The 72,089-nt window shown below is 35.5% G+C and overlaps 2 protein-coding genes across 6 annotated transcripts; both read right to left on the minus strand.

Moving 5' to 3' along the window:
* Positions 1 to 10,275: 10,275 nt before the first annotated feature.
* Positions 10,276 to 11,495, minus strand: LOC132316686 (uncharacterized). The gene is made up of 4 exons (XM_059815161.1): positions 11,041 to 11,495; positions 10,788 to 10,950; positions 10,554 to 10,667; positions 10,276 to 10,290 (listed from the first exon to the last, which is right to left on the minus strand). Exons 1-4 carry the CDS (start codon positions 11,493 to 11,495, stop codon positions 10,276 to 10,278), a joined length of 747 nt encoding a protein of 248 aa, XP_059671144.1.
* A 9,554-nt stretch (positions 11,496 to 21,049) lies between these two features.
* On the minus strand, positions 21,050 to 49,165 carry LOC132267149 (rhodanese-like domain-containing protein 6). Of its 5 annotated transcripts, none has more exons than XM_059768226.1 (5): positions 48,755 to 49,165; positions 48,549 to 48,647; positions 48,171 to 48,357; positions 47,473 to 47,575; positions 21,050 to 21,195 (listed from the first exon to the last, which is right to left on the minus strand). In XM_059768226.1, exons 1-4 carry the CDS (start codon positions 48,989 to 48,991, stop codon positions 47,505 to 47,507), a joined length of 594 nt encoding a protein of 197 aa, XP_059624209.1. In that variant the 5' UTR covers positions 48,992 to 49,165; the 3' UTR covers positions 21,050 to 21,195; positions 47,473 to 47,504. The 5 variants fall into 5 exon arrangements, 3 of the variants coding, with proteins under 3 accessions (XP_059624209.1, XP_059624208.1, XP_059624210.1); XR_009468892.1 differs by having other exon boundaries at positions 21,051 to 21,195; positions 47,473 to 47,553; positions 48,755 to 49,160; XM_059768225.1 differs by lacking the exon at positions 21,050 to 21,195 and having other exon boundaries at positions 47,388 to 47,575.
* Positions 49,166 to 72,089: the final 22,924 nt, after the last annotated feature.

A 72,089-nucleotide genomic window follows, 5' to 3' on the forward strand; every position in this document is an offset into this window, starting at 1 on the left:
GTGGGTACGAGTATCTAGACCTAACAAGGTACACCTCAACCGTCATAGCCAGCTATGCATCCTAACCAATGGTCTTGAGACTTAAACTCATATCGTGGTGCCATAGTCATATATTTAAAGTTCGTCCAAAACCAGAGTATGTCATTGATTTGACATAAGATTAACTAATCTAGTTAGTCACTCAACTTATTCAGTTGATCTGACTAAACCATAAATAACCAATAATCCAGATAGTCACTCAACTTACTCAGTTGATTTGACTTAAATATAAGTGGGATTTAAATTTTATAATCCATTCCCTTATTCCAAAGTAGGTAGGACTTAGCGTTTTGAGCTAAACCATCCCTAGTATGCCACCATCCCATACTGGTGCATACAATCCATAACATCTATGTAATTAACAAAACATAATATAATAGTTCAACAATTAAAGTCCAACACATTAATCCATGTAATTGACAGAACAAAGTTTAATAGTTCAGCAATTAGAATCCAAAACATTAATCCATGTCATTGCAGAACAGAGTTTAATATTTCAGCAATTATAATCCAGAGTAAGCATAGATCAAGTTTGATAAATAAATGACCCTATTGTGCATCCAAAATAAGGTTTATAATCATGCTACAGTCCATTAAATTGCTAAAACAAAATTAAGCAATTACATCCCTTTTATCCGTTAACAGCATGCAAAATTGTTTACTTTCATACTATTCATTCCATTAGCATAACAGTATAAATTATGCAATATGAGGTTTTAATATCGCATGAAATTAATATTTAGAACCCCCCAGTACACTCCCAAAATAGTTCGGAAAACTAAAATCGTCCAAATAGTGCCCAAAAAAAATCCAGAATGCATTAACATAAGAGAGCCTGCTCTCAAAACTTGAGACCAGGCTCTATCCAAGCATGGAGCCGGCTCCATGCACCTTGGAGCTGGCTGTAGATAGGAGGGAGCCGGATCTCTAACCCCTAGAGCCGGCTCTTCACTTGAGGGAGCCAGCTCCCACTATAATACCCCTATATTTTAAAGAATTATTTAATTGAATTAATTGCCTTTAAATGAATTTAATCAATTTATTTGTTTTAAATTAATTATTTGTTTACTTGTTTATTTGATTTATTGGTATGATAATGTGCTTGATTGTTGATTGATTTGTTAGCATGCTAATTTTTATTTGTATGGTATGACTAGGTTGTTAATTCTTATTAGATTATGTGCTACATGTATTTAGTTGTTTTAATATTAAGTATTTATTTATTTATTTAAATTTAATGGATTGGGCTTCGATTATTTGGACCAAAGGATTTGGGTCTTGGGCTAGAGAAGGAAGCCTCAAAGGATTTTGGATGGTTTAAAGACCCATGGATTTATGCATGAGTATCTATATTAATATATATATATATATATATATATATATATATATATATATATATATGTAACGACCCGGTCATTTGCCTCCCTTTCCTTTTTCTTGAAATTTTACGAAAGAATTTTTTTCGTTTAATTTTCTTTTCTGAGCTCTGTTTCGTGTCACTTAGTGTCATCTCGAGTGCTCAGAATTGGTTTCTGAGACTCTTTCATGTGAATTGACAACTTCCTTTCAGGACCGAGTCATTTTTGCATTTTTCGTTTTTCGGACACTATGTGCTATTTCGTCTTTTCCCTATTCTGTCATTTTCCCTATTTCGTCTTATCTCTGTTTGTCAGTTTTTGGCACAACCTCACTTCTCATGCTCGGAGTTGGTTTTTGACTTCACGTGCCTTCATCTTGAGTGGTTTCCTCGAAATACGTATCTTTACTTTTGCAAGAAAGTACTCTGGTTACTCCCGGTGTCCATAGGGGCATGGATGCAAAGTTCTTTGAAATTATTTTCTTTGCTTGGGGTGTTTTTCGTAAATATCTTTTGAATATATTTTATTTCAGGGGTTTTTAAGAAAATATTTTTGGAAAATATTTTCATTCTGGGCCATAAGTGCAGTTTTCACTTTTTGAAGGGGCCATTGTGCAATTAATGAAAGTTATTGCAAAATGTCTTGTTTTGAGCCTGGATCCTTGTACAAGATTCATTTTCACATTTCGTCGAGTTGTGTACTCTTGAAATTTCCTCCTGGACGATGTTTTCCAATTTCAGGGTTTCTGACCCCGGTTAGCGCCAAACTTGTTTTGGGCATAACTTTTTGCTCGGGACTCGGTTTTGATGCTGTTTCTTCCTTTGTTCATATTTTATCATTTTGAATCTTTTTCGTTCACAAAGTTTTGCCATTTGAGCGCGTCTGCTCAAATTTTACTTTTTCTGACCTGGCGGGGCCCGTTCGAGGCACTTTTTGAGATTTCTATAAAAGGGGGGTGAGATATTTCATTTTTCATCTTCTCCCCTCTTCATGCACGACCTGGAGCTCCCATGGCAACCCAAGGGGTGCTGCCATCTTCTCTCTCCTCTTTTGGTTCACTTTTCCTTGATGGAAAGTCTTCGGCCTTAACGTTTGTTGTTCCCCTCGCCGTGCTCTACCTTTCCCCCTTATTAGAATTCAGGTTTGACCATTTCTTGAGTTTGGTTTTGAGGTCAAGTTATGATTTTGATGGGGCTTTCATGGGGGTTATGTTCATAGCGTTGTCCCCGACAAAACCTAGTAGTTTCGTCGGATTCGGAGCCGTTCCATTTTGATGGCATTTGAGATTTTCATCTCAAATTGAGGTAGGGGATATTTTAGGTTTAAATTCTTGTTATATAGCATGCTTGTGATGCTTATACTACTTGTTTGCATGATTAAATATAAAATCTAGAGATTTTATTATTTATTTTTCTTGTATGGGATCTAATTTTCCCGGTTACTCATGACTTGGTTTAAACATGTAGCATGATTTTATATTGCCCCTTGATATTCTCATTGTCGTGTATTAAAATTGGAACATTTGAATAAGTATTAAAGATTTTATTTAATATTTATCTTAGGTGAAAGATTAATTCACATGGCCTTAACTAGCTTAAAATCAATATGTGTTAGCATATTAAATTAGGCATTTGCATGCTCTCCAACATAGTTGAATTTGAAAGTAATTGGAGGTGTTTTGAAAATTAGTAATTATTAATTAATTTGATTAATTAATTTGCCCCGAGTGCACTATTCACTCTATTTAAATTCCGACTTGATATTCTTGACTTACATGCCATATAGCTTCACATATGTTTGATTTAGAATATTTGGTTAGGTTTTCAAACCTTTTATTTAATTAAATTCCTTGTTTAAGATTTAATCCTCATAGTGATATACAACTTGGAATTGAATTGTGGCATGCTAGAAAATTAAGTTTTGGTATGGTTGTTCACATATATTAAATTGGGATTTATTGCATGAGAATTGCAACTTTTAATTTATATTTAACTTTAGTGAAAGGTTAAGTCACATGGTCTTAAATTGAATGAAATAAACTTGTAATGTGATATTACATTAGTCCTTGGCATATTCTCTAAGATATGTTAAATTGAGAGCATTTGGCTAAGTTTGAAAATCTAGAGATCTTAATTAAAAGAATTAATTAAAATCTATTTTGTGTTCCCAATAGCTTAATTAAGGTTTTAACTTGATATTTGTATTGGCCATGACTTGTTTACTAGTATATATTAAATTGGGACTATCTGAAGTTGTTTTAGAACCTTGGGATTTAAATTAGCATGATTTAATTAAAGTTCTACTTTGTTGTTCTAACAACCTAATTGAGTTTTAGAATGGATATAGGTGATGACCTTGCCATGCCCTTTAACATGTATTAAATTGAGGTTAATTGAAATTGAATCAGAAATCTAGAAAATTTAATTGTGTTTATCTATTTAAATTCTATCAATTTGCTCCATGATCTAGTTGTGTTTTAGAAGTGGTTTCTATATTCAAATCATGAACTTAGACTTGTTGTATATTCATTTGGTTATGTTTTGAACATTGGATAACATAGTTGCTATGTTTGTATTCATGAGAATATGTTTTCCTTATTGAATATATTGTTGCCTTGTGTAATGATTTGCACACTTCGTGTTTAACATCTTTCATGCATACCGTGTAACGAATCGCACACTGAAGATTCGACATTCATCATATCATATTAGTTGTGGATTTAGAGCATGTATTGTATAGGTTTCCAAATTTGGTTGTGCTTAGTAAATAGTTGATTATCTTGCATATTCCTGTTGATATATGCGTTGTTGCACAACTTATTGATTTTGGAAACTTGGGGATGTCGTTGTTTGACTATCGCTAGGACGTGGTTCTAGTTGGGGGATAGTCCCTCTATATATAGTCTAGTGCGCACATAGGGAGGTTACCCATAGGCTAGTAACCCTAAAGTAACTATGTTGTCGGTCTGATCCGGCGTGACGTCCGAGTATCCACTTTGTTTAATTTCGCATTTCATTTTCAAGTTGATAACTAGATGATGTTGTAACTTGTTGTTTCTTATTTGTCGTTCCATTTTAAGTTACAGGATGTTAACTTTGCGAAATTGTGCTTTATGCGTGGTATTGGAAGTTCCAATGTTGGTTAAATTGCATCGATATGGAAAATCGTGTTTTGACGTTCTAATAAAGCTTAGGATTGATCCTATTGATTCATTTATAACATAGACGTTAGGTGGCATGAACCACTACTGTTATTTTGTGCTTTAGATTCTAAGTTGATGGCTTTAAGAACTTAAACCTTGTTGCATTGTATAACATGCTCTTTTGTTGTTGAATTGCATGGATAATGTGATTCTTGTTAACTTGTATTCAAATATGCTTTTGTTATGTTGTATGGATTACTCTAGACCTAGTTCAATTGTATTGAAAATGTAATTCATGTTAATATATGCTCAAGCATTCTTCTTGTCGTGTTCTTTAGATTATCCTAACCATGATTCGTTTCATACACGTATGTATATCATGATTCTCGTTGCTTAGACTCTAAGGTAGCTTAGGATGCTCCCCGAGTCTCACTTGGACATAAATGTTAGGTGGCATAAGCCCCTTTAACATGTTTCACCTTAAGGTGATAAATTTGTAAAATGCTAGGTCGATGTATGCTCATCTCCTACGAGTAGCTTTATGTTACTCACCCCTACGATATTGGGGCATATTTCAGGTACGAAGACTTGGTTCGTGAAGCCTAGCATTCCTTGGATGTCGAGTAGCTTTCAAGTTTCCATTTCATGCAAATGTTAGCATGAAATGTCATTTTGTAGACTTATATGTCAAAATATGTATGTTTGATTCCATGTATGTAATGTGTAGTTAAGTACACTCCTTTCAATGTATTTGATATGCATGAGATGAGGCCGGAGGCCAATGACATGTATATTATATTTTATGCAACTTTTTAACTTCATGAAATGTTATGAAAAACTTGAAAAATTGCAAGTCATTCCTTCACCACGGTTGCATCGGGTGTGGGAATTCCATTTCATTCTTTTATAGGGTTTTATTAATCTTGTATGAAGTGTGGCCAAGGGTCAAATGGTCATTTGATCCCGTTTTGCATTTTTGGATTCCATGTTTTCCATTCTAAGTCCATTTTTGCCTATTTGCCCGTTGGGGGGTCGGATTTTGCATCGGCAGCCATGGACCATTGTAGTGCATCTAAATAGGTAAGTTACGTTTGCGTGCATAGTCGTTTCCGGGCAAAACCTCATCGTTTGTGTTTTGAGCCTCTTGTGAATTCATTTCGTATTTTTTTTTTGTATATTCTGATCTAGGGGCATTATGGACCTTTCACCTCAGTTTTATTTTCTTCTTTTGACATGGTCGCTTAGAAAACGTGATTTTAGGGGGGGGTTTCTTTTTCGTGTTTTTCCAGAAAAGGTCGTCTTGGTGCCGGAAATCGATCGCAAAGTTCAGTTTTCTATTATGCATCTAGCAGCTTTTTAATCCTCTTGCCCTTTTCTGATCTAGGGGCATTCTGGGTACTTCATAGTGTTTATTTTTCATTTTTGTCTGCAATCCGGGTAGAAAATGTGATTTTGGGGGGGGGGGGGGGTTCTTCTTCATGTTTTTACAAAAAAAATCATCTTGATGCCGAAAACAACTCGCAGATCTAGAAAATCTGGTCGTTCCAGGTTTTTCCGGAAAAAAATGCTAATCTAAGGGGCATTTCGGGTATTTCACTTATAAAATAAAATCTTCTCTTGATATGGTCATGTAGAAAACATGATTTTGGGGAGGGTTTGTTCATAACTTTTTGCCAAAAAATGTGGTTTAAGCCCTCAAAACCACGTTTAAAGTCCAAAAATCTGGGCAGGTCCTGCCCAGATTTGAACCTAGGAAATTGTTTTTTTTGAAACTTTGAGGCTTCATATCTTCTTCGTCCCGACTCCAAATCTAGTGATTTTTGAGTCTAAGTTTATTAGTTTTTGCTGGTCTATGTAACGGTATGCACGATTGCATCAAATTATATCTTAAAAGACCATTTTACCCCTTGTAAAGTACCCTTGCCGCATTGATTTTAAACCCAAAAGTTGGTTATTTATGAAACTTTGACGTTTCATATCTTCTTCATCCGGACTCCGAATCAAGTGATTCTTGAGTCTAGATTCATTAAATTTTCCCTGTCTATCTAACAATATGCTCAGTTGCATCCAATTTTGTCTAAAAAGACCTTTTAACCCCTTGCGAAGTACCCTTGCTGCATTGATTTCAAACCCAAAAATATGATTTTTATGAAACTTTGGAGTTTCATATTTTCCTCATCCGGACTCCGAATCAAGTGATTCTTGAGTCCATCTTGTTTAGTTTTTCATTGTCCTTCCAGTGGTATGCTCGGTGGCACCCAAGTCCACAGCTTTCAAAAATGACTATTTTGCCCCTGGGGGCTTATTTGTCATATTTTTGGTCTTTTGCTTCCGCGTTAGTTCTCATTGAGTTCCACAACCTCATGGAAGGTCATTTTGACTTTTTAGAGTCCTGTTTTCTGTTTTTGCTTCCGTATATCGGATCCGTTATCGGGTCAATCTTTGGTTCATCACAGGACACGCTGGCCTAAAAACCAGGATCGTCACAATATATATATATATATATATATATTATGCATATTAAATGGATTATATATATATAATTATATAGAGAATTATATATTTATAGTAAGTATATATTTATAGGACTATATGCATATATATGGTAAGTGTAGTTAAAAAGGATTTACAAATATATATTACATAATATATATATTTATATTTATATGTTTTATGTATATTAATATAGTTAGAGTCCTACGTATAGGAGGATTGGCAAATATATATTATTTATTTTTATTGGGTGAGGAATATATATATATAATAAATAATTATATATATAATATAATATATATGTATATATTTTATTTAAGATTATTATTATTTTTTATTTGGATAGTCATACTAGGAATAGGATTAGGATATTAATATATTTAAATATACACATAAGGTTATACTGTTAAAAGATTTTTCACGTTAGAAAAAAAATAAGAGAAGCAGAGAAAAAGAAGAAGGGAAGGCTAACAAAGAAAAGACCGGATCAGAGAAAGAGGACGTCGGATTTGGAAGAGACAACCAAGGTTGAAGCGTCGATTTCGTTTCAAAACCTTCAGGTAAATTCTTTTCTAACTCTTCTCTTAGAACCCATAAGTTTATCACCCTGGGTATCAAAATCTATAGATTAAATTAGCATATTAATCATCTAGACATAGGATAAATGCAAGTGAAGAAATTGATTAGAAGAAAAGGAAGAATCCTTCTTTAATTAGGAAACTTTATCCAATTCCTGTTTTAATATTCTGACTGTATCTCTTTCCTCGAGTGTCAAAACGGCTCAAATCTTATGCAGTTGAATGGAAATTCGATTATCTACAATTTTGTATTTCACAAAAATTTCGTGAAACGGATGTTTACCTTGTCAAAATTAAGTTGGAAGATAGTACGAATTTTATATATATATATATATATATATATATATATCTTATCCCATAATTGTTTTAACCAATTTAGATAATTTGTATTGGTTGGGTGTTGACCAAATAATTCGTAATATTTATATTTAATGTGTAATGTGTTATTTGGACATTGCTAGATAGTGTAACCTACGTGTTATATACGCCTACATGTTAAACTGCCACACATAAATAAATAAATATAACCTAATCAACTAGTAAGTTGTTCATTGATATTTAACATATTTATATATGTGATGGTAGTGTTGATGAAATCATAATAGGTTGTTTATTTAAATTAATTATATGCTTATAACTTGCATGGAGTGCCTATGTATGATTCATTTCATAGTTAATTGTAAAGTTTGGTACATAGTTAAATTGGAGGCATGGATGAGTTGCTAAAAGCATAAATAAATTGTTTTATTACTTGTATGAATAAAATACATACATAGGAAACATGGATGAATTGCTAATTAATAGTATAAATAAAAACATACTTTTGGAGGCATGGATGAGTTGCCAAGACATAAATAGATTGTCATTTAACAGGCATGGTTGATTTGCCAAAGTATAAATAAATTACTTATAGAGGCATGGTTGAGTTGTTATAGTATAAATAAACATACTTTTAAAGGCATGGTTGATTTGCCAAAACATAAATAAATATTTGTGGAGGCATGGATGAGTTGCCAAATTATAAATAAATTGTTAGGTAAGTTAAATGATTAAATATACATCTATGGATATTGTGTTTATAAGTTGGAGGTGATAATTATTCTCATATTAGAATAAACTAATGTTTAAAAGATAATATATTATTTTATAGTATTAATAAAATAATATTAGCGAAGGCATGGAGGAGTTGCCAAAGTATAGATCTTTGCTACATAATCGTTATAAATAAAATCATACATTGGTGGATATTGGGATTTGGATTAAAGGAAAATATTCCTTGGATTATTATTTATTATTTAAATGGTTAAATAACTGTTTAAATATGAAATTTAGGTTTAAAAGAGTTTTTTTCTTAAAAGTGGAATGTACTTGATGGTTAGTTTAAATATAGAGGTAGTCTTATCATTGTTTACGATCTTGGATTTCAAGAAATATATAAATGAACATGTTCTTTATATATTATATATGTATCATCTTATATTAAACGTTAAAACTTTAATTAGGATGATTTTGGTTAGAGATGTTTTATTTATTGGTTTTCAGAGGTTTGGTAGAGGGAACTTGCTCGTGGGTCTAACCCACGATTTATTTTTCAGGTTATTAGAAGTTCCAGTCTCGAGGTTAAGGATCCACAGCTGAGAGACTGTCGTTCATCTACTCATCTTGTTTACTTTTTAGTATTGTTATTTATTGTTAGATATCTGGTGAATTAATAGTTTATGGTTTAGGGGTCCTTAACTTATAGGATTCCCGAGTTGTATTTTAGAATTTTAAATTCATAGAATTTATTTTTGTCAAGGAGGTTTTATTTTATTAATAGAATTTCATTCAGTGATTTATTCATTCTTTTTATTCTTCTTGTACTCTGTGTTCGTTTAAATACTAAATTGTTTTGATATTCCCGTGTTTTCGGGTGTGGGCCTGGCCAACCTACACATGAAAATTCGGGGGTATCACACCCACTTCCATGGAGCTGGCTCTCTCCCTCTCTGAGAGTCTTTAACCATTCTACTCCTTGTGCCTCGTCTTCGGCCACTTCCAACCCTTCTATTCTTTATTAATACTGAACCTAAGAGTCTAAATTATATCTAGTAGCATCCCAATCATTTATTTAAAATAGTTTGCATTAATAACAATGATGGAAACAGTTACCAATTCTATATGCTTTAAGATCAAACAATGAGATCCAAATCCGCAAGAACTATTCCAGATCAAATTAAACACATATAGACGATTAATTTAACATATACTAAGCATGCAAGATTCGTTTAATGTCCGATTAAAATCCTAGAGATTATCTAGGCATGCACAGAACATAGGTCAAAGGGAGAGAGTAAGAATAAAACTTGCCTGTGAGATTTTGAATCAAAACCACGTCGTCGTCTTCCCAAGTTTTCTGACGATGTCCGTTCACTGTCAATCTCCTACTGCTCTGGTTTAAATCCACAAGCAAATCCTTTCGTTCCTCGTTGGTAACCCTAACTGATTCCTCTGTTCTCTCTACCCTCTCTATACGTGAAAAGAATTTGTGTTTATTTTAAAACCCTAAGCCGACGTAATGTTATATATATATATATATAGCCAAAGAACTTTATCCTAATTCTAATTACATTATGAAAAGGAAAAGAAATTTTAAAATTCATTCTCTAACTAAGTCGGCTACGTCTCACAACGTGTCTACCTAAAAGAATATAAAACCCTAATTTAACATTAAAATAATTAATAAAACTAATTTAATCAAATAAACCAATTAACTCATTTAAATAAAATACATAATACAGTTAAACCATTTAAACAATTAAAACAATTAATTCACTTAAAGAAAATAAATAATGCAATTAACTCAATTAATCAATTAGGCAAATAGGCAAATAATCAAGTAAAAATGCAATAAAATAATAACTAAAATGCCAAGACTATCCTTTTTAAAATTAGGGGTATTACACTTAGTTCCACCCGAAATGCTGTCATGTCTACCAATGCATTATTATAGTCTTCTTCAGTCCGAGCATATACAATATTATCAAGCATCTTTAGCGCACCTTCTTTACCTCCACCCTTCAATTTTAAACTTGATTTTCCATTAATATATTGTGAGAAATTTTCCGTCAGATGATGAACACACCATGAGTGGTATTGAGAGCCAAAAAGATCCCTTATACATTTTTTCAGGCTTACATGTCTATCAGTCAAGAACGTCACACTGCAACCATCTAGAATATCTTTAAGCAAGTTCAAGAACCAATGCCAATCATCATCATTCTCACTTGAAACGATACCATAAGCTAAAGGCCACAAACCATCGTTTGCATCATAACCTGTTGCACCAAGCATTGTGCCTCTATAATTGCCACTCAAATGGCAAGCATCAATTGATTAGATGGGCCTGCAATAGTTGAATCCTCTTATAGAGCATCCATAAGCTACAAACACTCGCTTAAATCTCTTATCGTCCGTGCACTCCCAAGATGTATATATCCTGGGAATTGCTTCTGATAGTCGTTGGCACAACCATGGTACTAAAATATAGCTATCCTCCGAACGCCCTTCAATTATCTGATTTGCACCCTCCTTTGCTCTCCAAGCTTGTTTGTAAGTCATGTTAATAGAAAATTCACTCTCTAAATCTGAGCAAATAGTATTGGGTTTGTATGAAGGATTGTCCCTGACCATATTCACAATAATTCGACCCATTTCCTTCAAGTGAAAAACAGGTTTATAATTTGAAATGTCTCGAGCATTGTAGGTGTGAACATTGTTAAACCAAATGATTCTCACTGTATCACTATTGCTTTCACAACCAACTGTCACTTTCCATGGACAACCATTAACCTCACAAACCACTCTGTAATATTTTCTACTATTGTCCTTGTACTTGAACCCCATATGTTCCTCCAGCGAGAAAAAGTTAAAGTCCAGCTCATTTATTCCGTCCTTCACCCAATCATTAGAGAATATGCCTTACACGACCACAGCTCATCATAGGGTGTATTTGACCTACCTATATAAGGAATATGATACACTTTTTGGAGAGGAGTCCAGAGTCTCTTGTCACACATTGAAAATCATCTTGGAGGCTATTCTTGGAGAGGAAGAAGGGAGGAAGCTAGAGCAACCATTGGAGGAAATCTTCACCAACAAGGAGCAGCCATGGAGTTAGCCCTTGAGGGTTGGATCATCACTACCATGAGTGGCTAGACATCTTCTTGGGGCTAGAGTTAGCCCCAAACATGCTTTCTTTACCTAATCTTGTGTAATTTTGAGGGATTTGTGTTGTAATGCATATTTTGATTTTTGAACTTATGAAGATCTTGATTATTCATTGAGTTCTATGGATTAATGTTTCTAATTGATCATGTTCTCTATCTATATGTCTATGTATGCTAGAGTAGATGCTCACCTCTAGATTTAATGTTATTGATGCATGTCTATGTGTATTAATGCCTTTAATCTTGAGATTGCCAAAATATGAAGTTCTTAATGTAATGCTCTTGTTATGTCTCTAGATGGTTCATACTTATTCCTTGATGGATTGTGCTTCTCTTTTAAGTAGTGTAGTGTTAGTTAGGGAAACAATTCATGCTTGTTCTTTGATGTTCCATGCTTTTGAATGCAAGAGGCATATGCTCTAATATTGTGGTGTAATGGAATTTTGAGCTTAATGAAGGATTAATGACTAGTTATAATATGTTGTATCTTTCACATGTGTTTAGATAATTTATTCCTCTCCTAATAGATATTTTGTACCTCTCACATGATGTTTAGATAATGCATGTTTAACTAAGTCATCCTTATGGATTGCTTGGACTATGAGCTTAATGAAAGGTTCAATGACGTGAATTGTTATTTTGTTATCTTCACATGATGTTTAGACAATATATTCCTCTACCAATAGATGTATTGTGGCCTCACACATGTTGATTGAGACAATTTGCACTTGTTGAGTCACCCTTACCAATTGAATGTCTTTTACACACACAACATTGTTGCAACACATTCATTTCCCTCATTAGTCACTTGATTATGGTTTGGAATAGTATTGTTTGGTGGTGATCTCTACACTCCAAGACCTTTCCTTCTTACTTACTCTCTATCTTATTGCATTGCTTTATTATAGTTTAGCTCATTTAGTATAATCAACCAATCAATCAACAATTGTGTGATCATTCGACCTACTAACCCTAATTACCATAGTTTCACAATTCAATACACCATCAAATCCCTTGGGACGATCCCTACTCGCCCTAACTATATTTTATATAAAGAAAGGTAGTAGTGGCTTTCTATAAATGTAAAACTTGGCCACCTCCTAAATTCTCACACAACTCCTCAAGCTTTGTTGGTTGTGGCGACTCCATCAAGGAAAACAACAACAAATTTATTTCTTTTCTTTATTTAGGATTTAATTCTAATGATGATATATAGTTTAGAATTAAATTGTGGCATGCTAATAAATTAGGCCTTGGTGAGTTATGTAACATATATTAAATTTGGAACATTTGAGTAAGAATTGCAAAACTTATTTAATATTTATCTTTTGTGAAAGATTAATTAACATAGTTGTATCAAGCATGAAACCAACTTGTAATGTGATATTAAAGTAGGCCTTGGTGAGTTCTTTAACATATATTAAATTGAGGACATTTGGATATGTTTGAAAATCTAGAGAAAAATTAATTAATGAGCTTAATTAATTTTATTTTAAGTGTGTTGGTCACTTAAATTGATATTGGAGGTAATAGGTTGATAATCCCTTAAAATGTAGTCTATTTAATCACCTTGTGAGCATGTTACTAATTTGATGTAGAATTAGTACTTGAGACCTCTTGAAATGGTAATTGGACATAGCATGATATAGAATATCATTGACTTGCATAGCTTGTTTAGATATATCTTGTGTAGGTGTATAGCTTGTTAGAATATTACAATTGTTTACCTTGGAAGCTAGTTACTAAATTGGGACTTATTTAGTACTTGTGCCTTAGTGTGGTAATGTAGTTCAATTGTTATAAAATATTCTTGTTTTGGTGTATAAATTGCATATTGGAGGCTTGACATGTCATATGCTATCTAGACTTAAATTATAGATAGTGCCTTGTGGGTCGTAATTACCCGGAAACACTTGCTTGGTCTAGTGACCACATGTCCTTGTCTTTCTACTTTGATTTCGCATTCAATTTCAAGTTGTTAATCATGGATTACTTGTAACTTGAGAATTGATGCTTGCCTACGTATTTTGATCTCATTTAGTATACTTGAAACTGTATACTTGAACTTGTATCCTTGTTGGTGTATCTAAACTCTATCTATTATATTTACGCTTAGTATGCTTGACTTGTGTGTGCGGATTACATTTTTGTATACTTGTGCCATGTATACTTGTCTTGTGCGTATGTGTTTGGCTTAGTATACTTGTGTTTGTATACTTGATTTATGAGTACTCTATATATATATCTTATACTTGTGTATCTATGCTAGATATTGCTTATCCCGTTTAACTTGATTTAGTATACTTGTGAGCACGTGTACTTGAAGGTCGTGTATCATGTTTTAATATGGTTTAATCTACTTGAGCATGTATACTTGAATGCCGTAGTTCATTTCAATTGAATGAGTAGCTTAGAATGATCCCTGAGTCTCACTTTGACATGACGTTAGGTGGGATGAGCCCCGCTAACATGTTTCACCTTAAGGTGATAGAATTGTAAAATGCTAGGTCGATGCATGTTCATCTCCTACGAGTAGCTTTATGTTACTCACCCACATAGTGGGGACATTTTTCAGGTACCGGGATCTAGATTCGGGATTCACATCATGCTTGGATGATTTGTAAACTTGAAGTTCTCATTTCTTGTAAATGTTGGCTTGAAATGCCATTTATAGCTTTATATGTCAAAATGTGTAAATTTGATTCTATTTACCTATAATGTGTACATAAGTACACTCTTTACAATGTATTTGACATGCATGAGATGAGGTCGGAAGCCAATGACATGTATCTTGCTTTCTATGCACTTTCATTTTCAAGGCTTAATATGAACATGTTGAAAAATGCTTAGACATTGTGTCATAACTTTTGCATCGGGTGTAGGAATTTCATTTTTATTCTTTCGTAGGGTTTCATTAATCATGTTTGAAGCGTGGCCAAGGGCCAAACAGTAATTTGAAATCATTTGTCAATTTTGGTTTCCATATTTTCAATTTCAAGTTCATTTTCACTTTTTTGGCCATTGGGGGGTCGGATTTTGACTCGGCCATTTACGGGAGCCATGGACCATTCCCGCGTGCTCAAAATCACCATTTACGTCTATGTGCATGATCGTTTCCGGGAAAAACCCTTTCCTTTGTGATTTGAGCCTCCTATGGAACCATTTTTCAATTTTGTTGCATAATCTGTTCTAGGGGCATTAGAGACTTTTCACATCAGTTTTATTTTCTTCTTTCAACATGGTCACTTAGAAAACATGATTTTAGGGGGGGTTTCTTATTCGTGTTTTTCCATAAAACATCGTCTTGGCACCGGAAATCCCTCGTGAAGTTTCAGCGTCCAGTTTCATTTTAGCAGCTTTTTAACTCTTTTGACCAGATTTCTTGGGAGGGCATTTTGGCCATTTTACAGTAAGTTTTTTTCGAATTCTCTTGCGTGTCACGTAGAAAACTCAATTTTGAAGGGGGTTTATATTTTGTGTTTTTGCAAAAAAATTCATCTAGGCCTCCAAATTCAACCTCTGTTCTGGAATTTTCTGAAAAAAAAAAAAAACACACAGCAGCTTTATGGGCTGCTGCCAGCCATAGTGCACCCAGTGCGCGCGCGGCGTGCATGGGCACGCACACGGGGCTGTCATGGCCCCTCGTCGGGCCGCCGCGACGTCAATTCTTCTTTTGGGCTTTTCTCCTTCGTCCGGACTCCGATTCAAGTGAATTTTTTTTTTGAACTTGATTAATTTTTTGTCGTCTATCCAACGGTGTGCTCGATTACACCCAGATATTTCTGGATAATTACCAGTTTGCCCTTAAAGCTTTAAGTGTCCATTTTTCGTCGTCATGCCATTTCTCTTTCGTCCGGACTCTGAATCATGCGATTCTTGAGTCCATCTTGATTAGTTTTTCATTGTTCTTCCAGCGGTGTGCTTGATGGCACCCGAATCTACAGTTTTCAGAAATGACTATTTTGCCCCTGGGGGCTTATTTGTCATATTTTTGTTCTTTTGCTTCCGCATCAGTTCTTGTTGAGTTCCACGACCTCATGGAAGGTCACTTTGACTTCTTAGAGTTTTATTTTCTATTTTTGCTTCCGCATATCGGATCCGTTATCGGGTCAATCTTCGATTCATCACAGGACACGCTGGCCTAAAAACCAGGGTCGTCACAGACAATCTGCCCCACATACAATCCACTAAGTCTTTCTGCGTCGTCTATCACTGCTATAGGCAAAAAGTGAGCTGTCTTAGTCAATCTGTCAATAATGACCCAAACGGCATCATTTCCTGCCTTGGATCTCGAAAGTCCCGTCACAAAATCCATAGTGATGTGCTCCCACTTCAACTCTACCACTGGTAGTGGTTGTAACAAACCTGTCGGTCTCTGATGTTCAACCTTGACTTGCTGACAAGTAAGGCATTTAGCTACGAACTGAGAAACATCCCATTTCACGCCGTTCCACCAAAATTGTCTTCGCAAATTGTGATACATCTTTGTACCACCACGATGAACTGCGAGTCGAGAATGGTGAAAATCCCAAAGAACAACGTCACGATAAGACAAAGGAACAAACATCCTTCCTTTGTACCTGAGACCACTGTCTGAATGTAAGGTCCAACCCTTTACATTCTCGCCGCCTAAAATCCGATTGTGGATGGACTTCATCTCCCCATCCTCCTACTGTGCCTCAATAACTCTGCCAACAAGAGCCGGTTGAGCCACAAGGCTAAACAAGATAGCCGGTGAAACATCCTCATACAACTGTAAACCAAGTTCTGCAAGCTATCTACCATTTTCCATCTGTGGACGGAAATACTAGCAAGAGTACCCCGTGACTTCTTACTCAACGCATCGGCCACCATATTGGCTTTCCCCGGATGATACTGCAATTCAAAGTCATAGTCCTCCATAAACTCGACCCATCTGCGCTGTCTCAAATTCAAATCCTTCTGAGAAAAGAGATATTTGAGACTCTTGTGATCGGAGAAAACCTCAAACTTTTCCCCGTACAAATAATGTCTCCACCTTTCAGGGCAAAGATAACTGCTGCCAATTCCAAATCGTATGTCGGATAGTTCAACTCGTGAGTCTTCAACTGTCAAAACCTATAAGCAACCACCCGTTCTGTTTGCATCAAGACACAACCTAATCTTTCCCGCGAAGCATTGCAATAGACCACGTAACCCAAACCACATTCAGGTATGATAAAAACTGGAGCTGATGTCAACCTGACCTTCAACTCCTGAAAAGAAAAGTCACAAGCCTCATTCCATATGAACTTAACTCCCTTGCGAGTAAGTCGAGTCATAGGTGCCGCTAGACGAGAGAAATCCTAAACAAATCTCCTGTAGTAGCCGGTTAGGCCAAGAAAACTCTAAACCTCAAACATTATCTTCGGACGCTCCCAATCCATCACAGACTCAATCTTCGATGGATTCACCGCAACATCGCCCCCTGATACAACATGTCCAAGGAACTTCACTTCTGGTAGCCAAAATTCGCATTACTCAAACTTGGCATATAACTAATTATCCCTAAGGATCTATAACACTGTCCTCAAATGATACTCATGCTTCTATACCGAAGCTGAGTATACAAGAATGTCGTCAACGAACACCACCACAAATCTGTCAAGATAGTCATTGAATACACGGTTCATCAAATCCATAAAAGCTGCTGGTGTATTATTCAAACCAAATGGCATCACCAGAAACTCATAATGGCCATACCCTGTGCGAAAAGCGGTCTTGGATATATCCTCATCCTTAACCCTCAACTGATAGTAACCCGATCTCAAATCAATCTTTGAAAAGCATGTCGCTCCCTTCAACTGATCAAACAAGTCATCAATCATTGGCAAAGGATACCTATTCTTAATCGTAGCATGATTCAACTTGCGATAATCGATGCAAAGTCTCAAAGACCCATCCTTCTTGTTCGCAAAAAGAACCGGTGCTCCCCATGGTGAAGCACTAGGACGAATAAAGCCCATTGCTTTCAAATCATCCAACTGACCTTTCAACTCATCAAGCTCTGTCGGTGCTATACGGTACGATGCCATAGAGATGGGTGTTATACCGGGAATGACATCAATATCAAAAATAACTTCCGTTAAAGGAAGTAACTATGTTAGTTCCTCTGGAAAGACATCGACAAACTCCTTAACAATGGCCGGAAGAACACGGCCCAAACTGCTATCCTCGTTAACTAACAAACTAGCCAAGTAGGATCTGTGGCGACTCCAATCACCAATACTGAAAACCATCGCCGGGTGGGAATCGCTCTGATCCCCCATAAAATGGAAACAATCTCCCTTGGTAGTGCAAACGGACACCCTCCCACGGAAGCAATTGATCGTAGCCCGAAAGAATGACAAGCAATTCATCCCGAGATTGACGTCAAATCCCGTCATATCGAGAACAATAAAATCGAACTCTAAGGTCCGCCCAGCTATCTCAATATCACAACCCTCACAAACATGATCTAAAGACACTGGACCTTTAACTGGTATGTCAACACAAAGAAGATTATCCCGAAGTGTGACCTCCAGACCCAATGAATGTGTAAATGATGTAGAAATGAAAGAATATGATGCACCTGTGTCAACAAGAACTTGTGCCCAAGAACTAAAAATTGGAAAGATACCTCAAACTAAAGAGGTGCCTGCGGAAACATCCGCCTGTGGAAGAGTGTAGGCTCGTCCCTGAGTCCTTGAGCCCTGCTGTAAACTGCCATGATAGCCTGACTGATGCGTAGAAGCAGTAGGTGTAGAACCCTTATCTAGATAAGTGCCAACTGGCGCCACTGGCTGTGGTGCCTGAGGAACTCTGAAGCCAAACTGAACCACTGTAGGCTGTGCTAGTACCATCTGTAAATCTGTGCCACTACGTGACTTATTCAACAACTTTAAAAAATCCTTCCTGAGATGACCTAGTCGCTTGCAATAGAAGCAAGCTCCCTGGCCTGTTTCTGTAGAAATTGATGTCTGACTGGCCTGTGGTCGAAGCTGCAGGCAGCGAGGCTTGATGTGCCCCGGCTGCTAACAATTTTAACAAACCACACCCTGGGTTGATCCCGTAGATACAGGAACTATGGGTGTAGAACGAGTCTGCTGCGGTGCCCCCTGTAAGTGAGTATTGTTCCCTGCCCTGGCCTTCTTCCACTGACTCCCGGAAGATGATGGATTATCTTTGTGAGGCTGCTTATGTGAACCCCTAATCCGTAACTGATCCCGTTCCTCCGCCTCAGCTAGCATAGCTCTCTGTACTACCTCTTTGTAAGTCCTCAAATCAAGAATTAAGACCTGTAGCTTGATGTCAAGATGTAGTCCATCCTGAAACTTCATTGCCCTGGCCTTATCTATCGCCACCATATCCTCGGCATAACGAGAGAGAGAGGTAAATTGTGTCTCATACTCAATAACACTCATAGTGCCCTAATAAAGACCTGTGAACTGTATCCTCATCTCCCACCTCATAGCCCTAGGAAAGAAGCGCTCGAAGAATAAATCTCTGAACTCATTCCAAGTCATCAACTCAACATTGTGGACACTGGTCATAGACCTCCACCAGATATCTGCATCTCCCATGAACATAGAGGCAGTCAAAGAAATCCTCAACCTGTCCATGGGTACCGCCATACTGTTTAACTTGCAAACCATAAGGTCCAACTAAGCTTCTGAGACTAGCGGATCTGAACTCCCCGCAAATGGATCAATCTTAACCATTTGTAGTCGCATAAAGTACTCCATCGCCTCATTAACTATCAGTGCTGGTGCCGGTGTCAGAATCTGTATCCCTGCCACCTGCCTACGAATCAACTCTTGTAGGGATTCAGTGATCCCCTGATTGATTCCCTGAGCCACTCGCTCCTCATAAGTTAGTGCCTGCGGTGGATTAGCATCCATGCCACGAACTGGAATCCCGGGCCTTCCCGGACCCCTCGTGAACTTGGTGTCATCCACCTGTTCCTCAATGACCTAACGTGAAAACTCTCCATGCATGACAACCATGATGTTAAACGTGTAAAAGAAAGGAGGTCAACAATAACACAAGTTATTATGAACGAATGCAACTCACACTATGAATGCACGAAACACGAAGCAAGATAAGGTATGCAACATACGGTCATGCTAAAGCAATCAAAGAAGGCTGTTTAAACAATCTAGCACTTAAGCAAGTAAGCATACATGTCAAACAAAGATGCTCTTAGGCACCAATGTGACATTCCATGATGTCACAGCACTTAAGGAGAGCGAAAGAAGAAACTAAAATTAAAACGGGCTAAATTCGTCAATTAAGGGCAAAATGGTCAATTCATAAATAAAAGGAGAAAATTGACTCTGAACAAGTTAAACAAGGTGAATACAACCTAATATAATCATTTCATAACATTCCAAGAGGTTCCAAGAACATTGGCCAAGAATCCCACAAAAACGCCCTTTCCCAGTTTAAGCAAAAACTGACCCAACCTTACTAAAACATAAATAACTCCTATTGTGATTGGAATCTTAGAATGAAATTGGTATCATTGGAAAGATGACTCAAAATTCTTGAGTTTAGGCTCAAGAATCACCCCATTTGGATTAGAAACAAAAAAGTTATGACCCTTTGAAGTTGAAACTTCAGTGCTGAAACATAACAGAGAGGCTGTGTGAATGCAAGCTATTTCGGTCTCCCGAAATAGAGTTTCAAACGACCAAACTAGGCATAATTTTGCTAAAAACATGATTTTTGAGAGGAGGTTGTTTCGGTAGACCGAAATAGAGTTTCGGTCAACCGAAATGACCCTGAATAGTGCAAAAGCCTACTGGAATGAATGATTTACAGTACCCAGAATTTTCCAAAAGCCATCGGTTGACCGAAATGGAGTTTCGGATGACCAAAACACCTCGAAAAGCTGCTGTAAGACCTACTATATGTGTGTTAAGGTTTAACCCATGCTTCAAATCCCATCATGAATTGGTTCAAAAATGAAAGTTTAAAATTAATTTTTAATAAGATTTGTGTAATTGAGCATGTCAACAACCTTAAAATGAATAAATGAATGTATTACAACAACTTATGGCCTTATACATGTCCATTACAAGAAGTTCATATGATAAACCTCCAAAGTTAGTTAAAATGCAATTTAAAGCAAAAGTTTGATACCACGTGAATACAAGTACAAAAGTAAACATACTAATAATGTCAAAAGTAAATACTTGGGTATCATTACACATCAAGGAAGTTACATTAGCTTCCAAAATACCATACACCCATGGTATACAAAAATATAACTTTAAAAGTAAAGCATGCTAAACATTTGCATGTTAATATACAAAAATGCTTCAAATTGCTCATAAACTTCTAAGGATGATGAGCATCCAAGAACATAGTCTCCTTACCTGTAAAACAACCCAAACCACTACGGTGAGTAATCAAGTTACTCGTAGGAAAAAGCATATGTATATACCATAAAGTTTTAATATCATTGCAAGATCAATATAGACGAATACAAGGGAGCATTCCACTTAACGTTTATGTTCAAGGTGTTCTAAGGGATCATCTTAAGCTAACTTAAATGTTTCTTAGAAACACAATATCAAAGTGGACGTACTTAACAACATTAAATCGCATGAAACAAAAATTACAAGTTACAATTTAAACATTGATTATCAACTTGGAATTGAATGCGAAATCAAAAAGGTGAAAAATTTGGACATTTAAGCTCAGAATTCTGCCGAGACCTCAATGGTTATTCCGGGCATTAACCCATTGGGAAGACCACCCTAGTGCGCACTATCTCAATTGGGGAGAACTCATACCTTCCACACTAGAGCCAAACTTTAGCCATATCACTTGTAACAATGTCTTAAGAGAATCCAAAATATAGCAAGTTCAAAACTCATACATAGATATTAAGGCATATACACCACCTTCCATGCACAAGTATTTTGAAACCACACAAACCATGTCTAAGGGTTCCAAGTTTAGAATGGCATAATAAATGACAAGTCTTTAACATGATATAATGTGCAATACTATACCAACAACTTATTAATTTAAATCATGCCTCAACAATTAGCTTTATAGACTAGATTACAACATTATAGTATTAAGCTTCTAAAATAATTACAATTACCAAGTCAATCATAAGGATTTCCTACAATATGCAATACTATAATTCTAAAAACATGTACACAATATATATTAAACCCCAAAGGATTATAAAACACTTAAAATATAAACATACTACCACCCCTACCTCAATAGAGAATTGAATCTCTATAATCCAAGCAACCAAGCTTAAAAATGGAAAACAATTCTAGGGTTTTGACGAGGAGAGCAAGGGGAAACTTTTGTCTCCCAAGGTTTTTGGTCTAAGGTGAGTGGAAGGAGGCCAAAATGAAGGAATAAGCTATTAACCAAGCTTTCCTCCAATGGTGGCTAGGTTAGGGTTTTGAAGAACAAGTGTAAATGATAAAGATGAAATGAAAATGGTGAGTGGAAGGTCTAGAAATCCTCTACTCACTATGTGTTCTTACACTACCTCACACCCACACACTAATGCAAGACTTATTTTGGTGTCTACACTTGTCACAAATCAATGGCTCCTTCCTAGGCTTAATCTTAAACCTACACTTATCAACCATCTAAGCCAACAAGTGCACCTATCCTAGGCCAACAAGTGGGTGAATCTCCACCCTCCAAATGTCAAGAGATTATGCATCCAAGTCACTCCACCCCATTGCCAACAAGTAGCACCATGAGAATGTGACATTTGTCACTTTTTCCAAAAATTACAAAAAGGACCTTTTTCAAAATATCTTACAAATTAAATTACAAAATGGTCCCTAAGATGAAAAATAATTATTTTCATAATTACACTAAAAATCCAAAAATCAAGAATATATACAAGAAGGTATGCATCCATGCCCTTTACGAAAAATGAAAGCAACTAGCATGCTTTTCTACAAAAGTAAAAATACAATTATCATGGAAATCAAATATCGTGAATGTATGCAAAATTGGAATTAAATCCGAGCACAAAAAGTGAGGTTATGCAAGGAAAAAAGATAAACAGGAAAAAGACGAAATAGGGAAAAGACAAAATAGGAAAAAGACGAAAAAAAAAAGAAAATCACTAAAAAAGGAAAAAGGAGGAAAATGATCAGGTCATTACAACTCAGATTTCTAGCCAATCTAGTAGTCCTAAACATACACATTTATGATGTGATACTTGGGATGGATTGGTTATCTCACTACCATGCCCAAGTTAATTGTTATGATAGGTCTGTTATTTTTACCATACTTGGTCAGGATATGTACGTCGTCGCTATGCCACATTCTAACGGAGTCACTCGCACTTATTTGTTATATGTGAAGGAAGAAACGGAGGAGGAAATTATTGTGTCATTGGACAGCATAGCATTTGTACAGGACTTTCTGGGTGTTTTTCTGGAGATTCCAGGGTTGCCACCTAGCCGCAAGATAAACTTTGTGATTGACTTGGCTCTAGGCACTACGCCTATTGCTAGGGTGCCATACGGGATGGCGCCAGTGGAGATGTGAGAGCTGAGAGATCAGATTCAGTAATTACTCAGCCAGGGTTTTATTCATAGGAGTACTTCACCCTAGGGAGCACCAGTTTTGTTTATGAAGAAGAAGGATGTTTTACTTCGCTAGTGTATAGATTACAGGGAGATGAACAAGGTTACTATTCGCAATAAGTACCCTTTGCCCAGGATTGACGATCTTTTTTATCAGTTAAAGGGAGTTACATATTTCTCTAAGATTGATCTGCGTTCTGGATATCATCAACTTTGGGTTAAGGAACAAGATGTTTCGAGGATAACGTTTCTCACTAGATATGGTTCTTATGAGTTTCATGTCATGCCTTTCGGACTGACTAATGCACAAGCAGTCTTCATGGATTTAATGAACCGAGTCTTCAGGGCTTATTTAGATTAGTTTGTCATTGTCTTCATTGATGACATTTTGATTTATTCAAAGTCAAAGGACGATCATGCTAAACACCTTCACACAGTGTTGCAGACACTTTGTGAACACCAGTTATATGCTAAGTTCGAGAAATGTGAATTTTGGCAGTGGGAAGTGAAGTTTCTGGGTCACGTAGTGTCAGAAAGGGGAATAACGGTAGATCCAGCGAAAGTTTTAGCAGTGGTAGAGTGTGGACAGCCTACTTTACCTACCACGATTCGGAGTTTTCTCGGATTGGCAGGATATTATTGTAGGTTCATTCAGGGGTTCTCAAAAATAGTGGGACCACTCACTCATCTGACTAAAAAGGGTGTATGATTCGTTTAGAATGAACATTGTTAGAAAGCTTTTGAGGAGCTAAAGAGCAAGTTGACTTCTACACCGGTTCTATCTACTCCACAGTGCACGATTAAGTATCTTGTCTACACAGATGCTTCTTTGCAAGGTCTTGGATATGTTTTGATGTAGGAGGAATGGCCAATTTCATATGGATCTCGGAAGCTTAAGCCTCATGAGCTTAATTATCCCACACATGATTTAGAGTTGGCAGCTGTGGTCTTTGCCTTACGTATTTGGAGGCATTATCTGTTGGGAAAGTCCTTCAGATTATTTAGTGACCACAAGAGTCTGCAGTATTTGTTCACTCAGCGGGAGCTAAATATGAGACAGCACCAATGGTTAGAGTTTGTGAAGGACTATCAATTCTTTATACAGTACCATCCAGGAAAAGCGAATGTCATGGCAGATGCATTCAGTCGTCGACCCTATGCGAGTCTTTCTGCTTTATTCACCACTAAGTGGAACACTTTGAAGACAGTTGATGAGTCGTTTGATGCTTTTATGGCTTGCATAGTAGTTACACCTTCTATCATTTACAAAGTTTTGAAGGCACAACTCACATATCAGCAGTGTATTGACAAAATTGTAAAGATAACTTCTGGAGAGGTTCCAATTTATTATGTTGGGATTGATGGAGGTTTGAGGTACAAGGGACGTTTAGTGGTACCTTCTGCTGACGATTTAAGGAAGGATGTGATGACTGAGACTTATCATTCTGAGTTCTATGTTCATCCAGGAGGAGACAAGATGTATCAGGCTATGAAGTGGCAGTTTTGGTGGGCAGGTATGAAAAAAGACATTGTTATTTTTGTCTCTCAGTGTAGTACTTGTCAGATAGTCAAGATTGATCATCAGCAGCCGCCAGGAGCTCTACAACCACTACTAATACCGGAGTGGAAATGGGAGAGCATTTCTATCGATTTTGTGGAGGGATTGCCAAATCTTTTAAGGATCACAATTCCATTTGGGTCATCGTTGATAAGTTGACAAAATCAGTTCATTTCTTGCCTATTCGCACTAACTTCACTTCGGAGCAGTTGGCAAGACTTTACATTACAGAGATTGTGAAGTTACATGGCATTCCGTTGTTTATTGTATCGGATAGGGCTTTGAGCTTTGTGTCAGGATTTTGGAAGATTTTTCAGCAGGCTTTGGGTACAGAGTTACATCTTAGCACTGCTTATCATCCTCAGACTAATGGACAGACCGAGAGGGTTAATCAGATCATGGAGGATATGCTTCATTCGTGCGTTCTTGATTTCAAGGGCCTTGGGAGGATTATTTGCCACTTGTGGAGTTTGCATATAACAATAGTTTCCAAAAGATTATTGGTATGGCATCATTTCAGGCATTATACGACCGACCGTGTCGATCTACTGTTTGTTGGATGGAGGTTGGAGAGAGCAGATTTTTGGGTCCTAAATTCATTAAGGATACTTCTAAAAAGATTGCTCTTATTAGGGATCGTGTGACTGCCCAAGTTTTTTAACCCGGTGCGTCAGTGATGAACCGAAAGATGACCTGATAATGGATCCGAAATGCGGAAGCAAAAGACAAACAATGGTCTCTAGAGATACAACATGACTCTAAGACACCATTGTGACCCTCAACGAGGTCACGGGACACAAAGGAATCAAATGCAGAAACAACATTTCAAAAACGAACAAGAATGCACCTAGGGGCAAAATCATCATTTTTAGCCTAAAAGTGGGTACCACAGAGCACACCATTGGAAAGACAACAAAAAATCAATGAACTTAGACTCAAAAATCGCTTGATTAGGAGTACGGATGAAGAAGATATGGCTTACGGAAGAAGAAGGAGCAAAATGGTCAAAAAAGGGGCAACCAAGAACATCTAACCAGTTAGGAAGGTCTCCTAACCGGTTAGGAAGCCAAAAACAGTGAAAAAAACACTGCCCACACTCATCTAACCGGTTGCAAAACCCCTCGTAACCGTTTAGATGTAAAGGGGCAGTAAGGGTGCGACCCAAAAAACTGGCAGCAGGGATTTTTCCGGAAAAAAAAGGAAATTTGAGGCCTTAGATGACATTTTCTAGAAAAACTCAAAGAAAAAACCCCCTTCAAAATCAAGTTTTCTACTTGACTCGCGAGGAAAATAAAAAAAAAATCACTTTTAAATGCCCAAAACTCCCTCCCAAGAAAACTGGTCCAGAGGGTCCAAAAAGCTGCTAAATTTAAAAACTGAGTGCTGAACTTCGGATGCGATTTCCGATGCCAAGATGGCATTTTCTAGAAAAACACGAAAAAGAAACCCCCTCTAAAATCATATTTTCTATTCAACCATATAAAGAACGGAATTTATTTCCCAAAAAAAATTCCCAAAATACCCTTAGGTCAGAAAATGCAACAAAAGTGTAAAATGAGTCCGTAGGAAGCTTTGCCTGGAAACGACCATGCACACAAACGTAACTTACCTAGTAAGATGTGCTACAATGGTCCATGGCCCAAAAATATGGTTGATGCAAAATATGACCCCCCAACGGCCAAAATGCCAAAAATGAAGTTTAAAACTAAAACTTGGAATTCAAAATCAAGAAATGGTTTCAAAATGCCGCTTGGCCCTTAGCCACACTTCATACATAGTGAATGAATGCTAATGAAAGAATCAAAATGGAATTCCCATACCCAATGCAAACATGGTGAATCAAAAACTCAATATTTTACAATACTTTCATAATATTCCATGAAGTCAAAATTTACATAGGATACAATTTACATGTCATTGGCCTCCGGCCTCATCTCATACATGTCAAATACATCGTAAAGAGTGTACTCATGTACACATTACATATAAGGAATCAAATGTACACATGCTGACATATAAGACTACAATTGGCATTCCAAGCTAACCTTCACAAAAGTGGAAGTCTCCAAGTCCACAAACCATCTAAGCATAATGAAGACCTCAACTTTGATTTTTGCACCTGAAATATGCCCCAGTATCATAGGGGTGAGTAACATAAAGCTACTCGTAGGAAATGAGCATGCATCGACCTACGTTTTACAAGTTTGCATATTTAATTATAGTGGTTCATTCCACCTAACGTCTATGTCAAAGGTGAGACTCAAGGGGCATCCTAGCTACCTAAGATCATTTTTAGCATCAATCACCTCATTCATACAATTTTAGCAACATAGGTTCATGGTTACACAAAGCAACAACATAGGAGCATGATTACACAAAGCAACAACATAGGAGCATGATTACACAAAGCAACAATATAGAAGCATGCTTACACAAAGCAACAATATATAGATCCTCAAGGTTATCAACTTGAAGTCTAAAATGCAACATCAACGAAATATAAAAATTTAGCATAATTAGAATATCTAATACCATACATCAAGACATAGATTCTCTAGGTTATCAACTATAAGTGTGAAATCAACTAAATATATCAATTTAGTATGGATGTACTTAACAACATCAAAATCGCCAATAGCCAAAACCACAAGTTAACAAGGTAAGCATGATTGTCAACTTGGAATTGAATGCAAAAACAAACAGTGGAAGACTTGGACATCACGCTCGGAATTTTGCCGAGACCTCAATGGTTATTCCAGGCACTAACCCGCAGGGAAGACCACCCTAAGTGCGCACTATCTCAATGACTTAGAGGACTTACGTCCCCATACTAGAGCCAAACCCTAGCCATCTTAACTCAACAATGTTCCAAGATTCCAAAATAAGCCAAATAAGTTCATAACTTATACATATTACTATTATATAGTAACAAGTTAGCAATATAACTCTCAATTATGCAATATAAGCATTTCATATCCATAATGCTACGAAATCACAAGCCAATAATATATTCATATTAGAAACATACTCTCATGAATATAAACTTAACAACAATGCTCTTCAATGCATATAACACAATCTAGTGAATACATCACAAGTCTAAATCCATGCTCTTAAAATAGAAACAACTTCTAAAACATGATTAGATCCATGGATACACAAGATATAATTTAATTACATCAAAATAATTAAACTCTCTAGATTTCAAATCATTTTCAATTGGCCCCAATTTAATATATGTTAATAAACATATCATGGTCATTACATATATTCACACACAAGCTTAATTAGGCCCATGAAACCACCAAAATAGATTTTAATTAATTCCCTTAATTAAAGTCTCTAGATTTCCAAACTCAACCAAATGCTCTCTGTAATACCCCTAATTTTAAAAGGATAGTTCTGGAATTTATTTAAATGTTTAATTGTGTTTTTAGTTTATTTAGTTGGTTATTTGTAGTTGTTGTGTTTGTTTGTTTATTTAAATTGTTATTTAGTTAAATTTTTGTTTTGCTTTAATTGCTTAAATTGATTATTTGTTTTATTTTAAATTGTTTTATTTTAAATTGGTTGTTTATGTTAGTTAGTATTTATTTGAATTAAGTTAAATGTTTTATTTATTAAATTAGGGTTTTATCAGTTTAGGGAAGCCACGTATTTAGCCGACTTATTTTTTTTCCGTCTAGTAATAGGATTAGGGTTTAATTGCACCTAGGTTTAGTTGGCCTATATATATATTCGTATAAGACTGCCAAGGGTTTAGAACCCTAACCACACGTATTGGAGGCAAAAGTATCAGGGGAGTTAGGAGAAGGTAGTTTGCCGGAAAACTTAGAAGAAAGACGTTGAGATTTTTGAACCGAATCTCACAGGCAAGTTCTATAACTAACTCCACCTCTTTGGCCTGTGTTCTTTGCATCGCTAATTTAGTTCCAGGAAGTAATAAAGTTAAATTAATATGCTTGCACAAGTAATTGTTTCAAAACAGTATGTGTTCATGTATGTGTTTTCATTCGGTTTTAATCTGTTTTGCTTGATTCTTGTTCTGATTGAATTTGATTAATAAGTAAAGAATTTAGTTAACTCTAAAACACCTTAGGACTTAGTTTTGATCAGTTATAAACTTGGGTTGGAGGAACAAAGTTGCCGGAGTTGGAGAAGAAGTTGAACAGCATGTTTCCTTGTATGTGCATGTTAACTGTTTTTAAATTATTTTGTTTAATTCTTGTTTCCACTGAATGTGATTATTAATCAAGGAAGTTAATTAACTTTTAAACACCCAAGGACTTAATTTTAATCAGCAAGAAATTTGGGTTGGAGGATCAACACAGCCGGACACCGCCGGAATTGGAAAAACGACGCACAGGGGAAGGAGCCTGCTCTATTTCAAGTAGAGCAGGCTCAATTAAAAAGTGGAGTAGGCTCTACTTTGTAGTAGAGCTGGCTCTACTTGGTAGTGGAGGCAGCTCCACTTTGTGTGGAGCCGGCTCCTTCAACAGGTTTCAGTTTTTCGCCTTTTCAGTGATGGTTTTGGCTACGGGTTTCAGAATTTGGTGTTTTCAGATGCTATTAGGAGCTATGCAGGGATGTTTCAATAGCATCTAAGTCTTATTAGAAATTTTGAAGGTGTGATGTTACATAATAAATTACAAAGAAATCGGTAGATTTAAACCGTTATAGTTTCAGGTGAACTTGTAGACTGTTCTTGGAGGCAGAGGATTTTAAGTGCATAACCCTATGAGTTATAATTTATCTGGGAATGGTAATATTGTTAAATCATCTTTCTGTAATTTAAGTTAAGTTTATTAGATTACAGAATGATTATATATATTCATAAGTGACAGTAAGACACTTTTAAGGAAGTTTACATGGTTAAAATTTTGTAGATGATTCAAGTTGATTAATTTTAAATTAGCAACTGAATTAGGAGTTTGATATGTAAGTCATATAACAGGGGTATGGGATTAAGCCTATTAACTAATATAAATTCAGTTAATACTTAATAAGGAACTAGTTGATGTTACCAAGAATTTGTTTATGTCAACTTGTGGGATGTTGTGGAGTAATTACAAGTAAGCATGTATATACTATTGTTATTATTATTATGCTTATTATAAGTTACAGGATGGTTATATTTCTTCTCTGCACTTAAAAATTTGTCAGAGAACCAGGTACTAGATGTATTGAACAAGCATGCTAATTAAACATTCTTGTTATGCTTATGATTGGATATGTTGATATTGATATGTTATGCTATCATATATATATTCTCATTACTGGATGGATGGTTTGTATGCACCGGTATGGGACGGTGTCATACTAGGGGGATTAGCTCAAAAATGCTAAGTCCTACCTACTCTGGAGTAAGGGACGGATTAACTACAAAAGTTAAGTCCTACCTATATTTTGTGTCAGATCAATAAATAATTGAGTGGCACTTTGGTTTGGAGTGGAATTTAAATATATTTTTATGATGCCACGATATGAGCCTGAGACTCAGAGTCGTTGGTTAGGGAGCGTATATGCATTGGGATGCATAGCTGGCTATGATGGTTGGATGTGTACCCTGCTAGGGCTAGGTAGTCATGCCCACCTTTGGGTGCGTTTTCGCATGATGCCTACTAGTCAGGTTGAGACAGGCCTGTAGTCCAGTGAGAGTCCTGTAGTGTGATTATATATATATATTTATCTACGGACTATTAGCTATTGTTGGATTGGTTAGGATGTACATGCGTATCGGGTCTCTGCTTGGGTAGTAGTAGTATAGAACTTGCATGTGGGCCTGACCCACTCATCATTTTTCAGATATCGGACATTTCCAGTCTAGAGCTTGTTCGTGCTGAGCAGAGACGATCTTCCGTTCTACCGACGACGTAGGACTTCTTTCCAAATATTATATTTGGATTTTATTTTCAGTTTTTACTTTCATTTAGTTTGGGATTTTTATTAGGGGTCCACTAGAGATGGATTCCCGAGTTGTTAAACTGATGGAGTTTTGGATTATCAGATTCTAAGTATTTAATTATAAAGGATTTTACTTTTAGTTTCTTCCAGCTTAAACTTTATTTATTAAATTCATTTTGTCATCTGTGTTCGATTAAATATTAATTGTTTGATATTCCCTCGGATCTGTGCTCGGACTTGATCACCCGTGGCTCTAGAATCGAGGGGTATCACACTCTCAAATTAAAGTATGTTAACACACATGCCAAAACTTAAATTAGAAGCATAATACAACTCAATTCCATGCAAGGTATGGCCATGAACTTAAATCTTTCACAAAAGAGAAATATTAATTAAAAAGAGCAATTCTTATTTAATTAATCCCAAATTAATATATGTTAACCAACATATTAAAACAAGAGTTTCTACCATGCCACAATTCAAATCAAAGTTATATATCATCATGAATTTTAAATCTTATACAAAGAAATAAAAATTACTAACTTTCTAGATTTGATACAAGGCACATATATAAGTTGTATAATCATGCTAAACACTCAATACAACACACACAAAAGCCTAAAACATTCCCTACCTCCATTTGAGATGAAATCTCAAATCCCCACCAAAATAAATCGGCTCCGAATCTGATGAAACTCTTAGGTTTTGTCGGGGACAACACCACGAACATGAATCCCAAGGAAGCCCCATCAAAAACACAACTTGACTTCAAACCCAAACTCAAGAAACGGCCAAAATGAGATTCCAATCAGTTAGAATTGAAGGCCTCACCGAGGGGAACAAAAAACACAAAGGCATCACCACTTTTTAATGAAAGGAAGAAGTCCAAAAGAGGAGAGAGAAGATGGCAGCCATGGATGGAGCTTGGACCGGCCATGAGAGAGGAGAGAGAGAGCAAAAATCTGATTTTTCACTTAAAGACCTCCTATTTATAGAAAAACTCAAAAAGTGCCCTGAACGGGCCCCGCCGGGTCCGGAAAAGTGTAATTCACGCAGATGAGCTCAAATGGAAAAACTTTATGAACGAAAAAGATTCAAAATGAGATAATATGAACAACGGAAGAAACGGCGTCAAAAACTGAGTCCTGAGCAGAAAGTTATGCCCAAAACAAGTTTGGCACAAACCGGGGCGAGAAACCGTGAAACTAGAAAACATCGTCCAGGAGGAAATTCTAAGAGTTCACAACTCGACGAAATGTGAAAATGAATCCTGTACGAGGATCCAGGCTCAAAACAAGGCATTGAGCAATAACTTTCATTAATTGCACAATGACCCTTCCAAAAAGTGAAAACTGCGAAACTGCCCCAGAATGAAAATATCTTCCAAAGATATTTACGAAAAACACCCCAATAAAATAAAAAGTTTCCAAAGAACTTTGCATTTATGCCCCTATGGACACCGGAAACAACCAGAGTACTTTCTCACGAAAGTAAAGATACGTATCTCATAGAAATCATTGAGAATGAAGATACGCGAAGTCAGAAACCAACTCTGAACATAAGAAGTGTGGTTACGCAAACAGAGTGACAAACGAGGAAAAGACGAAATAGGGAAAAAGATAACATAGGGAAAAGACAAAAAGTGAATAGTGTCGAAAAATGAAAAGTGCGGAACTGACTCAGTCCTCAAAGGAAGTTGTCAATCCACAGAAAAGAGTCTCAGAAATCACTCCAGAGCACTCGAGATGACACTAATCGACAAAAAACCAAACTCAGAAGGGAAAAGACAACGGAAAAAATTTATCCGAAAAATCTGGGTCATTACAGATCACATGCGCACTGCCCAGAGTAGGCAGAAAAGTTATGCAGATTGTCGTACTCGTGCATTGGAGTTTTAGGTTGGAGATCAGGTTCTACTCAAAGTATCTCCTATGAAAGGAGTAATACGCTTTGGGAAGAAAGGGAAGTTGTCACTACGGTTTATCGGTCCATTCATATTTATGGATCACGTTAGAGCTGTAGTTTATCGGTTGGCACTTCCGGATAATTTGGATCGTGTGCACAATGTGTTCCATGTTGCGGAAATTTCTGCAAGATGAGGATCGGTATCAGCATATCGATGTTGGGGAAATTTAGTTGCAGCCGGATACAACATATTTGGAGCCACCGTGTCGTATTGTCGACTGTTAGGATCAAATTCTTCATAATAAGATTATCCCTTTAGTGTATGTTCAATAGAGTCACCACAATGAGGTTGAGTGTACTTAGAAACGGGAGGATGTCATTCGCTCACAGTTTCCTGAACTATTGAAAGAATGTAAGAGCGAATTCCGAGGACGGAATTCCTTTTGTTAAGGGGGAAGAATATAATACCCCTAATTTTAAAAGGATAGTCTAAGCATTTTATTTGTTGTTTTATTGCATTTTTACTTGATTATTTGCTTATTTGCCTAATTGATTAATTGAGTTAATTGCATTATTTATTTTCTTTAATTGAATTAATTGTTTTAATAGTTTAACTGTATTATGTATTTTATTTAAATGAGTTAATTGGTTTATTTGATTAAATTAGTTTTATTAATTATTTTAATGTTAAATTTTATATTCTTTTAGGTAAACACATTGTGGGACATAGCCGACTTAGTTAGAGAATGGATTTTAAAGTTTCTTCTCCTTTTCATAATGTAATTAGAATTAGGTTAATGTTCTTTGGCTATATATATATATAACATTATGTCGGCTTAGGGTTTTAAAATAAGCACAAATTCTATTCACGTATAAAGAGGGTTGAGAGAACAGAGGAACCAGTTAGGGCTACCAAGGAGGAAGGAAAGGATTTGCTTGTGGATTTAAACCAGAGCAGTAGGAGGTTGACAGTGAACGGATGTCATCAGAAAACTTGGGAAGTAGGAGGTTGACAGTGAACGGATGTCGTTGGAAAACTTGGGAAGACAACGACGAGGTTTTAATTCAAAATCTCATAGGCAAGTTTTATTCTTACTTTCTCCCCTTGACCTATGTTCTATGCATGCCTAGATGATCTCTAGGATTTTAATCGGACATTAAACAAATCTTGCATGCTTAGTATATGTTAAATTAATCATCTATATGTGTTTAATTTGATCTAGAATAGTTCTTGCAGATTTGGATTTCATTGTCTAATCTTAAAGCATATAGAATCGATAGCTGTTTTCATCATTGTTATTAATGTAAACTATTTTAAATAAATGATTGGGATGCTACTGGATATAATTTAGACTCTTAGGTTCAGTATTAATGAAGAACTAAAGGGTTGGAAGTGGCCGGAGACGAAGCAAAAGAAGTAGAATGGTTCAGGGCTCTCAAAGAGGGAGAGAGCCGGCTCCATGGAAGTGGGAGCCGGCTCCCTCAAGTGAAGAGCTGGCTCTAGGGGTTAGAGAGCCAGCTCCCTCCTATTAAGAGCCAGCTCCAAGGTGCATGAAGCAGGCTCCATGCTTGGATAGAGCCTGCTCTCAAGTTTTGAGAGCAGGCTCTCTTAAGTTAATGCATTCTGGATTTTTTCTGGGCACTATTTGGATGATTTTAGTTTTTCGAACTGTTTTGGGAGTGTACTGGGGGGTTCTAAATATTAATTTTATGTGATATTAAAACCTCATATTGTATAATTTATACCGTTATGCTAATGGAATGAACAGTATGAAAGTAAACAATTTTGTATGCTATTAATGGATAGAAGGGATGTAATTGCTTAATTTTGTTTTAGCAATTTAATGGACTATAGCATGATTATAAACCTTGTTTTGGATGCACAATAGGGTTGCTTACTCTGGATTCTAATTGCTGAAATATTAAACTCTGTTCTATAATGACATGGATTAATGTTTTGGATTCTAATTGCTGAACTATTAAACTTTGCTCTGTCAATTACATGGATTAATGTGTTAGACTTTAATTGCTGAACTATTATATTATGTTCTGTCAATTACATAGATGTTATGGATTGTATGCACCGGTATAGGACGGTGGCATACTAGGGATGGTTTAGCTCAAAACGCTAAGGCCTACCTACTTTGGAATAAGAGAATGGATTATAAAATTTAAATCCTACTTATATTTAAGTCAGATCAACTAAGTAAGTTGAGTGACTATCTATATTTTGTGGTTAAGTCAGATCAACTTAATAAGTTGAGTGACTAACTGGATTAGTTAATCTTATGTCAGATCAATGAACAATTGAATGACATACTCTGGTTTTGAACGGACTTTAAATATATGACTATGGCACCACGATATGAGTTTGAGTCTCAGGATCATTGGTTAGGGAACGTATATATATTGGGATGCATAGCTGGCTATAACGATTGAGGTGTACCCTGTTAGGTCTAGGTACTCATGCCCACCTCTGGTGTGTTTTTGTAATGTTTCCAATTTTCCCCATTTTTCATTTTTTTTCCGGAAATTTTGTTGATGCGAGGGCATTTTTATCTTTTCACGTTGTGTGCATCGGACACTGTGGGGTGTGCCGGTTGTGTCCAAGAGTTATTTGGGGTATTTCATTGAGTTCAAAACACTTTGAAATGCAAGGGTGATCATTTTTGCATTTTTCAGTTTTTCGGGCCAGACGATCCAGTGTGGGACCCGCTACCAGAATTGTTGCATACGGGTATTTTTGTTGGGTCCATTTGCATTATATTTATTTTTATTTATTGTGTTTTAAGTGGTTGTAAATTAAATGTGTACATATATATATATATGTGTGGTGTAGATTAAAAGATAAAAGAAAAAGAGAAAAGAAAAGAAAAATAGGTGGGACCCACCATTAACACACAAAAAGCTTAGAGACTACCTCTTAGTCTCTCATTTTTTTCCCCTCTCCCGCTGGATTCTATCTCCCCTCTCTTTTTGGATTTTTTTTTTCTTTTTCTTTGATTCCAATCTTCAAAGTTAGATCTTTCTTTCATTACTTGGAATTTTTAAGTGCCGTTTGCGGCAAATTGAAGCCCACGACGAGATCTTCAAATCTGTACCAGCAATTTAAGCTTTTGGCCACTCTAGGAAGTCTAAAATTTGAGACTCATTTTGAGGGTTTTTGCATAATCTTGAGGTAGGGGTTCTTAATCCACAACTTCTTGCTCCTTTGTGAGATTTTCTATGTGTTTTGTTATATAACATGCTCAATTATGTTGGATCCTCCTTTAAATGACTTAATTATGTATTTAAAGCATGCAATTATGCGAATTAATTGATGTGGTATGTAAAAGCATGTTTTAATTTCATGAAAAATTGTTTATGCTTATATAAATCTTGTGTATGTAATATGATAATTGTATATCATGTGATAATTGACCATATGTGTATTGCCTATTTGAATTGTATAAGATGACATGCTAAAGTTGAATTCATATGCTTGAATTTTATGTGAAGCTATATGATCCTATGCGTTATTAAATGTATGTGACATGTTGTTGATTATTGTGTTGTGAAAAATAAAAAAAATAAAAAATACTCTAGGTGATTTTATTCCACGTCTTGTGTATTTAAATTACCGTAATTAAAATGTGAAAGTATGGTACATGTATTACACAAATTTCTCTTAAGTGTGATATGTGGTTTAAATGTGAATATGTGAATAATTATAGCATGGAAAGGCATGATACATTCATGCATAGTATTGGGCAAAAAAAAAAAAAAAAATGGGAAAGAAATGTTTTGAAAAGAAAAAGGGGTGTTGGGAAAAAGATTTGAGAAAAGAATTTTGTGAAAACCCAGACGCCAAGGGGTTACCAGGGTCCGTGGTGTTGATATAGCCTATAGGGAACTAGGGAGATCGCCCTAGCGTGGTTGAGCTATCTGGGCTTTAAATGACGCCGCGGGGGTACCAAGGGTCAGGGACAATAGCCAATCCTTCTCTCATCGCTAGGGGGTTACATTAACGGTTTGAAGAGTGAAGAATGGAAGTGATTTTAAGTATGGGGAGCGACATTCATGGCATCACATATTATGGCACGGCATTGTTATTTTGAAATTGGATTTGATGTTGCATTCTTTCCCGGCATAGTATGATCCCTATTCTCTATTCCTATTCCTTACTTGGATTCATGGGGTCACAAGAGGTGTGTCTTAGGCACCACCTATTGAGCAATTTGCTCACCCCTTACATTTAATATTGTTTAGGACACAGATGGCAAGTGGTGGACGACGTTCCTCTACAGGGTTTGATGGGTTAGTAGACCGTTTTGACATACTTTGTAGCTATAATCTCATTTTATTATTTATTTATTTATTATTACTTATTTTTTATATATAAATCCGGAATGACATGTATAACATGTATTGACGTAGGAAAGAATGGTGTTGTCTCTAGTTGACCTCAGGTTCGGTTAAGGACCCGGTTAACGGTTCGGACCTACGGGTTCGGGTTGTTACAAATTTGGTATCAGAGCAATGGTTCAAATACCATTAGGACGAAAGGTAGAGGCCTACTTAGGATTGTATGGGAAAGTTGATTTGCATCGTTTATGTGCCTATGTGTTAAAATGCTTAACTGTTTAAAAAGCATGCTTACTTGTTACTTGCCTGAATTTTTACTATTTTGAAAGGCATGCCTATTTGCTAAATGCATACATATTTAAATTGTCGATACATGCAAATAAAGTGTTTATGTTAATTGCAAGCATGCTATATGTGATAAGGTGGAAAGTATAAGGTATACGATGGTAGCAAGAAGTAGGCACGGTCGATGCAAATTTTCTTTATGATTCTGTGACAATTAAGTAATAAGCATGGTATTATAGTTTCATTCATTTTGTAAATGTGCATATCTATATTTTTATGTGTTTATGCGGTCAAGTATGGGATGGTTGTGTGGGTTTTGACCTGAGTTGGTGAGGAGCTCGGTTACTCCAGGGTGGTTGGGTGTCAGTTCTTATCGAATAGATGGCTTGGTCTTTTAGCTCGTGGATTGAGCTATTTGGTGTATAGCTATTTTCATCTTCTTATTGCATTTTGTGTGGTGCTTAGAGCACGACTTCGAACGAGTTGTATTTCAAGGCATCGTGACTGTGTTGTGTGTGAGTTTCATGTTTTGGTGTATGGCATCTGGTGACCATGGAGGTCAAGTGTGCGAGTGAGGGCTTTGGTATGCCTATAAGATGTTGGTGTTAGTGACTTGGGTTACGGTTTGGTGCAGAGATTCTTATCGAACCGATTATGGTAGGTGTAACTGAGATTGTTTAAGTCACGAATGTAGTTTACGAGTTGTAGATATGTATCTTGTGGTACGGTCTAAGGAAGCGTGTTAGTCCTGACTATCGTGGGGACTTGTTGGATTTTGTATGTCTAGGGTGACGTATGATCGATTGCTGATGTGGATCATTTCGTGGTCTTGTAAGAGTCTGTTTTAGAGATTGGTTTGTCAAGGGGTGATCCTCATTTCGGAGAGCTATAGGAGTGTGATAAGGGTAATTGACTCTCGGTGAGTCAATTGTATGGCCGGTCGGAGAGCGGACTTTTGGGTTGGTACGGCTGTCTAGAGAGTCTTGAGGTGGTGCATAGTGGTTAGTTTTAGTCGTATAGAGCGGGATTGTAGTATAAAGCTAGTTGTTTGAGGTCATTGAAGTGCTCAGTTGTTGAGGATGAAGTGATCGATAGTAAGTGTGTGTTACCAAATGGACTGTGTTTTAAACGTTGGAAGTTACGGATTGGGGTTGTATTTCAAATTGTGTCTGACGTATAAGGAGATAGTGCTTGGTGTTTGAGGATTTGGAAAGATAGACTAATGATAAGAATAATTGGGATGAGGTTGATCTTGTAGGTTTAGTTGGTAGGCCATTTGACTTTTGTCGGGGCTAAGGGTGTTCTGAGGAATAGTGCGGAAAAGAAATGATGATGTTGAACCTAGTGTGTGAAGTTTCCTTGGTTAGGCACGTAGATCGCATTAGAAAGAGTGGTTTAAGTAGTCGGTTAGGCGTTTGTGAATGATTGCATCGTTGATGATTTTAAGGAGACAATTGGGTGTTGAGCATTTCGGATCTTGTGCTCATTTTGTTCGAGGATTTGTTGGCATGGCATTACCGTATGGAGATTCTTTTCTAGTGGTAAATAGTGGTTGTTATGGGGAGTATCGAGAGTTGTGTTTGTTCTTTTGTTACGATGATATTATCTTAAGGATGTTAAAGGAAAAACTCCTTTAGTAGTGACTTGATGATCCGATGGGATAAAAGGTTTGAACTGTTGTTGGAATGAGTGACAGTTTAGTGCTAGTGAGCGGGACAATTTGAAGTATGATCTAAATGTGGCTTGGAGATTATGAGTTGTTTGTTGTGTGCTAACAGGTATGTGATAGGATTGTGCTCTAGTTGAGGTGATTGCAGATGATTTAGTCCTTAGAGCCAGTGAGACTGGTGTTGCCATGTAGGCATCTTTTTCTTTTGAATAGTCAGTGGGTTGCTATGACTGAGGTCATGGATCTTGTGTGTGTGGTGGTCGAGGCAGTGTCGCTTTCAATGGGTAGAAGTGGAACGGGTGATCATGTGTCGTTGTATTACATAGAGTTTCTCATTGGGAGATTATTGGGTAGGATGGGACGCGATGTCCAATATGCAATGATGGTTCCTAGTGTTAGTATGTTGATGGCGTCAGTGCTTTTATCTGATTGGTTTTGGTTAGCATAGTGTTGCGGAGAAGTGTGTGTAAGGTTTCTATGTCGATTGCGTAAGATGGTCCGTTAGTGGCAAGGTCGCTTAGATTGGTGTTCGTGGTCCCGTAGGTGTTTCCAAGTTAGTTCTTTTGCTTGTGTATAAGGAGTTCATTTCATATCAGGTGAGATTGGGTGTCCATGGTTAGACAAACGATGAGTAGCATATGACAAGTTGTCGGGTGCATTCAGATGCGAGTAATCAGTCTTTTGTGAGAGCGGGGTTCATTACCCTTTCCATTTGTTCTAGTCCTGGCAAGGACGTCGTTCGTCGTGAGACTTGTTCTCCATCTAGGAGTTGAGCGCATCCGTGGGCGGAAGAATTTGTGAGCGGTTTGTTACGCTGCTAGAGTTCATCGATTGAGGTCCTGATTGAAGGGGTCGACTCACTCCCACAGAGGGAGGTGGAGTCTTTGGTTTTTGTAGTGTTCATTTTAAGAATGGTTTTGACTGGTAGGATGTGAGGTACGAGTTGCAGAATAGTAATTGTGTTTCCGGTGTCTGATACAACCGGTGATAGCTAGGGATGTGTCGTGAATTGTAAGTTTGAGGATGGTTAGGTGATATGAAGTGAATCATGTCTTGGGTGTTTCTATAGATGTTTGATTTGACCAGTATCTTGAGGACAAGTGTTAGTATTGTTTGGGTGTTATGCAGCTAGAAAGTGATTATAGGGTTTCATTGAAGAATAATAGGAATGGTTTAAAGTGGTTTGAGGTTTCAGGCATAAGATAGTCGTATTGTGTGTTTTAACGAGGTTAGAATTAAATTGAATGGTGTTATGGAGTTGTTTACCTGATATGGGTATTATGAGAAGATTAGGAAGCTTGGATGTTAATCGATGATTGAGATATTTGGTGCTTTGTCATTTTGTTTGTTATGGTTATATGGTTGAGGTATGATTGAGATTATGAGGATAGGTATGTGACTGTATAGTTGTTGAGGTTATATAGAGCGATGGATTGTTTAGAGAGTGGATTTCATGGTTGCTTTGGTTGCTTTGAAAAGTATGTGGGGTTATGTTTGAGGTTTAGACCTAAGGACAGAAACGACATCTGTGTTGACATTAGAGCGATGATGAGAATGGCCTGGCCAACCATTTCTCCTAAGTTAGTCTATCTTTAGCATGACGTCGAGTCAAAGGTCAATGATTATTTTAAGTTGACGCAAATGGTAAGAGTATGGTATTGGACATGTGTCAGTGTGGTGGTATGAATTCAAGTGGGTTGTCTCAAAAGATGAGATGTGTTAGGTGGGACCAAGTACCCAGGCCATTTGATTATTAAAGATCTTGTTTTGAGGATTCATGCCCTAGGTGCAGGATAGTGTGCTTTACCGATTTGGTGATTAATGTTTATGCACTCATTGAGGGACTCATTGTTTAATCATCTTGGAGTTATTAAGAGTAATGATTATCATATAGTTTGATTAGTAGTCGTCGGTACGGTTATGTGGTAGGGTAGCTACATGCTAGGTAACGAGTGTTTAGTCTGTCAAGGATGTGTTGATTAGAGTTGTGATTGATCAAGAGATAGATAGGATTCCTTGTTTGGGGTTTAATATATCCTTTGAAGGATGTGTTGAGGTTGGATGTTGTCTTTTTCGGTGGTTTGATGACTGTCCTTTTCTCAGGCTTTGGAGCCTTTTGTGACTGTATAGAATAGACTGATGTCTATTTTGAGTCAGGTGTAAGGTCCTATTAGTCTTGTGTTTTGATGAAGAGAGAAATAAGTAACCACATTAGGTTTTGATCGACTAGTGACGTTCGGTGTCAAAGGCAATAATGCCAATGAGTTCATATTCTCGGGATTTTGTGAGGTGTTATCGGGAATTGTGTGGCTGTAGCCTTCTCCTTAAGAAGGGTAGATTTTGAGGACGATATCTTTTTAAGGAGGATAGATTGTAATGTTTCCAATTTTCTCCATTTTTCATTTTTTTTCAGGAAATTTTGTTGATACGAGGGCATTTTTGTCTTTTCACGTTGTGCGTATCAGAGACACCGTAGGGTGTGCCGGTTGTGTCCGAGAGTTGTTTGGGGCATTTCATTAAGTTCAAGACTCTTTGAAATGTAAGGGTGATCATTTTTGCATTTTTCAGTTTTTCAGGCCAGACGGTCCCGTGTGGGACCCGCTAATGGAATTGTTGCATACGAGTATTTTAGTTCGGTCCATTTGCATTATATTTATTTTTATTTATTGTGTTTTAAGTAGTTTTAAATTAAATGTGTACATATGTATATGTGTGGTGTCAAGTAAAAGATAAAAGAAAAGGAGAAAAGAAAAGAAAAATAGGTGGGACACACCATTAACACACAAAAAGCTTAGAGACTATCACTTAGTCTCTCATTTTCTTCCCATCTCCTGCTGGATTCTATCTCCACTCTCTTTCTGGATTTTTTTTCTTTTTCTTTGATTCCAATCTTCAAAGTTAGATCTCTCTTTCATTACTTGGAATTTTTAAGTGCCGTTTGTGGCAAATTGAAGCCCACGACGAGATCTTCAAATCCATACTAGCAATTTCAGCTTTTGGCCACTCTAGGAAATCCAAAAATTGAGACCCATTTTGAGGGTTTTTGCATAATCTTGAGGTAGTGGTTCTTAATCCACAACTTCTTGCTCATTTGTGAGATTTTCTATGTGTTTTGTTATATAGCATGCTCAATTGTGTTAGATCCTCCTTTAAATGACTTCATTGTGTATTTCAAGCATGCAATTATGTGAATTAATTGATGGGGTATGTAAAAGCATGTTTTAATTTCATGAAAAAATTGTTTATGCTTATATGAATCTTGTGTATGTAATATGATAATTGTATATCATGTGATAATTGACCATATGTGTATTACCTATTTGAATTGTATAAGATGACATGCTAAGGTTGAATTTATATGCTTGAATTTTATGTGAAGCTATATGATCCTATGTGTTATTAAATGTATGTGACATGTTGTTGATTATTGTGTTGTGAAAAAGAAAAAAATGCTCTAGGTGATTTTATTCCATGCCTTGTGTATTTAAATTACCGTAATTAAATTGCGAAAGCATGGTAAATGTATTACACAAATTTCTCTTAAGTGTGATATGTGGTTTAAATGTGAATATGTGAAGAATTATGGCATGTAAAGGCATGATGCATTCATGCATAGCATTGCGCAAAAATAAAATAAAATAAAATAAAATAAAATAAAATAAATTGGGAAAGAAATGTTTTGAAAGGAAAAAAGGGTGTTAGGAAAAAGATTTGAGAAAAGAATTTTGTGAAAACCTGGACGCCAAGGGAGTACCGAGGGTCCGTGGCGTTAATAAAGCCTAGAGGGAATTAGGGAGATCGCCTTAGCGTGGTTGAGCTATCTGAGCCCCAAATGACGCTGCGGGGGTACCAAGGATCAGGGACAGTAGTCAATCCTTCTCTTGTCGTTGAGGGGTTACCGAAGGGTGTTACATTAACGGTTTGAAAAGTGAAGAATGGAAGTGATTTTAAGTATGGGGAGCGACATTCATGGCATCACATATCATGGCACGTCATTGTTATTTTGAAATTAGATTTGATGTTGTATTCTTTTCCGGCATAGTATGATCCCTATTATCTATTCCTATTCATTACTTGGATTCACGGGGTCACAAGAGGTGTATCTTAGGCACCACCTACTGAGCAATTTGCTCACCCCTTATATTTAATACTTTTCAGGACACGAATGGCAAGTGGCGGACGACGCTCCTCCATAGCGTTTGATGGGTTAGTAGACCGTTTTGACATACTTTTTAACTATAATCTCATTTTATTATTTATTTATTTATTATTACTTATTTTTTTTATAAATCCGGAATGACACGTATAACATGTATTGACGTAAGAAAGAATGGTGTTGTCTCTAGTTAACCTCGAGTTCGGTTAAGGACCCGGCTAACGGTTTGGACCTACGGGTTCGGGTCGTTACAGTTTTGCATGTTGCTTTCTATTCAGGTTGAGACCCTTTTTGTAGACCAATGAAAGTCCCTTAGTGTGGATATATATATGTATGGATTAGATAGATATTGTTGAGATATCTAGGATGTATTTGCGTATCGGGTTTCTGTTTGGATTATAGTTAGAATAGAACTTATTCGTGGATCTGACCCACTATCATTTTTCTTAGGTGTTCGATAGTTCCAGCCGTTGAGTTTGATCGTGCTGAGCAGAGACAGTCACTCATTCCTTCAACTACATAGGATTCTTATTTGTGTTTTAGATTTAGATTTTATCTTCAGTTATTTATTTTCCAGTTGGGAGTTTTATTTAGGGGTCCACTAGATGGATTCCCGAGTTGTTATCTTGGAGGTTTTAGGAAGTTTGGATTATATTAATCTTTAACGTTTGAGGATTTTATATTAATAATTCCTTCAGCTTTATTATTTATTCTTAAATTTTTTTGTATTCTGTATTCATTTAAGTATTAATTATTTGGTATTCCCTCAGGTTTGGACTTAAACCTGATCAACCCATGTCTCGGAGTCAAAGGGTATCACACTAAGTGATTGGGTTCTGAAAAAATCGCCGGAATAGTGGTCAAATGCTAAATTTCCCTTCAAGCGTTGGGATAAAATACGCTCCAACCAAGCTGAGTCCTATAATGCATGGGTGGTAAAAGAGAGGAGTTTATCAATCAAAAGGCTCATGGATTAGCACATGCAAAGAGTGACGAAATTTATGTACACAAAAAGTGAGAAAGTTCAGAAGTGGATCATCCCGGTCAGGAAGCGTATTGAAAAAAAGATCCTAGATGCTCAAAATCTTGCAGTTGGTTTTACTTTGATGCGTGTTTCTAATATTGAGTGTACAGTATATGATCGACAAAGAACACCATTCAAGGTGGTTTTAAGCCCATAACATTATTGTAGTTGTTTGGCTTGGAGCATGACTGGGATTCCTTATTAACACGCTTGTTATGCCATTCAAAAGTATCCTTTGAATATTTATGATATGGTTGAATCCATGGTTGTCAAAATCGCGATTCTGAGTCGTAGAATCGCACGATTCTACGACTCAAAACTCAAAATCGAGTCAAATCGCAGCAGAATCGTTCAATTAGTAGAATCGGGGGTAGAATCGGTAGAATCGGGGGTAGAATCGGAGGTAGAATCGTACGATTCTACACGATTCTACCGATTCTACGAAATTGGTTGTTTGGGCCTTTATTTTTGGGCTTTCTTTTATTTTTTGGTTGGTTTCTTCTGGGCTACAAAATAAAAGAGGCCTGGCCCAAGTGTAGTATACAAAGTTAAATATTTATTCTATAAAAAATAAATTATTTTTCATTAGTGGCAGAAAAAGAAATATATATATGTATATATATCAATTATTTTTACCATGCATGTTGATGTTTCATAATATATTTTTGTGTTTAATTATAAAAAATTAAAATGATCAATTATATCTCAAGGATGCATACTCGTGACTAACAGGTTTAGGCAAATTTTGGTTTCATTTGACTAATTTTTTTTGAAGGCTTATCATATATATTAAAAATTAAAAGTAATTTAAAAGCTTAAAAGACTTGCCGAATATGCCAGCCAATGTATAATCTTGTAGTCTAAACTGATAATATAATGAGATCAAGTTAACGCGTGGTTCATATTTTGTTGTGCTAACTCTTGATTAATTTCATACTTGTGACTAATAAAGTCACATACACCGTAACACTTGGATTGGTAGACAAAAAGGTCTTTTTATTTCTTCAGTTTTCGAAAAAAAAAATTTGCATAGAGTTAAAAAAAAAAAAAAAAAGGTTTACTTTTGATATGTAATTTTATTTTCTAACTTTGAAGATGGATGGGTTAAGATTTGAGATTTGTAAATTCATATTATTTTGAGTTAAATTCTCTTTTATTTATATTCGGACTTTGAAATATTGTTAGGATTTGAGATTTGTGAATTCATGGATATGTAATATTGTGTGTTTTGACCTCATTTTTGTTATATTTTACAGATCTTATTGTTTAAAAAGTTAGTTTCAATTGTTTTTCACAATTTGGTAGAATCTTACGATTCACGATCCGATTCTACGATTCCGATTCTACGGAGCCCAAAACGATTCTGCCTAGAATCCCGATTTTAACAACCTTGGTTGAATCATGGTTTAGGTTGAAACACAAAAGAAACTATGTGAACATCTCATGTCTTCGGTTCCTATGCATGGTATGTCGGTGCTAGATGGTGATGACGAAGAAGAAGATACTTCCGATCTTAGGCCTCCAATGGTAAGACGTCCCCCTGGACGACCCCGAGTTAGACGGATTGAATCACAATTTCAAAATATAAGGCCGATGCACTGTTCACGATGTCGTCAAACCGTTCATAATCATTGAAACTGCAAAGAGGCTATACCGGGATAGGATATTTTGTTTTTAATAATGCAGGAAATTAGTTATGCCAAACTAGCTAATTGGCCACCTATAATTGGACTTTGTGAGTATTATTAACACCTTAGTAATTCTACATTTTTTATTTATTTATTTTGGGTGTGGGATTAAAGTACAACAGTATAAAAATGGTATGATGTTCCTTGAGAAATGCCAGCAAATGCTTTCAACTGAAAACCCAAATCTCTCTCTCTCTCTCTCACACACACACACACATAGCCTCTCTCTACATTTAGATACAGGCACTGTGAGAATTTGGGTTTTGATGCAGAGATGGGTATAAACTCAAACAGAGTGGAACACTTCTCAGGCCATGCAAACCACGAACCCAATGTTACCCTAATCCCAGCACAAGTGCTATTTCCACCACTGGAACTACACCAAGTTTGTTTGCTACCTTTAACAAAAAAAAAAAAAGTTTACTTGCCACCACACACTACCACTCTTCAGAAACTCAAACGCAAACTCTCTGAGATTTTCCACAGATTAAAGGACTAAACATTCCTCATAAAATTGTTTTTGGGTCTTCAGTTTTTCTTTCCTGTTTTTCAATGGGGACCTAATTATAATCCTACCCTTTTAAAGTCTGATATCATCTCTAGTCTCGCCATTGCCAGCCTTGCTATCCTCCAGGTAACACAAACCTTCAATTCTTCTTCCATCTCTGTGTGTGCGTGTGTGTTCTTGTCATATACATAATACATGTTAATGATGTCAGTTGACAAACTTAGCATTTCTCCTCTTTTGGGTTGTTCAAGTTGTGCTCTTTTTATGTGTGTTTGTGTGTGTGTGTGTGTGTGTGTGAGTTTTTCTAAAATGAATTTGGGTTCTATCACACTTATGATGGCCTTTTAAATGGTTCTTTGTTTTTAAATCCATATATTAATTGAGCTAATTGCAGCTATGAAGAATCATACAATATACTTTTATTTGATCTGATTTTGTATTTAATAATGCAGGGAATTAGTTATGCCAAGCTAGCTAATCTGCCACCTATAATTGGACTTTGTGAGTATTATTAACACCTCAATAACTCTGCTTCATTGTTCTGGTTTTCTTTTCTCTGGAAATTGTATATAATTGAATTTGTGTTATGCAGATTCAAGCTTTGTGCCACCATTGATATATTTTGTGCTTGGGAGTTCTAGACATCTTAGCATCGGTCCAGCCTCTATAGCATCTCGGCATGGGCACGATGCTGAGCGAAACAATTTCTTACACTGAAGAGCCTATTCTGTATCTTCAATTGGCTTTCACTGACGATATTTTAGATGCATTTTGTTTTTCCTTTGGATTACAGTTTGTATTGTTAATTTAAGCCCAGAGCTTTGTATGGTCGATGATATTTTAGATGTATTTTATTTATCTTTTGGATTACAGTTTGTACCGTTGATTTAAGTCAAGAACTTTGTATTATTGTCAACAGTCCTTTTTTATTATAAAAACTCATTAGGATTGTGTGTCTTCTAATATATAATTACAAGACTGAACTCGAGGTATGATCTTTACTGGAATTAAGGTAAGGTACAAAATGATACCTAGCGAGTTTTTTTTTGGCGTTTAGGAGGCCTCATTGTTCCTTTCCTCGGATTCTCCGGAGTTTTAGTCTCCATTTTCGGCTGCAAGCATTTTGAGGACCAACTATAAGTAAGCAATTGTTAGGAGAGATCATTCCATGAACCAACAGAACATAAGCTTTGGAAAGCCATCAATTGGCAAACAGTATTAAAGAGGCATTATTTTGAATATAAAATAATGATGACTTTGTGCAAAACCCATGTCCCAAGAAATATCATGCTCAATCAAGAGTAAGAACATATAAACCAATGATTATTCAGTCTTCTAACAGTATCAAGCAAGAATGATCAATCACAGAAAGAGCCAAGTCCCTCGGCATACTGCATGTGCAAATGTAGTCAAAATACAAATCACTAAGTTTAAATAGGAGGAAAGCATAATGATTTTCATGTCTTAAAAATTTTCAATTTTATTTCATATATTGGTCTTCTAATATTATAATTTTTAAAACTGTTCAAAAATTCCAATTGAAAATAAAAAATAAAAAAAAAATTTCGTCAAATTCATAATTGCATTTCCAAAATTCTTAAAAACCGTTTTCAAATAATCGAAATTCAAGAACGATCTACACATTCTCCATAAAACACAGCATTTACTTCTCAAGTAAAATGTATGATCTTAATTCATAAATAAGAACATCAAATGATGCTAAAAGTACCTATAATGTGGAGGGAGGGGCACTTGACTGGAGAGGAAAATGCATTAGCAGCAAGCTTGGGCAACCCAAACTTAGATCCTCCAAACTTAGCCCCTGATATTATTATCACAAATTTTATCTTTGGAACCTTTGTAAGAGCCACTCCCTCCGATTGCATTCCCGGCAAGGCCGCCGTCAAAATAGCCCCCTATAATTCATCACCGGCTACATAAATTAAAATTAACTTATAGGTATTAGTCCAGATGGTACGATCTCTTCTCCCCAAAGTAGAGACCTGGTGTTCCAGCCCTTATAGGGCAATAATGTGAGTGTGAAAAAAAAAAAAAATCTAAATACAGAAAAAATCTAGAAGGAAAGAAAATTTCAAAGCCAACCCACCTGGGAAAATCCTAGTACACCATCAAAAGGTCCATGCTTTATCATATAATCTTCTAGGTATGCTAGACATTCTTCAAAATTGTAGTACTCTGTATAGTCCTGTGAGAACAATATAACTCACATATGTATATATTAATTGACATTATTTTGCATCTACATTTATATTATGTGTCTACTTGAAATTGAGGAAGTGAGAAAGATTTAACCTGGTTAGCTTGGAACCATTCATAGTAAGGAGGATCAAAGATGCCTTCTACATCGGACTTTCCTCCGGCGGGATAAGGCGCGTCGAGGAACACAAGGTCCAACTTTCCGAGCATGGTCTCCGGCCATCGGCCGACCAGTTTCTTGAGGATGGCAGCACTTGTTCTGAAGCCATGGAGGCAGAGAATTCTGGGTTTCCTTTGGATTTGATTTTCCATCTCAAAGTGTTTGGTTCCCATTTCACTGGATTGGTGGGGTGTTTGGAAAATGATATAAGTTCAGGAACTGTACGAGACTCTTTACTCTTTGCCAACTTGGGTAGTTGGGCGAAGGACAGAGGAGTAGCACACTAGTGGGGATAGGTAGGTAACAAGCCATTAAATTTGTTGAAGGGTTGATATGGAAATTTATAGATATTGACCTTCAAAATGGAAAATCTATAATGAGATTAGCTCTACCGATCCTCTCAATTATAATGAAGCCGTGACTCATGATATATCTTTCGAATTCGAAGATACCGGGTGATATACGAAAGGTGCAATCACTCTAGCATCAATCATAATAGTGACACTTACGCCTCCACTCACATTCCCTCAATTGGCATCTCCAAGATCAAAATCAGTGTCCTTTTTCTATCCTATTGCATTGGTTATTAATTACTTATTCACTAAAATTTTATTTTTTTTTTTTAATTTTTTGGGTAAATAAAAATCCTACCTTATTTTAATCCAACTATGAAATTTTCATCAAGCTGATAAATAAAAAGGTCCAATTATGTTAATAAGAGTTTTTGTTTTTTTTTAAAAAAAAAAGGTAAATAAGGAACACCTCTTTTCTTGGGAATATCCTGATATTTTTACTTTTACTAAAGTACCTATTTGTTTTGGCGGGGACTCGAACTATTACCTTAAGTGATTACGGAAGGTAGAGGAGTTACGGTAGGTTACAGTCTTTGGTGCTGAGTGGTGATATGTTGATTTGTTTCAAGTTTTGCCAGAATAATATATATATATATTTTTGTATATTTTGGTTCCCAATTAAACTTTGTTAATGATGAGTTTCATGATTAAATTCGTTTTGGTGAAACGTTAAACGTGGTATTTTGCTTAAATTCTTTTTTTTTTTTCCTTTTTTTTATCTTTTTCCTGTAACTATTTGGTTAAAATTCATTACTGCCTAAACACAGGTTTCTACAAAAACAAGCAATTTAGATTGTAGTAAGATAAATTAAAATCCCAATAAGATTCAAAGTACTATTTTAACCTTAATTTGTTGACTTGATGGTGCATCTCATTGGGTTTTCTGGCCCAAAAGAAGCCCAGGATACATTAGAAGCAGTTGAAGAGTCTCCTCCAAAGCCCAATGAATGTTGAAGGTCACCCAACGGACCTTTAAGGCTTATATATATATATATATTTTGTTTTTCATCATTCATTCACGTCACTTTTTAAAATATCATTAATTAATATAGTATGTTGTATTTTTTATTTGATATTCAGTGTGATATATTTTATAATATTTGACAAAGTTCATCAAGATTGTGACAATGTAAAGTACATTATTCAATTCTCATCCCACCTCGACATGAAATTGAAGAGAAACTCTTGACAGACCTAACATTTGGTGTTTCGCAAACCTAAGCAGCATTTTATGGTGTCTACTACTTGATTGTTAGTGCTTGTAATAATATAATATATGTATATTGTTTTAAATAATACATTGTCTTTTCATTTCTATTTTCAATAGGCATTTTCATCGCATTCTCAAACAATACTTTTCACTTTGTACTTGCACCCAAAGAGCCCATACACACGAGTGTATTTTAAGTCTTTAACAACTATTAGGTAATATAAATAAATATTATTTTCAAGTCGAGAAAAGTAGCAAAGATTAAAGGAAAACTCATGGTCCAGTACCTCTCTTTTTGTGGTTCGCATTCTCAATGCAGACGCGGTGAACCAAAATTTAGAAAATTTTAAAACAATTAAGAATATATCAATAAACTAATATATAACTGAAGTCGGAAAATTTTAAATTAATCTTAATCCAGACTCGAATTGAGTTTCTTTTTTCTAATAATTTGAGAATTGATTATTACCGAGCCCACGGTGAGTTGGATGACACACATATTCAACATCCAACCACTTCAATACCCCATGTGGTCCAAATTAAATTTCAAACCCTTCTTATATTGACTATTTTTCAAAATCAAGACCAACCCGACAAGTGCGGAAATCAAGCACGACCGGTGATATTTGTCATTCTTGGCTGGGTTGTGTGAGGCCCGGTCGAACCTTCTGTGAGATGGGCCATGTCTGAGTGACTTTATCGAAGGTCTAACAGTGAGCTTCTACGGACTCCGTCATTCATGCGTCTAATTACGTGTGATCACCTTTATTGTCACACACTTGAACGTCAACAATTGTGTGTGTGGTGTGTGAGAGAGAGAAAGGGAGGTTAATCACATGGTTGTCCACCCCACTTCGTGACAGCCCCCAGAAACGAGTAAGTTAGGCTGTACTTTTTGGAAAGTCAACTTTCCCCAAAAAAATAAAAAAAAAAATTATATATATATATATGACGCATTTATTTATTTATTATTAAGGAAAGTCCACCCTGCCACACTAAAACCAATACTTATATAGGAGTCTCATTTTTTAATCATATTCGATCTGAGATAAGTCCTCTGATATTTTGGCATTAAAAAAAAAAAATGCAATGCACATAACTAAATAATAATAATAGATAAATAAATTATAAATATAAATAATACTTATTACGATTGCTAGTCTTTGATAAATGATAAGCTTTTATTTATATATATATATATATATATATATTAATGCATCTACTCAAGAATAACTTAAGTAATAATTAGTTAATAGAAAGAAAAGAAAAAAACATAGAAGTCTATAAGATGGTAGGAGAAAATTTTTATTTTGCCTATGGGTTTATTTTCCAACAATAATTTTGCATTATTTAATATATTGTAAGAGAAAACAAGAAAAAAAAAATGATTTAATAAGAGAGGTGATTTAATATAATTAGGTAACAATTAATGTTAATTCTTAATTTAATATAAAGTAGAAAAGGTGTTTGAATATAAATGTAATTCATTGTGAAGGTTTTATAATTTATATAAAAAAAATAAAATGAATACAAAAGATATTAGTGATACTTTTTAAATTTAAAAATAAAAAGATATTACGGAGTAAAATGTATATAAAAATAAAAAAAAGTATAGACTTCTAATAGTAGCATAGATATAGATATAAATTTACATTCAAGTTTGTTAGCAACGATTAGAAATTATCTTTTTGATTTTTTTCTTAGTATATATGCCGACTTGCCTTCGCAGTTTGCAAGAGAACCGGTCCGATTTTATCAAGGACTCGCACTTTGCTATATATATATTGTTTGTTATGAATTGAAAATAAAAAAATATTCCACTCCGCCACACTAAAACCAAAACTCATATAGGAGTCTCATTTTTTAATCATATTCGATCTGAGATAAGTCCTTTAATATTTTGGCATAAAAAAAAAATGCAATTCACATAACTAAAAAATAATAATAGATAAATAAATTATAAATATAAATAATACTTATTACGAATGCTAGTCTTTGATAAATGATAAGCTTTTATTTATATATATATATATCTTAATGCATCTACTCAAGAATAACTTAAGTAATAATTAGTTAATAGAAAGAAAAAAAAAAAAATAGAAGTCTATAAGATGGTAGGAGGAAATTTTTATTTTGCCTATGGGTTTATTTTCCAACAATAATTTTGTATTATTTAATATATGGTAAGAGAAAACAAGGAAAAAAAAACGATTTAATAAGAGAGGTGATTTAATATAATTAGGTAACAATTAATGTTAATTCTTAATTTAATATAAAGTAGAAAAGGTGTTTGAATATAAATGTAATTCATTGTGAAGGTTTTATAATTTATATAAAAAAAATAAAATGAATACAAAAGATATTAGTGACACTTTTTAAATTTAAAAATAAAAAGATATTACGGAGTAAAATGTATATAAAAATAAAAAAAGTATAGACTTCTAATAGTAGCATAGATATAGATATAAATTTACATTCAAGTTTGTTAGCAACGGTTAGAAATTATCTTTTTGATTTTTTTCTTAGTATATATGCCGACTTACCTTTGCAGTTTGCTAGAGAACCGGTCCGATTTTATCAAGGACTCGCACTTTGCTATATATATATTACCCCCCCCCCCCCCCCCCCAACCTTATATTTATAGCTCCTCCCCTGATTACCTAATTGATAGAGTATCCGGATTTCCCTAGTGGATGTGTCTATGTTTGAGCTCCTATTCTTCTTACTTTGGCAGGATAAAAAAATAAAAATAAATTATGAGGATCAAGTTAGCTAGTTTGCAATATAAACAACCGATCCGATACCAGTTCAACCAGTTTTCCCATTAAATCATGATTGTTGGTTCTTTTTATTTTTGTCTTTCACTCCACCATGCTCGGTTCAGTAATTTCTTGCTTGCAAAAATAAATTATCTTGCACAAAAACTCCAAAAACTTGGGATCTAAGCTCAAAATTTGTATCTTGGACATCAAAAGTTTGAAATAATCCACCAGCTTTGAAATTTATTTGTTTTTCCACTTGGGTTTTATTTTTTAAAAAAAATTTAGTTAATTTTTGGATTTAATTTATATAATCATTTTTTTAAAATTCCATAATGAGAGATTTTATGTGATAAGACATGTCATAATTTTGTAAAATTTAGTTAATTTCTGGATTTAATTTTTATTTTCAGTTTTTTTAAAAAAAATTCCACTTGTAAATGGGAGCTTTTATGTGACAGACATGTCATATATGTTATGATTCAATTTTTTTTTACTCATATATTGGTTTTGACTAATTTATTTTAAATTTTAGATTTTTTTTTTTTATTTATTTATTTTAAATTTGACTGGTAAAGAGGAACTTTTATCTGATGGATTATATCAGTTACTCTAATTGTGTTAAATTATGTTTAAAATATATTAAATAAAAAGCAATAAAATGCACTAAAAATCTATTTTTATTGAATTATGTCGTAAAAACTTGTGTATCACTGCAATTTAGGCTCTATGCCCGAGGTTGAAAAACTTACTTCACGATTGCGATAAACAATTTTTATGCTGATACGGGTGTGTTTTGTAAAGCAAATATTCTTTGAATCTTATTTGTAGATAATAGTTTTTAGAATGTTGTTAATTGAAATCTTAAATTCTAGTATTTTTTAAGTATTTGAATTTAAAAATTATACTCATAATTTGAATTAGATAATATGTTTAAAAATTAAACTAGATGGAGAGAAGAGAATCGAGAGATTATACCATTAAATTAGACTCTCTTTCATTATATATTTGTGTTATCAAAATTTATTTTATCATACCTAATCTATCCAACACTTTCCTAAATATAATAATAATTTTTTTTTTTTTTTTAAATAATCGAGAGGTCGGAGATTTTATCTGACTAATCCAACAAATAAATATTGATAAAAAATAAAAAATAAAAATAAAAAGCTTGATTTTAAAGAATGGTCCATCTCTCTTTCTAGGTTGCTGACATGCTGTGACTTGGTGAGTAAAGCCGGTTCTTTGCTTCTCCATTTTCCATGCCACACCACATGTTCATGTTCTATAACAATCTCCCAGTATTCTAGGAAACATCATACATAGGGTCCAACAATCTCTTGAGAATTGAGAGCCAATTGCTGCTAACTGTCAGGCAAACCAGCAGAATGAGGTCAGCACCCAATCATGCAAAGCTAGTACGGAAAAATAGAGAAAAAAAATATAATAAGATAATTGTAAATATTTTTTTTGTGCATTTTTATTGTATATTGTAAAGAATTTTTTTTTTAGTTGGTAATCACGTACACATGCGTTTATTGAGGTTTGAACCCCTAACATTATTTTAGAAAGTAAGGACCTGATACTGTTACACTATTGGCTCATTAGTTATATTGTAAAGAATATTTATTGCCAATGCGCATCAAGCTCAATTGTATAATGTTTCCATTTTCAAAGGGGAAGGGAAGGAGAGTTCAAGTGACAGAAAGTGTGTGAGAGGGTGTGTTTCTTGTCAATGAAAATATATATATATATATATATATGTGTGTGCGCGCGCGCGTGCGCGTGTTGTATAAAGGATAATTAAGATTTTTTTTTTTGGGTACTAAACCTGATTTTTGTTAGTACACTAAATTTGATTTTTTTTTTTGAAAACAAGAAGTTCATTATGCTTTGAAAATGTTACAAGTCAATTCATTTTCAAACCACCTTTAATAAACACAAGGTATCCATAATTCATAAATAAATTTTTAAAAAAATTGTAGGCGCCAACTTTAATTTTTCGCCTGCGGCGGGGGCCATGGCCCCCAACCCCTCCTTCCACTATAAGAAAAATAACTTTTTACCACGGTGGAAAAAGCTTTCTAACACGGTTCCGCACCGTGGTATAAAGTCGTTCTTTTTACCACAGTTCAGCACCGTGGTAGAAAGTCGTTCTTTCTACCGCGGTAGAAAAATAGACTTTCTACCACAATGCATAACTGTGGTAGAAAGTATTATATAATTTTTTTTAAAAATAATCGTTTAGCCCTTATAAAGCCTTTCTTCTTCTTCTTCTTCTTCTTCTTCTTTTTTTTTTTTTACTACTAGCCTTACAACTTCACCAGAAGCGAACCCTAAATAAATAAAAAATAGCATCAAAACTAAAATAATTTACAACTGATATATATATATATAACTAATTCCAAATCATTGTTTTATACAAAAATTAACCATATACAAATTTAAAAGAAGTACATGATCCACACTTTATATATTTACTTAACCAAAATAAAACAAAAATTCTTCATATCTTCTTGCAACTTCTTCATGAGCCATACAAAAAATATAGCGGCAACAAAAAAAGCAATGGCAACGGCAACTCACAATCCTAACTTTGACCTACAAAGATAGTTGAAGTAAGAGAATTAATGTAAAGCAAGTTGTAAAATTACCAAAATTAAACCAAGCAAAGCAAGCATTATAATAAAGATACTTTAAAAGATCTACTCTTCGTATTAACTCAAGCAAAACAAGTATTAACAGGGTCTTAACTCAAGCAAAGCAAGTTCAGTGTGTCAAGGAAATAATCCCAAAGCAAGTATTAACATGGTCTTAACTCAAACAAAGCAAGTTTAGTGTGTCAAGGAAATAATCCCAGTATTAAAGCTTAAGCATGGCTTATTTAATAGGTGATTGAAAGTACACAACCCTGTTTAAAGTTTCAACCACTCACGCAGAGAACTTCTTGGCCTCAAATTCCTTCTAATGTATGGAAGTAAGAGTACTCAAAGACAAAGTGAATTACCATCATATGATATGTTCAAATCTGGTTTTTTAGTTATAGCTTCAGGTTGTATGTTTTTAGTTATAGCTTCAGGTTCTATGTTTGTTAATATCCATAGATGAGCCATTATTGGTTTTTTAGTTAATAACACGCCCTTTCTCTATTTTCATATCTCCTAAACCCTTCTTTGCACCATTCTAACTGTGTTTTAACTCTTTTAAGTCTCTGCTAAATAAAAGGGGTTGAAGATTGCAGGAAGATTACAGGCAACTAAAGCAACATCACATCATCATCATCATATATCACTCTCTCCTCTCTATATTCCATTATTTGAGTGGTGTGAAATGTGGGTGTGGTTTTAGGGTTCAAAGAGTGCAAAATACAATGGCGAGGCACTAATGAGACAGTACTAGACCCAAGTATAGGCAGTAGGAGAGGACGAAGATAGACCTAGCTTGTCGGTTGTTTTGGAGAGCAACTCCCTGATCACTTATCAATTCACCTCTGACTCTCACTACCATCACAACAACCAATCCATCTATTTCCTTTGTTACATGAATTTTATGAAGTTGGATGCCTGCCAGGGAACACCAACCTCTCCTCCCCTTTCTCTCTTCTATACTAAACCAACTATATATATATATATATAAATTCATTCTGTATCACTATGTGATGCTTTACCTAGATAAGAGTTTAAAAACTTATCACAACAAAATCTCGAATTTACTTGAGACAATTGTGAATTATCAAAAAATTAAAGAAATTTCAAAATAGTTTATATTAAGGCTCAATGTGGCTTGAAACAGAATTGTGCAAGGTCTCAAGTTCCAACTAAATTTATTCCCTTTCTCCTTTGGGTGCAAATCGCTCCTGATGCCCATTTCTACCAAATCCATACGAGCCTTAAGTCCATCCTTTGATTTTCCCTTTATATTTAATAAAGTGCCGAAAATACTCTCACAAACATTTTTTTTCAATGTGCATTACATCCAAATTGTGACGGATAGGTAATACCTAATATTAACAGCAAAAAATAATAATTAGCAAGAAGTGTGAATTCCTAAAAGAAATATTAATGGCCAAAGAAATTAAAGGTAAGAATGAATTCAAATTTCGTACCTCCGAGTATGGCACCTCAAAAAATATAGATTTTTTCTTCCATGGCCAAAATGGGTCTTTTCCTTCTTGGGATTTCTCCTTCTCTTGGGGAGGTTTTCTTTGGGACCTCTTCCGCTTAATGGAAGATTTTTCTTGGGATTTAAGACTCTTTCCCTAATTATTTTTAAAATTCTTTACACGATCAAAAATTTCTGAACCAGATAATATTCTAGGTGGCAGCCTAAATTATTCTTTTCCATCAAACCATGTTCTCTTCTTTCTAAATGGATGATTTTATGAAAGAAATCGCCTATAATCCCTGTACACAGTCTTCTGACTACATGGAAACTACTGAGAAGATGTGTCATTAGCACACACTGGACAACCACACTTACCCTTTGTTACTTGGCCAGCAAGATTTGAATAAGCTGGTAAATCATTAATTGTCCACATCAAAACCACTTTCAAATTAAACATGGATTTAGTTAATGAGTCATTGATCTCAACACCTTTTTCCCACAACTCCTTTAAATCTTCAATAAGTGGCTCCAAAAACACATCAATGTTATTCCCTAGTTGCTTTGGTCCTGAGATCAACAATGTCAACATCATATTCTCTTTAGACATGCATTGTAAAGGGTCAAAATTGTATACAACTAAATTCACCTGGCCAGCAACTATGTTTACTGCTAAGGTCACCGAATGGATTAAACCCATCAGCTGCCAGCCCAAGTCTTAAATTTTGAGGATCTGATGCAAAACATGGCTACTTTTTATTTATTATATCCCATGCAAGTGAATCAACTGGATGTCGCAGCTTCTTATCTTCACTTTCGTGAGTCGAATGCCACAATATTTGCTCCGCCTTTTCTTTTGATCGAAATAATCGCCTAAATCTTGGTACTATTGGAAAGTACCACAACACTTTAGCCGGAACCCTTTCTCTAACCACATTAGACTGCGCATTTGTTTTCCACCGTGAAGTACCATATTTAGGGCATGCGTTCATATCCTTATTTTCTTTTCTAAACAAGCAGCAATCATTGGTGCACACATGTATTTTTTCGTATCCTAAATCAAATGTCTTCAATAGCTTCTTTGTTTCATAAATTCCCTTCGGAAGACTGTTATCCGATGGAATCATGACACGAATAATGTCAAGAAGCCCATCATATCCAGTGTCGGATAGGTTATGAGCAGCTTTATGCTTATATAAAATAACTATTGCCGACATAATTATAAAAGTCAAGCAACCAGGATATAATGGAGTTTCAGTGTATTCCAACGCTTGCTTGAACTCATCCTCTCTATTTCCACTGGTAGGCTTTGTATGAGCATTGTCTTCACCATCAAAATTATATGCATCTCTAAACATCTCATACGTCTCAGGTATTTCCACACCATCATCACCATCATTTTCTAAAGTTGCACTCTAATTCTCTCCATGTAAGACCCATACAGTGTACTTAGAATTCATTCCTTTTATCACAATGAGCTCATACACCTTATCGAAGCGTTGATATATTGAATTTTTACAATGGATACAAGGGCATAAAATGCTTTCTCGATTCCCCGCATTAAGTTTAGCCTAATTAACAAAATGTTGTGCTCCAACTTTATACTCATCTGAAGCTCTACAGTTGAAAATTAATAAAAATATTTTTTATCATCATAAAAATGACAAGAACAATGTCTATGAGTAAGGTTATTTAAAGTTATAAAAACCTGTCATTAAGGTGCATCCAACCTTTATCCATTGATTATCCTGAGTAGCACCATATTAGTTGACATTAACGTTACCATAATTAATATGACATTAACATAATTAATAAACCTCTCATTTTTTTATCAATATTTTTTCAATTTCCTGGATCATTAATGTTCAAAGGAAGATTATCATTCTCATTCATATATTCTTCATTTACCAAATCTTCAAGTTCATTCACATTTTCTTCATTTGATTCTCATTCCTATCTTCATTAATTAAATCTCTATGTTCATTAAAATTTTCTTCATTCCTATGTTCTTCATTCACCAAAACTAGTACTCATAAGATGAAAAAACCAAATTCATTATGCATTTAAAAGATGGGAGTAAAAGAGACAAATGTGAGAAAAACAGATCATATCAAGAAGAAGTTAAACAGCTAGTACTCATACGATGAAAAAACCAAATTCATCCAGAGACAGTGACAACCACTTGGAATGACCAACCAAACGTATAGTAAGAAGAAAAAGGGAGAAAAATGAACTAATTTATAAATAGATATAATATACTATAGTATTTCAAAGAAACTAAGATTGCATAAAAACTATAAGCAACATCATATTATTTCCAGTTTAATTACTATTTGTAATGACCCGGTCATTTTCCTCCCTTTCTTTTTTCCTGAAATTTTACGAATAAATTTTTTTCTGTTTAATTTTCCTTTCCGAGTTCTGTTTCTCGTCATTTAGTGTTATCTCAAGTGCTTGGAAATAGTTTTTGAGACTCTTTCGTTCGGATTGACAACTTCCTTTGATGACCGAGTTATTTTCACATTTTCACTTTTTGGACACTAATCACTTTCGTCTTTTTCCCGTATGTCACTTTGTTGGCACAACCTCACTTTTCGTGTTCGGTTTTGCTTCCACTTTTGCATGCACTCATGATATATGATTTCTTAAAGAGTTGTATTTTTACTTTCTTAGAAAGACATGCTAAGTGTTTACTTTTCTTGTAAATGGTATGGATGCATAACTTTTTTGTAATATTCTTAACTTGTGGGGTTTTAGTGTAATTACTGTAAAGTAATTATTTTTCGTCTTAGGGATCATTTTGTAATTTAATTTGGAAGATATTTTTAAAAAGGACCTTTTTGTAATTTTTGGAAACTGTGACAAATGTCACACTCTCATTGGTCCACTTGTTGACATTTGTGTGGAAACACTTTGAGGCCTTGGATGAGGGCATGTGGAGGGTGGAGATTGAACCACTTATTAACCTAGGATAGGTGCACTTGTTGGCTTGGATGGTTGACAAGTGTAGGCTTAGGATTAAGCCTACAATGGATGCTTGGATGAGTGACAAGTGTATGCTCCAAATTAAGTCTTGCAATTATTTTTGGGCCACTTTGGGATTATGGTTTTAAAGAAGGGTTTTTGTGAAATTGACCATAGATGTGTGTGTTGATTATGGTGTTGGATCACATAGTAAGTGGATGATTTCTATTTCCTCCACTCACACATTTTCACATTATATCATTTTCTTCCTCATTAGAACTCTAGCCTCCATGGATGGAGCTTGAAGCCTTAGGCCTTGACCTTGATTTTTAAGGGCCTTCCACTCACCTTAGACTATAAGGCTTAGAATATTTTTTGTTCCCCCCATCCTCCTCTACATAACCCTTGAAGGGTTTGCCATTTTATGTTGATTTGTCTTGGATTCAAGAGGAACAATCCTCTTGTAAGGTAGGTGGTGTTATAATTTACTTTTCCAAGTTGTTTTACTTGCTTTTGTATGAAATATAAGTTGTATGCATGTTTTATGTTAATTTGAGAAATTAATGATTATTGTAACTTGCATATAACTCACTTTTGACTTGGTATACGGCATGGCCTTCACTTGATCTTTGCTATATAATTATTTGGAACCATTTGAATGAGTTTTCAAATCTAGAGATTTAATGAATTTAATTTGATTTAAATTTTACTTAATTGTACCCTACTTGTTTTCCATTTTTGACTTGATATATGGCATGGCCATGACTTAATTCTTGTTATATATTAATTTAAGATCATTTGAACAACTTTTGAAATCTAGAGATTTGATTAATTTAAATTATTTAAATTCCACATAATTATAGCTTGCTCACTTTGTGAAATTAATGTGATATTTGAAATCACCATGGAATGGACATTCACATATGTTATTTTGAGAATTTTTGGACAACTTTGATTTTTAGAGAAATTAATTAATTGGGTTAATTAATTTCTACTTAGTGTTCTAATGATTTGGACTTGTGTTCCATGGGGCTTTTGCCCATTTAGCATGTATCATGACTTGTTGCAGCTTAGCTTCATTAATGTAGTTAATGAACTTACACCCTTACATTGGAATGATCTAATTACTCTTGCGTTGCTTAGTAAGTAATTGAGTCATGTGTCTTATACTTGTAGTATACTTTCATTAATGGATTCCATGTGCTATATATCTTGGTTGTAGTCTATGTAGATGTATACCATGATTTCTTGACATTTCACATGCCATGATTGTTGATGAACTTAGGGCATGACTTGTGTGTTCCAAAATCTTGGTTGTGCATGGAATGTGGTTTAATGCATTACTTGTATCTTGATGCACTCTTGATTGCACAACTTGTTGATTTTGGGACTTGGGATATCAATCAAGAATTGACATGGCTAGGACTTGGTTCTAGTACGGGGGATTGTCCCTCTACAACTATAGTATGCACCAGGGGAAGGTACCCATGGGTTAGTAGCCCTAAAGTGATCCCAAGAGTACGGTTGGCGATATTCGAGTTTCCACATTGGTTGATTTCACTCTTTAAATTTCAAGTTGCTATTATTTGAAGATTTAAAACTTGTCATGTGAAATGCTCCAAACCTGTTTCTTTGCATAGATATTATACCTTGTCCTTGGTTTCATGTATTATTCTTGTTTTGTTAATTGGAGTGTTCCAATTATGTAAATTTCATTGATAATGTAATTCTTGTTAATTCATATCCGAGTATTCTTTATATCGTGTTAATTGGAATGTTACAATCTTGTTTACTTGCATAGATATTGTTGAGGCTGAAATTCGCGCAGTCCGGTACGATACCGTTTTCCTACAAGGAAGAGAGGAGAAGATCGATGAACCTTGATGGCACCGGTGTGGTACCTACCAAGAGCTCTCCGACGATCAAATTAGTCACGGAGGTCTAAAAAGAAGGCAGGGATTAATAATAATTTTTACGTCGTACCTTCTTTAATGGCTTGATGCCCTATTTATGGCTGTTGATTGGAATCAAAATCGTTCCATTGATGTTGATGGTTGACCTTATCTTCCGCTTGTGCGAAATCATAGGAGATTTATTACCAGATTTGTCGGGATATGATTTAATCCTTTTGACCTCCTCCAGTTATAGTAGGATTATTCTTACTTGTTGAACCACGTCAGATTTGATTTCATTATCCTTGATAATGAAATCTAATCAATCTTATCGAGGGTAGAATAGGTTTATATTTTTCCCTATCAGTTGCCCCCCATTCCCAAGCTTGCACGTCTAGCTTTGGGAATATAATAAATAATAATAATACTTTTTTTTTTTTTTTCAACCCCGGTGAACAGTACCCGCGGGTACTATTCACGTAAATAGTAACTCAGGATATATATATATATTTTTTGTTTTTTTTAATACCCCTATGAACAGTACCCGCGGGTACTATTCACGTAAATAGTAAATCAGGGTTTTTTTTTTTTTTTGCACCCGAGTGAACAGTACTCACGGGTACTGTTCATGAATAGTAATAATAATAATTTTTTTTAAATACCCTTGTGAACAGTACCCGCGGGTATTATTCACGTAAATAATAACTCAGGGTTTTTTTTTTTTTTTTTTTGCACCCGAGGGAATAGTACTCTTCCTTTTATAAGGGAATAAATTATACGAGTTTCACTCCTGAATAAGGGAATTGAACTTTACGAGTTTTACTCAGCTCGTCCCTTTAGTAAAGGAATTGAACTTTACGAGTTTTACTCAGCTCACCTCTTTAATAAATGATTTTTATTTACTATCCCTTATTGTAAGGGGATATTAATTATGGGATTCATCTAACCCAGATCCTTATAGTACAGGACATTAATTTATTATCCCTTATATTACAGGGATATGGATTACGAGATTCATTCAACCCGGGTCCTGATAATACAAGATACTTATCCCCTATAGTCTAGGGATATGGATGACGGGATTCATTCAGCCCGGGTCCTTGTAATACAGGACACTCATTTACTATTCCCTTATAATATGGGGATACGGATTACGGGATTCATTCAGCCCGGGTCCTTGTAATACAAGACACTCATTTACTATCCCTTATAGTACGGGGATACTGCACGTATAAACTAAAAGGAATTTTATTAAAGACCATCATTATTAAAAACAAAATAACACGTGATGGAGCTACCCTCCATTTAAAATGATTAACTAAGATGCCCCCAGTCTTTATTGTGAATGACTTGATAAGGCTAATTCCAGCCGCGAGACAATTTCTAGTCGGTATACTCATTTGAGTCATTCTCATGATATGTGCTGTCACTCTGCCTGAAGAACGATTTCTTATATTTGGTATTACTTTCATCCCTGGCGAGAGGGGCTGGCCTCTTCTTGTCCTCTCCTTCCTTCCGTGCACTCATGGTGTCTTCAGCGTTGATGTGTTTTTGCGCTCTGACCAGCAATCTATCATGCTGGTGGGAGGTTCTTTTGATAAGGAGAACAAGAATCTGGAGGTTTGGAGTCCTCCTATGAAAGCGGTTAAGGCTACCTTGTCGTCCGCCTCTTCTACCTGCAACATCTCTGCGTTGAATCGAGTGATGTATTCCCGAATCGACTCTTCCTTTTGTTGCTCCACGGAAAACAGGTAGGTAGCCAGCCTCTTATGCCTCTGACCTGCAATGAAGTGGCTCACAAACTGCTTACTCAATTCTTTGAAGGTGTTGATGGTTCCTGGCTTCAACTTGTTGAACCAAACTCTCGCTGATCCCTTAAGTGTAGTGGGAAAAGCTCGGCACATGATTTCATCTGGCACAGCGTGTAAATGCATAAGAGCTTGAAAAGTTTCCAAGTGATCGAGGGGATCTTTGGTCCCATCGAAGCTTTCGAACGAGGGCATCCTGAACTTGCTAGGTAGTGAACATTTCATAACGGCGGGGCTGAAAGGCAAGTTGGTCCTTTGTACCAGGTCATCTACGGCGGCATGACCTTTCCCTTTCATAGCCTGCATTACATCTTCCATTTTCCCCTTGAGATCCTTGATCTGCAAGTCGAGATAGGTAACTTTCTTTGTCTTTTCCTTAAGACAGAAGGCTATGCTTTCAGGAGGTCGGGAACTCCGTAGGAGAGATGGGTGAACCACCTCTCTATGTCGGGTTCCCACCTGGCTTTGTTCCACTTCAGTCTCATTTTGGGGGGAATGATTATCCCTCTCTTCAAGATTTTCATTACCTCCGTTTGGACTTGAGAGATCTTGTCCTGGAAAGTTTTGTTGAGCCGGTGGAACAAGGTGTTGCAAGAGCATTGCATTTTGCTGGATCAACTGGTTCATACCCTGACTCAGAGTTTGAACCTGTAGTGGAACTACGCTGCAAGCCGTGCCTGGTCGTTTGGGACGTCTAGGTTTTCACCCGACTCTACCCTTTGACCAGATCCCTGCGATGGTGTTCCTTCGGTAACCATACCGAACTGCAAACGTATATACCCAACGAGTAATTAATTGATTCAAGGGAATCGTGATTCCCACAGACGGCTCCAACTGTTGAGGATGAAATTCGCGCAGTCCGATACGATACCATTTTCCTGCAAGGAAGAGAGGAGAAGATCGATGAACCTTGACGGCACCGGTGTGGTGCCTACCAAGAGCTCTCCGACGATCAAATTAGTCACGGAGGTCTAAAAAGAAGGCAGGGATTAATAATAGTTTTTACGTCGTACCTTCTTTAATGGCTTGATGCCCTATTTATGGCTGTCGATTGGAATCAAAATCGTTCCGCTGATGTCGATAGTTGACCTTATCTTCCGCTTGTGCGAAATCATAGGAGATTTATTACCAGATTTGTCGGGATATGATTTAATCCTTTTGACCTCCTCCAGTTATAGTAGGATTATTCTTACTTGTTGAACCACGTCAGATTTGATTTCATTATCCTTCATAATGAAATCTAATCAATCTTATCGAGGGTAGGATAGGTTTATATTTTTCCCTATCTGATATTATGCCTTATTCTTGATTTCATGTATCATTCTTGTAATGTTAATTGGAATGTTCCAATCATGTTAATTACATTGATAGTGTAATCCATGTTAACTTATATCGAAGTATTTTTCTATTGTGTTGTGTGGAATATTCCATCTTTGTTTTATTGCATAGATTTTATGTTTCATTCATGATTTCATTCTTTAAATTTCAAGTATTATCTCTTTAAGATTTAAAACCCTTTTCGTGTTATGTGAAATGCTCCAATCTTGTTTAATTGCATAGATATTGTGCATCATCCCTGATTTCATGTATCCTCCTTGTCGTGTTAATTGAATTATTGCAATCTTGTTATTTTTCTTAGTTATCTCGTTTCATGTTACTTTATGCTATCATGACTTAGGAATGATCCTATACATGTAACTTGACTTAGATTCTAGATGGCATAGACCACATGCAATGACTTATATCAACATGCATAATCTTTGGACCCTTAGATTCCAAGTGTTATCTCTTAAAGATCTAAGAACCTTGTTGTGATCATACGGAGTACTCCCACCTTGTTTAATTGCATAGACATTGTGCTTTCTTCATGTATTTAGATCTCATTTAGGACACTTGAAACTGTGCACTTGCTTCGTGTATTTGGAATTCTATCTAGTATACCCGTGTTTTGTATACTTACCTCGTATGTTTTCATCTCCGTTTAGTACACTTGTAACCGGTATGCATGTATGTTATGTATCTCATTTCAATTGCACGAGTAGCTTAGGATGATCCCTGAGTCTCACCTTGACATAGACGTTAGGTGGCATGGCCCCTTATCAATTGTTTCAAGTTAATGTAATAATCTTTAAAGAAATCGAATCTATGCATTCTCATTTTCTACGAGTAAACTTGTTTACTCACCCTGAAGTTACTGGGGGTTTTGTTCAGGTACGAAGACTTGATTTGTGATGTTCATCATTGCTTGGATGATTGTAAACTTGAATGTTTTAAACTCTTATAAAGGTTGGCTTGAAATTTTAATTGTAGCCTTTTTATATCAAAATGTGTATATTCGATTTCATTGATGTAATGTGTGCAAAAGTACACCCTTATAACGTATTAGACATGTATGAGATGAGGCCGGAGGCCAATGACATGTACCTTGTATTCTATGCACTTTCATTTTTAAGGTTTACTATGAAACATTGAGAAAAATTCATGCATGGGGTGTCATTTTGAGTTTCCCCTTGTTTTAGCATGTTTTGGATGCCTGAATGAGGCTAGGGAATATTTTGAAACTTGTTCGGGTCAATTAGGAAGCATCCATGGCTTTAGAACTTAGCCAAGCACTGTCACACAAAGGCTCGAGGGGCACCTGGTGGGGGCCCGCAAGGACCGGCGGGGCCCCGCACATTTCCCGCAATTCTGTCCATTTGGGGGGCCACCCGCCTTGCTTCTGCGCTCTGCACCTCCAACTTCGGGTCATCATATCTCCTTTGTTTTAACCCTAAATTGGTCTATTCTTGAGTCTAAACTGACTGTGTCGAAATAAGCTTTCCAATGGTACTAATTAGAGCTTCAGATTCCATTTGCCACTCAAGTTATTCAAGTTTTAGTGAGGTAGTGTTAGGATTTGGTTTGAACCGGAAAGGGGTTTTCTTTCCTTAAATTTAAGACTTGATATCTTCTTCGTCCGGACTCCGAATCTGGTGATTCTTAAGTCTAACTTTATTAATTTTTCATTGTCTTTCCAATGGTATGCTTGGTAGCATCCATTTCTCTATGAAATGACCATTTTACCCCTAAGTTCATTCTTATCCGTTTTTGAGACATTGTTTCCGCATTTGCATTCTTTGGGTTTCGTGATCTCATTGAGGATCACATTGGTGTTTTATAAATGTGGAGTATCTCTAGAGACCATTGTTATACCTTATGCTTCCGCATTCTGGATTCATTGTTGGATTTATGTTCGGTTTATCATAGGATGCACTGGCCTAAAAACCAGGGTCGTCATAGGTGGTATCAGAGTATCCGGGTTCGAATAGCTTGGACGACAGGTTTTGGGTGCATATCATGCTCACGTTGTTATGCTTTGATGTGTCAGTTGTATTTTAATAACATGTCATGTTTGATAACATGTCTTGTATGATAACATTTTCACATGTTCAGGTGTTTTGGGACGCCTATTATTTGTTAAGCATACTTTATGTGTATATATGCTTCTTGATAACATGGTCTGGGTTACTATCATGTCTTGGTGTGATGTCATTTCTGCGTACTTATGTTAGCATGACCGTATGCGACGTATGTTAGCATACTTTATGATGCGACCCGAGCGTGTGCACAAAATAATGCACAACACTTTGAGTTTGGAAATTAGTGTCAAGTGGGCATCATACTTTAAATTTATAAACCGCTTAACACCTATCTATGTAGTATGAGTGAGAAAGGATCGTCTCAAGAGATTATACGTGTTGGAAATTAACTTCGACTCTAGCATATCAAAAGATTGCAAAGGAAGATTGGTTGTTTAATTAAACTAAGGTGCAATGAAATTAAAATGCAATTAAAATAAACTAAGTAGAGATAGAGATTTAAGAGATATGAAGAGAGGACTTAGGGTGTTGGAATCACCACTAAGCTCATGTAATTAACCACTTGTTTTCCATTAATGGGGAAAACATTGTTGTGAACAAAATGCGACTACCAATTGCAATATTAAGCATGGACCATCTAATTTAAGCATGAATTGTCTTACCTAAACTAATTGTAGCACAACCCATCTAGTTTAAGTATGACCCATCTAGGTAGCAACAATTGTAGCACACATCAATTTAGAGAATCATGGAATTTGCAATAATAAGCCATGGAATATCTAAGCAATCATAGATTGTCTACCTACCTACAAGCATGAATTAAATTGTAGAACAACCCATCGAGCATAAGTATAGACCATCTAATTAATTGACAAACCCATTGAATGAAAACCCATGCTTAGCCATCACTAAATCCTTAATTAATCACACATAGACATGCAACCAATATAGAGAATCTAGTGTAGAGATCAATTCCCAAATAATCACACATAAGACAACATGTAATCAAATAGAGAATCAATAGAAAGAATTAATCCTTATAAATCATGTAAGAAATAATTCCTAATTTAATCACACATAGACATGTAAACAAACTAGTGAATTAATAGGAAGAATTAAACCATAGAAATCATAGAAATATACCAAGATTCATTAAATTCACAAGGCTAGAATACTAATCACAACAATATATATAAATCCTCAAAAATAGAAATACAAGGGTTTAGATTACACAAGACTTAGGGCTCATCCAAGCCCTAAGTGTAAATCTAACTAATCATGGAGGAGGTGGATGTGGTCATGGAATCAAGCTCCAAACATGGCTCTATCTTCTTCTTCCTGTTCTTCTTCTTCTTCTTTGAAGCTTTAGAGATAGAGAGAGAGTGGGTCTAGAGATGCGTTCTTGAGATGAGCCTCCACTTCCCTCTATTCTTCTAACCTTAATCTCTAACTTTGCTAAAGAAGAAAATAAAAAATACAATGTAAAAAATAAAATGATAAAAGCCTCTTTACAAATGGGTCTCTTCCCTTTTTATAAAAGGTCCTTTTCTTAGTCACTAAGTCAGGAATATTGCTCCAAAAATATCTAATCCCGCACTATGTGGTAGGTAGACTTTTGGGCGTGCACGGGAATAAGACAGCTCACTGCCAGCAATGTTCGATCGATCAGAGAAAAAGTTGGATCGATCAGAGAAAAGGTTGGATCGATCAGACTTGGCAGCTTTTCAGGATCAGCCTCTTTTTGCTCCAAATCAGCCTCCTTTTGCTCCGGATCCTCACTAAGACTTAGTTTGACTTCAAAAAGGCCTTAAGAAACCATTTTTAGCCCATTTTAACATTATTGACCTGAAATAGACAAAAACACAAATAAGTACTAAAACAGGTAAATAAGATAGATAAAGGTCCTAGAATACTCAAGCTTAAGGGGTTTAAATGTGTACTTTTCAGCGCTCATCACACCTCCAAACTTAAATATTGCTAGTCCCTAGCAATGAACTACGAAGTAAAGGAATGAAATGAACAACTAAACAACTATAACTAGAAAGCAATAAATGGATAGCGCCACTTTCGTAGGGAACACGATTGCATTTAGCATATGCAACAAGCCTTTTAAACCCCTAGGTTACCCCTAGTGGACGAGTGAAGTCTCGTGAGGGTTTCCAGAAATGATACCCACAAACATTAAGCTCATTCTTTCAAAAGAGGTACCAATATTGCAAATAAGTATTGGGAGAAAACTACCTCAAGTATGCAATTTTTCAACCCTTTCCAAGCAATCTCCCAAAATCTCAACATCAAACAAGCAAGTATGGTCCTCCACACATCAAGAAAATGATCATGCAAATCAAAACAACTCTAGAATCCTTTTTGAGTGATCCAGCATCAATGTGTTGCTATCTTAGCCAACTAAAGAATTAGTCACATCCTTACCCTCAAACTAGCACACAAATCTAGTACCGATCATCAAGACAAAAAGTGGACCTTTTATTAAAGCTTCATTCATTTAGGTGCGCCTATTCTTTTCACTCGATTTTTTTTCTTTTTCTTCTTTTTTTATTTTTTTATTTTTATTTTTTATTTTTTATTTTTAAAGGATCAAAGATGGAAGCATAGTGTAATGTAGTGATCTATTAAGCTTTCTAGCAATTCACGAGGTCGAGCGTTAGGTCAATGACTTCCAAACCAGACGGCTTTAGGGCACTAGGTGTTCAAACACCCCTACGGACTTACAAACTCAAATCAATTAGGTTACAAATCAAAACAACCTCCATATAATCATTTCCCACTTCTCACCTTTTGGGAGAAGTCGTCACTTTTTATTGCTTTTGCTTTTGCATTTTTTTTTTTTTGTAAGCAAGTTCAATTATTAACCTAGAGTTTGGGCCCTCCACCTTTCGGCGCGAGAAGTTCAGTGCTTGATGAGGCTAGAATCCCGGCTACTTAGTGAAAAGGGGTTGTTATCCACCTTTATCAAGAATGAAAGCTTTCAATGCACTACTAGCCCAATTGGAATATAACCATTCAATAATCAACAAAGCATGTATCCCACAAATGAATGCTAATGTGCGCCTGTGCTAGTGTAGAATCCCAAAGTGAATCTCAAAACAATTACAAAATCAAGATGATGTAGACCACAAGTGCAAGCATGATATCAATCTTTCAAAAAATTTATTCCTAAATGGCATCCACAAGGCATACAAGGAGTATTGGACTGTCAAGTCATGCAATTTTTAAATTCTAAGCAATATAGTCATCAAAAGATCAAAATCATAGCTAACCTGGATCTCCAATCTTAATCATGCATTTAAAGTTCAACTTTAAGTAGAATGCAACAAGACACCTTACCCTCAAACTTAAACTGCACATTGTCCTCAATGTGCAATGAGAACAATGGAAAAGATGGAAAGAGGATACCGTGGTAATGTAGACATGAAGCCCGGTAGCGATCCAATTTGAAAGACGTCTCCCTCAAACTTGGAATTAACAACCTACTTGAATAACCATACTAGCAACTCACATCAAATATCAAATAGGATAAGAATAATCAAGCATTCTAAGGCAATATAGCACAAGATGAAAGAGAGATATGAGATCAAGCCCAATATAAATCATAAGGTATGCATGACTACTCATAAGGGTACAATGGTGAATCTTTTTATATTTTTCTTTTTATGAAAGCAAGTATATACAAAATACAAGAAAAACAAAGAATAAAATGCATGAACAAAATGCAAAAGTAAAAATAAAGAAAACAAAATGCAATGAAAGAATACATACAATGCAAGAAATGAAAAACAATATGTATAATGCAAGTATATACAAAATTTTCTTACTTTTTGTTTTTCAATTTTTTTTTTTTAATATGACATAACAAATATGTACACACGCACAAAAATAAAACAAATAAACATGCAAGGAATGAAAATGCAAGGAAATAAGGGATGCAAATTTTTATTTTTTATTTTTTATTATTATTTTAATGTGAAAACATGCAAAGAAAAAAAAAACGAAAAATGCAAGAAATATGTAAAATGGGTGCTAAGTTTAACGTCTCTAGCAAGACGGAATGCTACTTTGAAAGACCGTCTTTTTTTTTTTTTAAATTAAAAATTAAAAATTAAAAATATTTTTGAATTTTTGAAAGATAAAACAAAATAAAGAAAAGAAAATATTTTTGGAGTTTTTTTTTTTTTTTTTTTTGAAAAATAAAATAAAATAACTAAAATAAACTAAAATAAAATAACTAAAATAAACTAAGTAAAATAAAAGAAATATTTTTGGGATTTTTGAAATATAAACAAAAATAAAAATAGAAGTAAAAGTAAAAATAAATTTTCAAAACCTGCAGACATGTTCGATCGATCAAAGAAACTTTTCGATCGATCTGACAGAAAGTGATTTAGATGCAGGTTTTTGGGGTTCGAAAATTTTCTAAGTGTTGGAACTCAAGATCGATCCAATAATGAAGTTGGATCGATCGAAGAACTTTAGATCAATCAAGGAATATGTTCGATCGATCTGACAGAGAGCAAAAAATATGCAGGTTGATGCAGGCTCAAAATTTTTCTAAGTGTTAAAACTCTAGATCGATCGAACTTGGAGTTTGGATCGATCGAAGGTCTTCTGATAGATCTAACTAAGAACTGAGATCTCAAAATTTTCTTGGATCGATGGGACAGAGAGTGATTTGGAAGCAGGTGTGCTGCAGAATGAAGTTTGATTGATCGAACTCTCATTTGAGATCGATCGAACTTATGCAAAATGCTCAATTATGACATGAAAGTGCATGTAATCCTTATTACAGTTCCTAACAATGTATATGAAC

The sequence above is a fragment of the Cornus florida genome, unplaced genomic scaffold (assembly GCF_030987335.1).
Source record: "Cornus florida cultivar Cherokee Brave unplaced genomic scaffold, ASM3098733v1 CherokeeBrave_3.0.0_Hap2_Chr07, whole genome shotgun sequence".
Classification (NCBI taxonomy): Eukaryota; Viridiplantae; Streptophyta; class Magnoliopsida; order Cornales; family Cornaceae; genus Cornus; species Cornus florida.

Coding starts and splice junctions, on each gene's coding strand:
- LOC132316686 (XM_059815161.1), bottom strand. CDS start 11,495: ATGGGGTTCAAGTACAAGGACAATAGTAGAAAATATTACAGAGTGGTT. Junction 10,951..11,040: donor GATAAGAGATTTAAGCGAGT/GTTTGTAGCTTA, acceptor TGGCAATTATAG/AGGCACAATGCTTGGTGCAA. Junction 10,668..10,787: donor CGTTCTTGACTGATAGACAT/GTAAGCCTGAAA, acceptor TTAAAATTGAAG/GGTGGAGGTAAAGAAGGTGC.
- LOC132267149 (XM_059768226.1), bottom strand. CDS start 48,991: ATGGGAACCAAACACTTTGAGATGGAAAATCAAATCCAAAGGAAACCC. Junction 48,648..48,754: donor AATGGTTCCAAGCTAACCAG/GTTAAATCTTTC, acceptor TTGTTCTCACAG/GACTATACAGAGTACTACAA. Junction 48,358..48,548: donor GTGTACTAGGATTTTCCCAG/GTGGGTTGGCTT, acceptor GATGAATTATAG/GGGGCTATTTTGACGGCGGC.